Here is a 72,089-nt window from a genome sequence, read left to right on the forward strand (position 1 = left end):
TAAAATTGACTCAGGGGCCTAGGTTCTACCAGCTGACCATTGCTGACCTACACAAAGTTGCTGAAAGAGGTACTCTATTCTCAACCCAATCTGTAAGCATCTGTTTCTTTCTGTCCTAAACATAGCTTGAGGGGAAGAGACTGAACAAACTGAAGGTGAAACTGGAAAAGATTGTGTTTATGGACCTGAAGCATTTCCTTTGATTTGGGACAAGTGAACAATTCTGTGATTGATGGGACATTATTTCCCATTGAGCAGCGGCTGCAAAATCCTGTGCTTTTCTCATGTGGTATGCTTTCGAACCATGTGGGCAAAGGAAAGTGGGTCACTTGGCATCATTGTGATTGGCAGGTGGATGGCTCTGCCCACCTGCCAAACTTGGCCAACGGTGGAAGAAATAAGGATCTAGTCCACTGGCAGGATCCAGTTCTCCATCCCAATCTAGAACCATGAGGGATACAGTTGATATAGGGCAGAGTTGGGCAACCTGTGGCTGTAAAAAGACCACATGGGGTCCTTGCAAAATTTCAAAAGCCCTCAGCAAGCTATCAGTGCAGACCTCTGTCAAATGCAGTTTTCCTCTTCTGTAGCTGTCTGGGTGAGTGGGACGAAAAAGAAAAAGGGTAGCAGAAAGAACTAAAAGGGGTAGCCCTGACCACTTTTGGCTCTAGGCAGCACCCACCACTGGCTTCAGCCCCACCCACTGCTGGTAAGCAGCCCCTGACAGATTATGTGGCCCTTGACAACAAAATGTTGACCACTCCTCCAGTAGTGGGAGGAGAGGAAGGTGTGGGTGAAGGTAGCAGTGAAAAAATAGGGGTGCTCACATGTTACATTCAATGAGTGTACTACCTGTGTACACATATAGTTGAGCTGTGCACTTGTACAATTATTCATGTCATGTTCAATGAGTGTCATCTGTATACCTATGTACATAACAGCTGAGTTGTACAAATCAACACGTGTATGCTCTTTCACATGAACACTTATAAATGTGTACAGGCAGCTTGTACCTGTATTCAGTGTCATGCACAAACAAGCCTAATGTGTGATTATTTAAATTGCGTGTACTTAATCTTAATTGCACTACTAGATGGGAATTAAGTGGCTATGAAGGGCATCTGAGAAATAATTTCAAGAGAGACAGAGAGGATGAGAGGCAACATCATGTAGATGCTCTGGGAGGAAGTTCCAGGCACAAAAGACAGCCAGGAAGGTGGACAGTCATTTAAGGGAGCAGGATTCCTTCAGTTGGCAAGGGTGGAAGCGCTAGGCGAATAAAAATCACACACAGGGATTAGGGATGGGTGAATGTGACAATTTTGATTTCTCTCTGTGTCTCATGTTTCTAATCTTAAATTCAGTTGTCCCCATTTCCACACCAGTTTTGTGATTTTTTTTAAAAAAAGCCTGCATGAAAATTCATCAGCATTTTTGTACACATTTCTCCTAATATACACATTTTTGTATGCATTTTGCCTAATCTACACAGAGCAATTTTCCATAATATAATGTATATTTCTGTTAATTTCACAAATGTATGCATTTTTATATACACTGTACTATACTATATGCATGTTTGTACACATTGCTTGGCTGGAGAACTGCTTTGCAAAATTCAGAGGATTTGAAGGGTGACTGTGTTTCAGTTCATATATTGTTTTAGAACCTGCAAATTACATAGGCTAGCCTTTGAATGCAAAGTAAATCAAATTTCTACCTCATTCCTAACATGGATATGATGGTGGAGATATAAGGGGGCACAAGGACTATGATTAGGACCACCATATATTTAACACAAGCAAGAAGACTGGTCCTGCTTATTCATGCAGCTTTACCATATATAACTGGTAGGCTTTATCATTTCTAACTCTCAAGTTCATCACCCACTGGGAGAGTCTTATATCCAAGGCTTATAAATCCTATAGAACTTCAACTTTTCCAAAAGTGAAAGATAAAAGAGTAAATGTTGCTAATTTAGCACAGCTATCATCCTGGGAGCAGCAACAATTTCCACATTTATTAGATAATCTTATACTAGTTTAAAACCCTATAGAGTATCATGTTTTGGCCTAACCACTTTAAGCCTGCAAGTAGCTCTGAGACCAGATAAATACATTTGCCAAGAATCAGAAAAAAATGAATAAAATAAAAAAGCAGTAATTTAAAGCATACATAGAACCAGTCTGCTAAGGTTCTCCTATGCCAGTGTTTGCCATTCCCTACCCCCCTGTTGGAAGGTCCAGCGTTTCTAAAGTCTCCTTCCACTGAAAGCAGAATTGGCCCTTTCGTTATACAAATGGAATATTTTCCATGACCTGCACTGAAAAAGGAAGACGTACCCCAAACCTGATTGCTGCTACCTCTGCTTTAAAAAAAATCTACTTAGCTAAAATAGGTGGCCCTTTTTGTGACATATCCATGAAGCTTGTGCCTCTTTGGACCAGTTTGAATGTACTAGGCATTCAAGTGACTCCATTGGCTACAGCTTTGGGGCCATTGTTTCTTCAAACAACTATTGTTCATCCTAGCAACAGTGATGTTATCATGGGACCAATCAGTCTTGGCTAACTGGTGATGTCACTGACACCTTCAAAGCAAATTCAGAATATCTGAATATACATTCTCTTCACTCTGATTTAGCTTTCTCAGACCCTGGTGATGACATCACATAGCCAAAACAATGCCACTGTTACTAGAAAAAAGGGTGACTTAAAAACAAAATAATGACACAAGTATCATCTAATCAAGGCGCCAAACAACAGTGAACAGTTATAAAAATGCTGAGATTTGTGGAAACTTTGTAAGACACCCTTTTTTTTCTTTATTCAAACACTTACCCCCCTTTCATTCCTCAGTGACCTCAAGGTGTTTAACTGTGCACTAAAACAATAGCATAACACTTTAAAAACAATTTGTAATAATAATACAAAGCAGCCATTAAACACTAAGACATCAGAGGGGGGAGATGAAATTAACAAAAAACCTGGTTTAACATGTCATGTCAAGGGGTTTCCAAAATGCCTGGAAATTGCAGTTGTTAAAAGCCACACTTTTAACAGACACATTATTTCAGCAATATATTGTGTGGATCCCAAACTCTGAGCAGTGAGAGACTTCCAGGGGTTCCAGTGCTTACTCTAGGTTCAGTTTCCTTCGAATGAAAGTGACTGGAGACTGTGACTTAATGTAATATGATTTTATTTATGCACATATACAACTGAGCACAAGATGCCACAGCTGCTTTTGAATCAGCACAGACAGCAAGACTCTGTCTCTTTCCAGCTCCCAGATCAGACTAAAAAACTAAAACACACAGGCTACCTCCTGGCCCTAGCCAGTGAGGAGGGAGGGAGGGAAGCCTATGCCCTTCCTGAAAAAGAATCACAGTTATTCTTACGGCAACACATCTGCTTTTAACCAAGTCTTTTGACATGTAGATTGGGTACTTGACAGACTTGGCCAGACCCATTAGCTTATGAAAGGAGCTGGCTTGACCAGTTCAGTATATTCTACAAAGGCCATCTCTAGAGACACAGAATTACAGGCTTGGAGGATGCCCACAGACATCATCCAAACCAACCCCTTAATCCTATAACAATATAGTATGGTAGCTTATCCTGTGGTTAATTCCAGCTTCACCACTAACTTGTAACTGGCTTCAGTGACAGAGTGGTGGTTTCATATTTGTCTATTCAGTGAACTGAAACTATCATGCAACTGAAGCTACCATTATGTTACGAGTGCCTAACTGGCAACAAAGACCATTCACATAGTTGTCCAGCCTTACCATAGCCTTTTAAGTGAGAGAATGGGCAGGAGACTAACATTGCACTAGTGGAGATAGTGTGAGGTTGTACATCATTGTGTACCCCAGGTCCATAGCACATTTTCTGTGCCAGGGTCCAGTTCTGTAATATGCAAGACATTAATAAATGGTACCTTTGAACTTGGGCAGAATAGAATTTCCTCCTAAATGAGTTGAAAGAATATTTTGTGAATTAGGTTTTCAGACAATACCTGTCGATCTTCCAAAGTCACTCATTCAAACTCCTTCAAAATAAGCAATTTCTTATCATTTCTACCCCATATTCAGAATGAGCCATCTTCAAACCTATTGCTACCGCCCTCCACAATCTCTTTATAATGGTAGATTGTGATTCAGCCAAGCCTTAATATAGAGCCACAACTGTCACCTAACAACAACAACAACAACAATAATAATACAGTTATCAAAGATAATTTAACTAGACAGCTATTCCATTTATAGTCCAAATATCTTCTCTTTTTTTATTCCAGGATTCTGTTATCAGCTACTACAGCCTTCAAAATTCAGAAAGCTTCCAACAACCATTCTACAAAAAGAGAGCACCACATTCTAGAGAAAACTGCCTTTAGTCTATTTAATCAGCTCCAGCCAAGGCAAAAAATAAGTCTTGTCATCCAGCAGCAGCAATGATCTTTTTATTCTTCCTCTACTCTTTCTTGTTTCTCCATTTGGCCATCTTGTTATTAATGGGAGTTTTTGTAAAGCAGCTAGAGCTCATGTGGGTAGCAATCTTCTCCAGGGACTCAAAATGGGTAAGAAAATCCTGATGTTTTTTGAGCTGATCAAGGCACAAGGGTTCAAACATGCAATTTTGGTTGAGGACATCATACATAAGGAAGTCAACAAAGGCGATCTTGTCCCCAGCAAACCACTTTCTGTCCCTCAGGAACTTGGAGAACCATTTTAGCTTTCCAGCAGTTGCTCCAACTACCCAGGTTTTAGTTTCTCAAAATCAGGGTTGTAGCAGACCCATCATGAGGCCCATGCAGAAATGATTCTCCATCTTATTCTCCGGTATGTCTATTCTGATAACCTCCTCCTCAGTTTCTTCAGAGCTTGTGCTTGTGTGCGATGTACCGGAGAATGGCATTACTCTGTGTGAGTTTGTTCTTCCCATCAGTTAGGTATGGAAGATTGGGGAAATCCAGTCCCAGATTCTCATTTTCATTGATCCATTTATTCTTATCATAGTCAGGACGTTCTCCATAGTTGTAAAACTTATTTTCATAAGGTATTCTGTGTATTCTAATAGCAAGCGGATGCTATGGGCAAGCCCTCTAATATTCCAGTAGTCCACTGCCCGCAGTTTTCTTCAACCTCACTCCTCTGCAATCTCACCCAAAGCAGCAGCAACCCTCCAAATATCTCCTTAAAACATTTTACCAGAAAGCCTTCCACCCAGTTTTATTACTACCACGCTATTGCAGTCAATTTAGTTGTGCAACTTCTTGTAGCAGATATTATCTTCTCCTCCCTTCCCCTTTTTGTGGCTCCAGAGAAGGGATGGGATAAGGATATCTTACAGCCACAGTAATATCCCCAACTATGTCTGTTACGCTACCAGCAATAGTGGGAAGGGGGCCAGGAAAGGATTTGTAGAAAGGAAAGGAAGTTATGTTTGGCAGATAGAACATATGAATGTAAGAACATAGGAAGCTGCCTTATACCAAGTCAGACCATCAGTCCATCTAGCTCAGTATTATCTACATTGACTGGCTCTCCAGAGTTTCCAGCAGGCTTCTTTCACAGTCCTACCTGGAGATGACAAGGATTGAACTTTGGAACTTCGACCATTGAATTATGGTCCTTCTCAATGATTCTATGAGGGTATCCTACCATCAATTTCTGGCCCTGAGTGACAGGAATAAATTATCAAGAAGTTAAATGAATGAATTGCCTCCAGTGGAACCACTGTTGCATGGGGAATCAAAAGGAATTAAAGCCTCTTGGCAAGACACCTGCCTAACAACTATGTGAACATTAAAAGAAATTTGGAAACCACATAGGTCTGCTTCTGGTGGATTCAGTTTAATGTCAAGGTAAAATCTACTAAGAGGTTACTCTGTAGTCTTCAACCTGTATACAGTAACACATACTGTATATATTTGCAACCTTAAAAAACCATGGTGCACTGTTAATGTGTTGTATAACCATGAACAAGGACTGTGCGAGTTGCTGATGCAGTGAATGTTTATATTAGATCTAATGGGTATTTTTTAATGAGCCTGCCTGCAATGAAGAGCACAGTTCTGCAACATTTGGCCTGAAGTCCACATTAGGTACAATTTGGCAGTAACCCCAGGAACATTTAAGAAATGCATTACTTCCAGTTACTGACCCAAAGAAAATGGGAGTGTGTAGATTTTGCCCACTCACATTATGGTTAGTCAATTATGAGTTATTTATCTATAATATGCATACACTGGGTAGAGTCAGATAAATAGGAGCACATCTTTGCAATTCTCAGATGTTTTGCCAGATCATGCTCACTAGCTATTGGAAAACAGTAGATTTAGCTTGGTGATTACAATCTTGCCATGTGTAGGATCTCTTCTGTTTTCAGGAAATAATTTCTCTGTGTCTGCCAGAGAAACACTGTACATTGCACAGGATCTGGGAACATGTGGAACTATTGAGCATCTTCACCATTATGTGTGAAAGTGAACTGAAAAATGCACCTTTGAATGTGCCCCAAACTGTGGCAGCTGAACTTTGCAGATTAACATTAGGAGTGGTACACTAGCTGTGTCTTCAGGAAAGGTCATCCAGCATTGTCTTCTAACTGAGGATCTTGGATATGTTTTTGAAGAACTCTAGGACGAATTATAACCAACTCACTCTTCAATCAAGGAAATAATAGAAATATGGGTAGCTTATAATGAGTCATATGTCTACATATATTGATTCTCCAGTGCCTTTCCATGGTTTCAGGAAGGATTCTTTTCCAGCCCTTCATGGAGATTCTAGGGATTGAACCTGAGTCCTTCTGCATCAAAGTACGTCCTCTACCACTAAGTCATAGCTAGGGATGTAAGAAGGCACTGGTTTCCATTCTGACCTGTGTTTGTTATGTGCAGCGCAGTCACCATTCCACTGCAGTTCTGACAAAATACTACATTATACATTATTCATCTTGCTGTTCTTTGTGGTGGAATTTTACATAATTAATTGTGTAATTATGTAGTCATTACGTGATTCCACAACATACAGTTCAATACAAAGACCATTCATTTCAAAGTGCTAGAATTCTGCTCAATTTGGATTTGGTCCCAAATTTTCAATTAGTTTGTTTATTCTCTGTCATTGCATATTGGATTCTTATGTAGCAATCTATTTTTTGAAAATGGATTTTTAAAAAATACAATCCAACTCTAAAATATGAATACTAAGAATGATAAATTTATCAATATTTTCTTGCATTTTTCAATTTTTCATTTCAAAATATGTTTCCTTTCAAAATATCAATATTAATATCAATATTTTTTGCAAGGGAAAAAACGGATTGGTAAAAGCAGTGGCCATCAGACAAAGAACAACCTCAAATTTATACCAACCTGTTGGGTTAATGAGTGCTTTCAAACTGACACCAGCCAACAGATCCCATCCCTATTCATTTCAGTGCAAAGGAAACACAATGCAAATGCTGATTAACCTCAAAGCTGGATTACTGCAATGCACTTTATGTGGGGCTGCCCTTGGACTTGGTTCAGAAGTTCCAGCTGATGCAACATGTGGCAGCCATATTGCTGATGGGGGCACACGGCTGACAATATGTGACACCACTGTTAAAACATCAGCACTGGCTGCCCATCTACTACTGATCCAGGGTAAAGGTCCTTGTATTAATTTACAAAGCCCTAAACAACTTAGGTCCAGGGTATCTTAGGAACCGCCTGCACCCTTATATCCCAGCTTGATCACTGAGATCATCTGCAGGAGCAGTGCTGGACATCCCCTGAAATTGGCAAGGCTCATTTAACATTGACATGAAATCGAGCCTTCAGTGTCATCAGCCCAGTTCTCTGGAATGCTCTGCCAACAGAGATTCAGCAGGCGCCTTCTGTTTTAACCTTTAAATGCCTGCTGAAATCCTTTCTGTTCTGCCGGGTTTATGCAAACAGTTAAGAAGATGTCTTTTTACAGTAGGTTGACCTTTGTTTTTAATGGTTTGCATTATATGTGTGGTTTTTTGTTGCAAATGGCTTTGATGTTTTTTTAAATGAAATAACATTATTCAAAAGTTTATAAATAAATAAATATCATTTGCAGACTTAAAGCAACAACAGTGAATACTGATCATATTCACTGGACTGATTTCCATTCTGGACATGGGATGAATAAGAAAACATCCACAATTTTTGCTCCTGTTTCTGTTTCTCTTGGTTTTCTTCAACATACCTAGTGATGGCCCTTCCAAAAGCAGCTTCTCTCCTCCACCTATCTTGGGCCTTGAACACACATTCAAATAAAAAAAGGTAGATCAGTTAGAAATGAGACACATTATATGATTTATACATTAAAAAAATGTGGACCCATCTCTTCCACCACATCAGTTAAATTATTTATTTAGTGGACAAATTAGAGCGTTTGCCTTTGGCATTGTGTCATAGTGAATAATCTGGAACATTATGGTCGGGGGGGAAACCGTTCACTGAATTCATTTGTTCATGAATAGTGTGGATATTTTTGCTTTTGTGCAATACCAATCCACAGCAATATATATATATATATATATATATATATATATATATATATATATATATTGTATTAAATACTATGAATCCACTTCACCTGTCAGTGTTATTCAAAACACAAAATGCGGCATGAATAGGAAGGATGTTCAGGGATCTCTCCGATGATTACTGTTGCTAGGAAAACCACTTCCTGATATCTTTGTGCTCAATGTCTGCGTTTCGCTTTGTGTACAGCCTAGGATGACAGGCAAATTCATATCAAGGCATTGGGAAGAAGAGGAAAAGTTTAGAAATGTTTAAAGAACGCAGCTGAAAGTTAAAAGGTGTATGTCAGCTCAAATAATAGTTAAGAGTTTTGATTTCTTTCGTACGTGGGATTATTGATATCAAATTGGAGAGAATTGCGCTGGGTGTTTCTGCATTGAATGCGAATGGGGGGCGGATCTGAGTCACCTTATAGAAGCAGACTTTCCAAGATTTCCTGAATGTGACATTTTATTGTCAGCCATGCTAACAAACCAGCTCTGGATAAAATGGGACTCCTTCTAGCATCTGATTCATGCTTGCAATAAAAAAGAAATAAGTCTTGCTGGAAAAATGTAAGTTTTGATTAGTCAGAGGAGGCTTTACACGTATTTTCCCTTCATTGCAGTGAAAATTCTAGACAAGGGTGATCCAACATGACGCTTACTGGTCTGTTTTCATTTTGATTACTTATGAAAATCCTTGCATTTTCTAGCCATTTCCTCCTCTGAACATTTTCATTTACTTTGCAGCATGAGTAGCCTAGGCCTGAGGGAAAGCCGGGCCTCTGTGTCCACATATAGGAGGCATAAACAGCCCTTATATTGGAAATAATGGCTGGGTGGAGTTATTTATTTATTTATTTCAAAACTTTTATATACCGCTTAATCATTTGTATTTCAAACAAAAACAAGCCATATATAAAATGAAACAATAAAACATTAAAATCAGCAAAAAACCAAACACTGTCTTAAAATGCTTGCTGGAACAAGAAAGTCTTAGCCATGTACCTGAAGTCCAACAAGGAGGGTGCCTGTCTAATCTCATTTGGGAGGGAGTTCCATAGGCTAGGTCTGCTATAATGAATGCACAGCTTCTAGTAATTATGAGCTGTGCATCTGAGCTATGGGGGACCACCAACAGAGACTTTCCCAATGTTCTCAGTGATTGAGCTGGAATATAAGGAATCAGATTGAATTGTTCTTATATGTAAAGGTTGATGGAGAAGGAAAAAACAGAGAAAAATGATGTATTGTGCCTGATAGGGATTCCTTCTTCCACACATGTGGGAAGGTACAAATCATAGCACTAGATTTTTGTACAGATCTGGAAAATGCTTTAAATTTCTTGCCTACGACAACAACAACCTGGTATTGCACTAGATTACTTGAAAGGAGTATGTCTGGAACTGCAGTAATTGAAACCCTGTAGGTTTATTCTTAGAGAAGTAGGAAAGAATATTTGCTGGCCAATTCAAGAGTGAAAACAATTAAAAAGACATTGAAAAATAGCCAAGGCAGATAAAAAGCAGTAAGTTGAAAATAAGCAGCCCTTGAGCTGTTTTGGAGATTTGTGCCTTTGTTAATAAAAGGCAGAAGCCAAAGCAATGTGTTGTTAAAGTCCAATTGATTTCCATAGGTATGCACTTGCTTAAGTCTTCCACAGAAATCTGTGGGACTAAAAATGCTATATGTACCAGTGGTTCATGTCAAGAGTTAGCAGACTTGAAAAGGGCCCTTAAATACAGCATCCTCGTCTTTCTTATCCTGGAAGCAAACTAATTAAAGAGCAACAGAGAATATCTGGGTTCCAGTCTCTGGGGCAAAGTTGGTTTATTATTTATTATTGTGTTTTATTATATTAACGTATTGCCTTTCCTCCCGAAGGGGCTCAGAGCAACGTACAACATAACATGATAAAACATTATCAATTCAAATAAGTGGTTAAAATAAATAAAACAATTTTCTAAAAAAATAGTTAGCCAGCCAATTTCCATAATGAAATATCACAGTCACAATAACCGTTGGGCCCCATATCCCCTTCATCCTCTAAAAGCTTGGGTGTGTTAGTGTGTATATTGGTGCTGTGTTGATATCCATCTCTTATAGGCACATGCAATACATGCAGAAGAAGGGCCCCATGACATTAGCCCGCTCAAGTTATTAGTGTACAAAGTTAACTGAAAGGATATCCTTGAAATGTGACTACAAACATTGAATTGCCATTGTTGAATTCTGTTATTTTAGTTTGTTGTTTCTTCATTTCTTCATTCTTCATTTCTCCATTCTTCATTTCTCCTGCTCCCTGATTAAAATGTAGCAGCGGTTTAATAATATAATAAAGGTGAACGAGGGCTGAGTGCAGGGCCCTACAAACCATAAATCCACCACTGAGCTTAGTCTGGAAGTCCTTGCTTAGGGCTATGTAGGCTCAGACACTGTAATTCCCTTTCATTCACTGAGTTTTGGTGAGTCTCTTATTCCACAGAGTGGAAGTCCCATCACTGGGTTCCTTTATCTTTTAGTGTTTGTGCTCCTGCCCTCTTCTGCCCTTGCTCCCAATATGTTGTTTCCAAGTTCCAGTGTATCATCTCTCCGGCAGTGTCTTGCCAGCCTCATTTCCTCACTAACCTGTTCTTGTATCCTCACATGCAGGCTTGTAGCCTGTCTCCAGGGTGGTAAGCGCAATTTGTTGCCCAATCCTGTTGAGGAAGCCAGCTGAATGTTGAGAGAATGAATGTTGGAAGATTGGAATGGGCAAAATAAACAACTTATTCACACAGTGTGTTAAGTTATAGTTTGTTTCCACAAGAGGCAGTGATGGCCACCAACTTGGGTAGCTTTAAAGGAGAAGTAGACAGATTCATGGAGAATAAGGCTATGAATGGCTATTTAAAAAATGGAAGGGAGGCACCAAAGACAAAAACAAAGCAACCAGAACCAAACCAGTTCCTCAGAAATGCCAATAACAGTCAAAGTGAAGTGCAGAGACATTTTTATAGCTAAAAAATGCCCTTGAAAAAGGGTCATTTAGTCCTGAAATGTGTTGGGCTATAAAAAAATAGTTCCTGTTTGACTATAAAAAAATATCTGCACTTCATTTTGACTGACCTTGACATTCCCGAGGAACTGGTTTCCTTTTTAGTTTTTGGCTTTTTAATCAATGGCTATTAGCCACAATGGCTATCTTCCTCTTCCAGCATTGGATGTAGTATGCCTCTGAATACTAGTTGCTGGGAATCATAAGTGGGGAATGTGCTGTTACACTCAAGTCCTGCTTGTGGGCTTTCCATAGGCATCTGATTGGCCACTGTGAGAACAGGATGCTGGACTAGATAGGCCTTGGCCTGATTCAGTTTTAGAGCTCTTCTTATGTTCTTAACCCGGAGCTGGTCCTGTAGTGGGGGATGACTGCTGCCTTCATGCCCTCCTGGTTCTATGAAACTGCTGAAAATGGGAAGTTGTACGAGATGGACCCTTTGCCTGCCTGAACAAACTGAATGGATCAACTCAAAGCAGTAATTCCCAGCAGAATAAAAAGATTAAGGTAGATTAAAAAGAGTAATGGCTCTCGATTCTCTAGTATCACAATCAATTTCAGGGCTAGGGAACCTTTTTCAGCCCAAGAGCCACCTTCCTTTATGGGTAACCTCCTGAGGGCAACATGCCAGTGGGGGGGTGGGCGTGCAGGGCTGGGCTGGAGTCAAAAGTGGGCAGAGCAAGGAATGTTAACTTTTTTCCTTTTTGGGGCTATTTATTTTTTCAGATACTTGCACACCCATCTCTATCCTCCATCTGGAAACCAAGAGGCATGATCAATGTTCAAGGACACAATCTAGCCAGACGAAAACACTCAAGGAGATTATGCGGCAAGGTCAGTAGGGGTGTGTGTGTCCTGGGGAGAGTTCTAAGGGCCAGACAGACAGGTTTAGAGAACCACATTTGGCCTCTGGTCCTGAAGTCGCCCCTACACTTTATTTCCTCCACTCTCAGACCCATACAAAGGGTCCGTTTGGTCCTGTTTTCATCAATGGCAAGACGATGCTTCTTAGAAGCCCACAAGCAGTGTATGAAGGCCATGCCTTTCCCATACTGTTTCTCTCCAGCATTCAGAGGTATACTGCCTCTGAATATGGAGGTTCTATTTAGCTATCATACCAGCTGCTATTACAAAATGCCATGTTTCCTCCCTTGTGTTCTTTCTTAAAATAGCAGAGAATGTATTGCATTCTCTAGGGCCCCCCAACCATTCAACCATTTAGAATTCTAAGACACAAGCACATTTTAAACTAAGGCACTAGTTTAACAGTTTTAGTTGTAAAGAACTGGTGGTTATCATACAAAAGCATTAGTGTATGTGGCAACTGTAGATGAGATATAAATGCTATCTCTGAATATTTTTCTTTCCACATTACCTCCTCTCGCTTTCAATGTTTTCTGCTATAATTGTTGGCACTGGTGGTATTGGTATTGTTAACATTTTGACAGAGCGTAGAAAAGTTACTTTTTGAACTACAACTCCCATCAGCCCAATCCAGTGGCCATGCTGGCTGGGGCTGATGGGAGTTGTAGTTCAAAAAAGTAACTTTTCCAAACTCTGCATTTTGATGGAAAAACTGCTTTGTAATCCTTACTTCTTTTCTCTTCAGTCTGGGTAGGCTGGGAGAAGGAGTAGGCAGGCCTGATTTAAACGTGAAAATGAATGCATAAAATATATATTACCTATATGGTATTGCATGTGGCTAGTGACATATTTTTTTAAAAAATGTTTCACTGGTACCTACCAATGATGATCCAGTTAAAATGTGATGTGAGCTCTGCAGAACCTCACAGAAAATATAAAAAAGGAAAATAAATGGGGAGGGGATTCAAATCTCATGTGTGAAGGCACCCTGTGAGAAGCTGTGCTTCAAATCCTTATGAAGAACTCTATTTCCTTTACCTAGTTATTCTCCCAGGATAATACAGAAGTCATTAACAGGTGGCCTGTCAGTTGCCCTTCTCTCTCAAAGGCAGCCAGAAGTTCTTTGTCACTTCTAGAATCATGTGTTTATAAGGGTTGTTTCTGCAAATGTATTCTTGATAGCAGCAGCCTAGCTACTGAACAAAAGAAGTTATTTGAACAGTGGAAATTTAATTGAGCTTTGTGAATAGAAAAGGCAGGTTAGATCTGGGATCTCATGGTAAACAAATACCTTACTATCTGCAACCCCTCCTGTTTCATAAAGCTCTCAGGAAGCTTCCAGAATCTTCTGCTAAACTGTAGACTAACACACTGAGGAGAATGTTGTTTAGAGTAAAGACTAAGTCAAAGATGACAACATTTACATTCAACCTGTGTGTTTCTTTGGAATGTGAATTTACCAAACTCCCCAAACATTTGATCATATTTTTTGGGGGGGGGGATATGTTAAAATCATCTAAACCAATATTTAAAAAGCAGTATCATTCAGGGTTGTAGTCTCTTGATATTCTCCTCAAGTTCTCACAGACAGTACAATTAAAAAAACCCAGTAAATTATTTCAGCAGAAACATCTTCTGCAAAGGGATTTAATTTCTTATTATGGGCTCAAACCCAGTTGCTCCTACATCTTAATAAAGCATAGTTGAGAAGTAGGGGTGGTAGAAACTGTTAATATTGGTTCTTTCAGTTTCTTATTTTTCCAGTCCTACATTCAGTTCTCCACATTTCTGCAGCAATTTGCAAATTTTTTAAAAAACAATTGTCATGAAAATTCTTCAGCAATTCAGTGCAATTTTCACTTAATAAATATATTTTTGTATGCAGTATAACTAATGTACACATTTTTGTGAGCAATTTTACTAATATAATGCATTTCTGTATGCTGTTTTCACTAATACATTCATTTTTATGCACACTTACCCCTAATATAAGAATTTTTGTAAACATTGGTTGGTTGGAGAACTGCATCGCAAAATTTGGATAAATGTGAATTTTGAAGGATGTCTGTGTTTTGGTTCTCATATTGTTTCAGAAAGTGTGAATTTGATGGATTTGGTTTTAAATGTGAGATGAATTTCTTCCCCATCCCTGTTAAGAAGTGATGGGGCCAAAGACTGCTAAATCTGCGTTGTGTATATGAATGGGTTAAATTTGTGTTTTTTAGCCTGATTGGGTTCCTATAGTTCTCTTCCATTTTTAACTGCTAGGTAGACATTTTTCCTTAATCTAGTCAGGCTGCAATAAAGTAAGATTGTTTGAAGGCCTGACTATGTATTGTTTTCTCCCTGACAGTGAGCCCCAAAATAACAGTCTGTCATTCCTACCTCATTGGTTCCAAGGAACAGACGCAACCCTGAGGTAATTTTTTTCATTTTTATTTGTTTATAAAAGTATTTATATAGCGCCATCTCATAAAACATTAGGTCGGTGTACAACAAAATGTATATAATAAAACACTATTTAAAACAGTACAAAATAATAATGGGCAGTTTTCATTAGAATTTCAGCCATGGGCTGAAAAACAAGACAAAGCCTGAAAAAAGGGAGTTCCGGGTGTGTGTGTCAGGGGTAGAAACAAGGGGAGGGGAGGGGGACTTACATCTCATCCTGGCCTGGTTTGGTTCTCTCCTGCGGCCCCCAGTCTTGGCAGATGCTACGCCAGGAGAAATGGTGGTGGAAGGACGCTAGAGATGGAAAGATCTGTCTGGTTCAGTTCTCTCAGTTTCTCATTTTTCCAATGTTAAATTCAGTTCTTCACATTTCTACAGTGATCTGCAACTTTTTTAAAATCATCATGAAAATTCTCCACCATTTTAGTGTGAATTTCTCCAAATAAACACATTTGTAGACAAGTTTTGACAAAGGTACACATTTTTGCAAATTTCTCATTTCATGCCTTTTTGCATGTTATTTTCACTCATTATTAATTTTTATGCACACTTTCTCTAATACATGCATTTTTGTAAATGTTGTTTAGTTGGCGAACTGTATCCCAAAATTCTAATAAATGCAAATTTTGAAGGATAGCTCTGTTCTGGTTCTCATATTGTTTCGGAAATTGCAAATTTGATGAATTCTGCTTGAAATGCGAACTGAATCAAAATTCTCACCAATCCCTAAGGACACATATATTTCCTTTCCTTCTGCCAAGCTCCACTGGCACAGTCAGTGTGCTCCCCTCTCTGAGGCTCCTGAACGGAGGTAGGATGTGGTGGAAGCTGACACCGCCTTCTCTTCTGCTGACTCCACTCCTGCCGGCCTCCTCTGTGTTGGATTGCTCTGTTAATCTGTAAACCTTGATGTTAGATTATGAATATGGCTTCTAGTATCATGTTTTTGATTTGATACTCAGCACACAAATACTCATTGATGACTATATGTGTAAATGGGAGAAGGGTGCTGAGCCCTACAGGGACTTTTTTTTTTTTAGTTTTTCAGTTTTAACATTATGATCCAACAGACATTCACAAACCCCACAATAACCCACATGGGCAATTTCTTTATTTTATTTTATCTATAAAATTATTTCTGTACCGCCACATCATGAAATTTTAAAAGGGGTAGGCCTAGAAGTAGGCATTGTGAGAGCAGGGGCACAGGATATAAATTCAGAAGAGCAAAATTACCACAGGCCAAACCACATGTGCCAAAGACACTTGAAGAGAGACACTGCTTACAAGTGCCTGTACGCTAATGCTAGGAGCCTCCGAACCAAGATGGGAGAACTGGAGTGCTTGGTCTTAGAGGAGAGCATTGATATAGTGAGCATAATGGAGACCTGGTGGAATGGAGAAAACCAGTGGGATACAGTTATCCCTGGATATAAACTATATTGGAAGGACAGGAAAGGACGTATTGGTGGCGGAGTCGCTCTATACGTGAAAGAAGGCATTGAATCCAGCAAGCTCGAAACCCCAAAAGAGGCAGACTCCTCCACAGAATCGTTGTGGGTGGTGATACCATGCCCCAGGAGGGACTTAATACTGGGAACGATCTATTGTCCCCCTGATCAAAATGCTCAGGGAGACCTTGAGATGAGATATGAAATTGAGGAAGCATCCAAACTAGAAAATGTGGTAGTAATGGGTGACTTCAACTACCCGGACATAGACTGGCCGCATATGTGTTCCAGTCATGACAAAGAAGCAAAGTTTCTAGATATTCTAAATGTCTATTCCCTAGACCAGTTGGTCATGGAACCGACCAGAGGGACGGCAACCCTGGACTTAATCCTCAGTGGGGACAGAGACCTGGTGCGAGATGTAAGTGTTGTTGAACCGATTGGGAGCAGTGACCACAGTGCTATTAAATTAAACATACATGTAACTGGCCAATTGCCAAGAAAATCCAACATGGTCACATTTGACTTCAAAAGAGGAAACTTCACAAAAATGAGGGGATTGGTAAAAAGAAAGCTGAAAAACAAAGTCCAGAGGGTCACATCACTCAAAAATGCTTGGAAGTTGTTTAAAAACACTATATTAGAAGCTCAACTGGAGTGCATACCGCAGATCAGAAAAGGTACCGCCAGGGCCAAGAAGATGCCAGCATGGTTAACGAGCAAAGTCAAGGAAGCTGTTAGAGGCAAAAAGTCTTCCTTCAGAAAATGGAAGTCTTGTCTGAATGAAGAAAATAAAAAATAACAAACTCTGGCAAAAGAAATGCAAGAAGACAATAAGGGATGCTAAAAAAGAATTTGAGGAGCACATTGCTAAGAACATAAAAACCAACAACAAAAAATTCTATAAATACATTCAAAGCAGGAGACCATCTAGGGAGGCGATTGGACCCTTGGATGATAAGGGAGTCAAAGGAGTATGAAAGAACGATAAGGAGATTGCAGAGAAGCTAAATGAATTCTTTGCATCTGTCTTCACAGTGGAAGATATAGGGCAGATCCCTGAACCTGAACTAACATTTGCAGGAAGGGATTCTGAGGAACTGAGACAAATAGTGGTAACGAGAGAGGAAGTTCTAGGCTTAATGGACAATATAAAAACTGACAAATCACCGGGCCCGGATGGCATCCACCCGAGAGTTCTCAAAGAACTCAAATGTGAAATTGCTGATCTGCTAACTAAAATATGTAACTTGTCCCTCAGGTCCTCCTCCGTGCCTGAGGACTGAAAAGTGGCAAATGTAACGCCAATATTCAAAAAGGGATCCAGAGGGGATCCCGGACATTACAGGCCAGTTAGCTTAACTTCTGTCCCTGGAAAACTGGTAGAAAGTATTATTAAAGCTAGATTAACTAAGCACATAGGAGAACAAGCCTTGCTGAAGCAGAGCCAGCATGGCTTCTGCAAGGGAAAGTCCTGTCTCAGTAACCTATTAGAATTCTTTGAGAGTGTCAACAAGCATATAGATAGAGGTGATCCAGTGGACATAGTGTACTTAGACTTTCAAAAAGCGTTTGACAAGGTACCTCACCAAAGACTTCTGAGGAAGCTTAGCAGTCATGGAATAAGAGGAGAGGTCCTCTTGTGGATAAGGAATTGGTTAAGAAGCAGAAAGCAGAGAGTAGGAATAAACGGACAGTTCTCCCAATGGAGGGCTGTAGAAAGTGGAGTCCCTCAAGGATCGGTATTGGGACCTGTACTTTTCAACTTGTTCATTAATGACCTAGAATTAGGAGTGAGCAGTGAAGTGGCCAAGTTTGCTGACGACACTTCAATTGTTCAGGGTTGTTAAAACAAAGAAGGATTGCGAAGAGCTCCAAAAAGTCCTCTCCAAACTGAGTGAATGGGCGGAAAAATGGCAAATGCAATTCAATATAAATAAGTGTAAAATTATGCATATTGGAGCAAAAAATCTTAATTTCACATATACGCTCATGGGGTCTGAACTGGCGGTGACCGACCAGGAGAGAGACCTCGGGGTTGTAGTGGAAAGCACGATGAAAATGTCGACCCAGTGTGCAGCAGCTGTGAAAAAGGCAAATTCCATGCTAGCGATAATTAGGAAAGGTATTGAAAATAAAACAGCCGATATCATAATGCCGTTGTATAAGTCTATGGTGTGGCCACATTTGGAATACTGTGTACAGTTCTGGTTGCCTCATCTCAAAAAGGATATTATAGAGTTGGAAAAGGTTCAGAAGAGGGCAACCAGAATAATCAAGGGGATGGAGCGACTCCCTTACGAGGAAAGGTTGCAGCATTTGGGGCTTTTTAGTTTAGAGAAAAGACGGGTCAGAGGAGACATGATAGAAGTGTATAAAATTATGCATGGCATTGAGAAAGTGGATAGAGAAAAGTTCTTCTCCCTCTCTCATAATACTAGAACTCGTGGACATTCAAAGAAGCTGAATGTTGGAAGATTCAGGACAGACAAAAGGAAGTACTTCTTTACTCAGCGCATAGTTAAACTATGGAATTTGCTCCCACAAGATGCAGTAATGGCCACCAGCTTGGATGGCTTTAAAAGAAGATTAGACAAATTAATAGAGGACAGGGCTATCAATGGCTACTAGCCATGATGGCTGTGCTCTGCCACCCTAGTCAGAGGCAGCATGCTTCTGAAAACCAGTTGCCGGAAGCCTCAGGAGGGGAGAGTGTTCTTGCACTCGGGTCCTGCTTGCAGGCTTCCCCCAGGCACCTGGTTGGCCACTGTGAGAACAGGATGCTGGACTAGATGGGCCACTGGCCTGATCCAGCAGGCTCTTCTTATGTTCTTATCATAAAATATCAGGATGGCATAAAATAAAACATAAACATAAATCAACATTTAAAAATACAGATAATGATTAAAGTGACTAGCTAGTCAGAAAAAAAAAACTAAACAGCTGCAAAGATCTGGTGGCATAAAAAAATTCTTCAAGAGATGCCTAAAAGTCAAAAGCAAGGTTGCTGACCAAAGCTCTGCTGAAAGAGTGACACTAAGTGCCTGACTTCCAGTTGGGCCTCTGGAACACAATGTTAAAGCTGACATTTTATCTGGGTACAGAATCTCCACCCCTGCTGTCCCTTTTTTAATGTGCCACTATCAAAATTATGATTTAATGAAGTGTGGCAAACCTAATGAAATCCTGGATCCCATTGTATTAGAAAACTGGCCACAAATGTGCTAAAAGAGCTATGTTGGCTCCCAGTTTTCTTTCAATTACAATTTAAGTTGCTGGTTTTGACCTTTAAAGCCCTAAACAGTTTGGGACCTAGGTATCTGTCTGCCTGCCTTCCCCTCATTAGTCATGCCCATCGCACGAGAGCCAGGGAAGAGGGCCTATTGAGTATGCCTACTGTATCTGAAGAATGATTAGCAAATACTCAACAGAGCTCTGTTGTGGCCCCTAGACTATGAAATGCCCCCTGTGATGTAAGATCAGCCCCCTCTCTTCCCATTTTTAGATGGCTGCTGAAGACCCATTTATGCAAGCATTTGGTTAAAATTCTACCCCTTTATGCTGCATAAAGAATAGATTTTATCTATTTGTTTATGTATGGTTTTATGTATATTTTGTATTTTTAAATCTATGTAATCCACCTTGGGACCTGCATTCTGGGTGAGAGGTGGACAACAAAAATAAGTAAGGAAGTAAGGAAGGAAGAAAATAAATAAACAAACAAATGAATTATTATTATTATTATTATTATTATTATTATTAAATAGTAGTAGTAGTGGTGGTGGTGGTGGTGGTGGTGGTGGTAGTAGTAGTAGTAGTAGTAGTAGTAGTAGTAGTAGTACTTGGACTAAAAGACAACATGGTACGCCATCACTACTAGAATTCATCGTGACATCACAGATGATTTAGGGCCACCCCATCTCACTGTGTTGGAAGCCAACTGCATTTCAAACAAAATAAATTATCTGCTACTTTGCCCTGTAGCCAGCTCTCTACAAGACCCAGGGCACATGAATGTGCATGAGTCTACCACCTTGCTGAAACTAAGCAAGTCTGGGTCTGGTCAGTGCCTGGATGGGAGACCACTTGGGAATGTATGCAACCTTGGGTTCCTTGATGAAAGAAAGGCGGGATAGAAATGTAATTAAATTGAACAGCTGTTGACAGAAATTATTATACTGTACTTAATAAATAATAATAATAAATACAAACAAACACTGAAAGTGAGAAAGCGTTGAATGTTTCACTGTGCTCGCCATTTGTGCAGGACCATGCCATGTGCTCCCTGTGCGTTGTGCTGCACAAGGCAGCAGGCTTCTATGATGGAGAGGGCCCTGAGGGCCCAGTTTTGAAAGCTGTGATCACTTCAGGGGTTATCTAGGCCATCTGTAGGTGAGATTCTCATTTTCTTCTCCTTGCAGCTGCTCACACATACAATATCTTAATCCTAACTTGTGGGAGTGAAACTCTGGCAGCCTTAAGTATATAATTTCCCTCCTATTACATTATTCCTTCCAGTACAGGAAGTACCCAGTGTTTGTCATCTAGGAGTGTCATATCATTACATTGCATATTGCAGTGTAATGATGTGAAATGATTAAATGACAAAATGCCAGTTTGCTGCCAAAAATTTAAAGTGCCACACTTTTATTTGCAGATGGGAAAGCTATTATTAATTTTTGTGCAGGCTTTGCCAGCTGAAATAATGCAAGCAGTCTGAAAATGAAGGTTGCTGCAATTGTAGCTATGATTTGGGTTTAAGAGGTAGAATGATTTGTAGATACTGTATCTGTCTGGATTTGAGAGCAGGTGACCAATGCCAGAGGCTCTAACAGTTTTAGGCTCCTGACAAATAAGGAATGAAATGAGGAGTGGGGGTGGAGGAAAAGAAAAATGATTAGCATCTTTGTAAGTTAAATGCAAATACTAATCTTGTTGAAGAGGTTATAAAATGAACATTACTTACGGTCCTTTTTTGTCTTTTGTGTTGTTTGGCTTTGGCTGTTAGTACAGTTATTTATAGACAAAATAATAATTAAAAAGTGTCATAATAAATGGTTTAGAACAGATGTGCAGACATACTATGGGCTTATATAATAGATCCTTGAAGTTTTGTCCCAGAACTCATTATCTTAGTCTGGACCTGTACATTACATCTTGGAAGCTATTTGCGACTGGTTGATATTTGTATTTCTGCTTTGGCGGAATTATGGAATAACTGAAGGTGATCAAAGTAATAACCAAGATGAATTTTTTGTCATTGGTTTCTAAGACTAATAATTGAAAACAGGATTTGGTAAAGTTCACTTGCAATTTTACTTGAATATTCTTTATGAATTGCAGAAAGCCCTTCTATGATTTCACCGATAATTGCACTACCATAGAGTAGCTGTGCTTCCAGCCAAGAGTTCAGCAATTTTTTAAAAAGTGCTTTGCCATGTTGTAGGGTTGGAAACTTGCACATTAAATCTAGTGTAGAGTGGTGGTGGTGGTGGTGGCAAGAAAATATGCAATCTACTGAACTGTATTCACCATCAACAATCCTGGGAGCTATAGTTTATCCCTCACAGAGCTACAGTTCCCAGCACCCTTAGCAAACTACAGTTCCCAGGATTCTTTGGGGAAAGCCATGTGTTTTAAATGTATGGTATGGATGTGATCCTGGGAAATGGGGGAAATGGAGGATGTGTGATAAATCCTTTCTTGTGTGTACTCCAATCCACTTATGGTTAGGTATGTATTGTGTTGGGTACACAACAACATGTTCACCCATTTCTTGGAACAGGAAGCCCTTACATGCATCTTTTTTGACAAATGTGCATGTTGAGCATGGGAGAGCAGGCAGGCATCCCAGAGAACTGTGGTGGTATGTAAAGCAGCACAAGTGTTGCCCCCACCTCCTTCAAAGCAAACAGCAACCTCTTGGAGCCCTTGTCAATCAACTCCAAATCTTAGGACTCTTTCCCCTTTTGTGGCTACATTGACTCTTCCCACTTTTTTTCCCTCTTGGTCCTTGCTCAAGGATGTGGGATGCATCTTGAACAGCAGTTACTAACAATCTCATTGAAGATTCTGTCCATCAGAGGACATTAAGTGAACATCTGCCTGTTATGCTCATGAACAAGCAATCAAATTGAACAAATGAATCTGACACAACACTTTATTCTATGCTGGGGCCCATTCTGGGCACCGCACTTTAGAAAGGATATATATAGACAAATTGGAATGGATTCAAAAGAGGGCAATGAAAATGGTCAGTGATACAGAAACAAGCCCTATGAGGAAAGATTTATAGAACTGGGTATGTTTAACCTAGAGAAGAAAAGACTGTGGGAGGACATAATAGGACTCTTCAAATTGTTTTAATTTAATTTATTGCATTTATATCCCACCTTTCCTCCAAGGAGCTCAAGGTGGTATACATGGTTCTCCCCCTCCTCGTTTAATTCCCACAACAACTCTGTGAAGTAGATTAGGCTGAGATACAGTTACAGGCTGAAGTCATCCAGGGAGCCTTGTGGCTGAGTGGAGATTTGAGCCCTGGTCTCCCAGGCCTTAGTCCAAAACTCTAACCACTACACAACAAATACCCAAAGGATTGTCACATAGAAAAGGACAAAGATGACTCGTCTGCTGTCCCAGAGGCCAGGACTATATCAGAATGGTTTAAATAATAAGAGGGTAGATTTTGATTGAACATCAGAAGAAACGTCTTAATGGTAAAAGCAATTCAGCAATGGCTCCTGTAATCTAAAGGAGTGGTAGGCTATTTCCTGCCAGACATCTTCAAGCAGCATCTATTGTAGATGCTGTAGCTCTGGATTTTCCACAGGGGATTGAACTAGTCTACAAGTCCCACCACAACTCTATAATTCTGTTACTCCAATAGGATGTTGATCCGAGTTTCCTGTTTTAATCTCTCTGTTTTAATGGGATGTTTTGGGCTCATCCAGACGACTGCAAAATGTGTGACACGCCCACTATGTGTGTTCATTATTTTTCGATCATCCAAATGACGTCTCGCGCTGTTACGCATTTTCGCGGGTTAAATCTGCTCCTTGCAATACTGGCAAAAATGCAATTTGCTGTTTAAAATCGGGAAACATCCGCTGTGCCTTCAGGAGTTAGAATGCAATACCATGGACTTTACAGCTGATGGGTGATTCTTGGGTGTTGCCCCTTGCCCCTTCTCCTCATTCCAGCCAATCACATATCTGCACTTTTGCGCATGTGCGAGAATAAGCCCGGGAAAATTGAACCAATCATCGCAATGGTGGGGTGTTAGGGGGGTGTCTGCAACTACTGCACAGATGCATTTTATTTTTTGCCAGCCTGCAAACTGGGTGGCCACTCTGGGTGAGATCTGCAATGCACAGCAAGCGAGAAAGGGGGGCGGTCGGTTTCAGCCTGCCTCCAGAAAGCTTTGTCAATTTCATTCTACTTGCTGGGGTTTTTGCTTCAAATAAGAAAAGCATACATTTGTTTAAGTGTAATATCGCAAATACAAACAAGAGAAGGGCTGCTGGTTGGTTTCACGCCTGCTCCGGAAAGCTTTGTCAATTTCATTCTCCATGGGAAGGAAAGGGAGAAGGAGGGGGGGGTGACACGTTTCTTGCTTTTTTGGAGAAATAAGTTCAATTGCCAGTGTGTGTATCTCCTTAAATATCAATAAAGGCAGAAAAGCATACATTCATTTAAGCATAATATCGCAAATACAAACGAGGCAGGCATGAAACCAACCAGCAGCCTTTCCTTCCGAGGTGAGAACTCCTTTACAGCCATATTGTGCTTCGTTGCAAAGGGGGAGAGGAGCATACATAATTTTTTTGCTGACCAATTGGTTGATAGGGGGAGGTTTTAGAGGCGGAGCTTGGAAAAAGCAAAAAGAATGTAGGGTCTTACTGCTGCATGTGCAGGTGCAAAAAAGCGTTTTTTTTTAATTGGGAAAGAGCGAACTAAAAGGCAAAGTGAGGACTATCAGATGACAAACCAAATATGGAAACTGTGGATTATCCCGCTCCGTTTGGATAAGCCCTTCGTTGCATATTTTAATTAGCAACAATTTTAATGTTTTAATGAGATTGTTTCATTGCGTATTTTCATTATGGTGTATTTTAATAATGTTGAAAATTGGTTTCCATATTTTGTAAACCGCCTAGAAACCTATTCCAACATCAAGTGGTATATAAATGTCATAAATTATTATTATTATTATTACCATCATCATCAACAACAGCAACAACAGTAATAATACAAGTATCCAACTAAACAGTTCTGCTAGTACAAGGACTTTTAGCTGTGCAATGAAACTTCTCAGCCCTCTCCTCTCCCTGCGCACCCCACACATGCCCCCTAAACCTCTACTGGGGGTTACTCTAACCCTCCAGATTTACAGCGTGCGCAAGGGGTGCACAGGGAGAGGAGAGGGTGGGGAAGTTCCATTGTGCAGCTAAAAGTCCTTGTCCTCACGGAACTGTTTAGCTGGATACCATATTATTATTATTATTATTATTATTATTATTAATTATTATTAATATTAATAATAATAATAATAATAATAATAATAATAATAATAATAATAATAATAATAATAATTTCCATTGCAATGTTCTTCAGCTGGGATAGCTGATAAAGTAAGAGGAAACAGGAGTGTTTGTTGTTTGCATGTGTATCTCTATACACAGTTAACTCTGGATGAGAGCTTTGCTAGATTCCCTAAAAGCAGCACTCAACTTAAAGTAATGCATTATATTTGGAACTCTGTATGTTTGACAATACATTTCATGCCTCATTTCCTGCTAGTTGTGAGCTCAAGTAAACACTCAAACAGCAAATTCACATTTTTCATGTCAAAACGCCCTATAGTTCTTGCCTCCCCTGTTGGATGTCACTTGTTAAACAGAATCATGCAAGGGCACATTTTGTTCACACCATAAGCTGTTGTGACATTAAGCCTTAATCTGTCTGCACAGTTCTTGTTTCTTCCCACTGTAAGATTATTTCTAAAAGATCTTCTTTGTTTTTCAATTTCACATTCATTTTTTTGTGCTAAGAATTAATTGTATCAGCAGAAGCAGTCTAGCTAAAACTGACGCCTTTTCCCTAAACTAAAAACTGAGAAATTTAGTGTAGATTATTGGTTAATTCACTGTAATAGGGTATGTTTGTGTGTTCAATCCAGGAAGTCTCCCCCCCCTTTTCTTCCCCTCCCACTCATGTACTGGCCTGTTTACAAGATTGTGAAGGTTAGGAAGCCTATATTGGTATAATGACATTAATTTTCTATCTGGCAGTACCATGAAATTACAGGCGACCATTACAAATCCCAATGGGACCTTAGACCTTAAGATCCTCTTTGGAGACCCTGCTGTAGGCTCCCCAGCTAAGTGAAGTGAGGTGGGTGGCTTATTGATAGTGGCACCTGGGCTTCCTTGACAGGCTCCCCAGACACCTTCTTTATAGTCTTTTTGGCACTGGGTTTTAAAACTGGGTTGTACATTATTATGCTGTATTTATGAAAGGCAGTTTTGTTGCTTATAGGTTGTTGTTATTTTTATCATCATCATCACAACCACATTGTGTTTTCATATTGTGTTGTAAGCCACCTGGCAAAAGTTTACTGATGGGTGGCTAATAATGATAACAAAAATTATATATATATAATATATATAATATAATCACAATATCAAAGAGGCACAGGGCCATGGCCTTCCCATTTTCAGTTGTGGATAGAGTAAGATCCATACTCCCTTTTGTTTTTTTCCAGATGTACAAAAGATAGTAGGAACTGTGCACAGATAATCTTGATGATCCTCACCATACTATCTTTTTGGACAGCATCTTGCACATCACTGATGCTTCATTTGACTGCGGCAACAGCTAGGATTGCATATAGTTGTGTTGCAAACCATCTCAAAAAGGTGGAAATGAATCACTACAAAAGAGACTAAAAGAGCACATGGCTTTTCATAAAATGTGTATGTAATAATTTATATGTAGAGATGGAAATCCAGAAATAATTCCTATAATTCAAATACAAATGCGGAGCATCTCACCATAACAGGAAAGACTATGACTAGGTGACCTATTCACTGGCTCAGTCTGCTGTCCAGATGCTCACTGTTGATGGGCAACTTTAAAGCCCCTGCTCTTTCCTCAGATGGTTCTTTATCTTTAAACCAGTTTGGACCAGAAATCCCTTCAAACAAAGGACTCCTTCAAATAAAGTATTGTCCTTTGACAACTCTCCAAATACAGGACTGACATTCACAATGTAGGACTCATTGGACTGTATTCAGTGCTAGTCTTACTCAGAGTAGACCCACTGAAATTAATAGACAAGATGAGCAGAACAATTCTAACTATAGGAAGCCAGCATAAGTTACCTGTATTCCAAATTCTGTTCAGAAGGAATTTGATTTAAATCACCCTTTTTGCTAGCCTTTTTTCTGCCAGGTTGCTAGATCATATGACTGAGCTAAAATGGGGTTGGAATAAGTATTTGGAATAGGTATGAGTCTCTCCTTGCCCCATCCCACCTCTGCCACACCATACTGGCTTAACATAGGGCAATGTAAATTCTGTCAGCTAAGCCGGGATGAGGAATTTATGCTGGCATATTTGCCAGGAATAGATGGCATACCAGTAGAGTTGCTACAGGTTACTGAGACTGAATCTGTCCAAAGTCTGACAAAAAGAAATATGGAAAAGAAAACAATGGCCCACAGACTGGAAGCGTTCAATATATATCCCAATTCCAAAGAAAGGGGATCCCAGGGAATGCAGTAATTATCAAACTATTGCCTTAGTATCCCATGCAAGTAAAGTAATGCTCAAGATTCTACAACAAAGGCTCTTACCATATATGGAGTGAGAAATGCCAGGTGTCCAAGCTGGATTTAGAAGAGGAAGAGGCAACAGAGATCACATTGCAAACATATGTTGGATAATGGAACGGACCAAGGAACTTCACCCTGTGCTTTTAAGATTACAGCAAAGCCTTTGACTGTGTAGATCATGAAAAACTATGGAATGCTTTATAAGAAATGGGGGTGCCAAAGTATCTGATTGTCCTGATGCACAACCTATACTCTGGAAAAGAGGCTACTGTAAGGTCAGAATATGGAAAACTCGATTGGTTCCCCATTGGAAAGGGTGTGAGACAGGGTTGTATTTTATCACCCTATTTGTTTAATCTATATGCAAAACATATCATACGGAAAGCAGGATTGGACCAAGAGCAAAGAAGTGTGAAAATTGGAGGGAGAAATATCAATAATTTAAGATATGCAGACGATACCACACTATTAGCAGAAACCAGTAATGATTTGAAACGAATGCTGATGAAAGTTAAAGAGGAAAGCACAAAAGCAGGATTACAGCTGAATATCAAGAAGACTAAGTAATGACAACAGAAGATTTACGTAACTTTAAAGTTGACAATGAGGACATTGAACCTGTCAAGGATTATCCATACGTTGGCACAGTCATTAACCCAAATGGAGACAATAGTAATTAGAAGAAGGCTAGGACTGGGGAGGGCAGCTATGAGAGAACTAGAAAAGGTCCTCAAATGCAAAGATGTATCACTGAACACTAAAGTCAGGATCATTCAGACCATGGTGTTCCCAATCTCTGTGTATGGATGTGAACGTTGGACAGTGAAAAAGCGGGTAAGAGAAAAATCAACTCATTTGAAATGTGGTGTTGGAGGAGTGCTTTGCAGATATCATGGCCTGTGAAAAAGACATTTCATCAGACAATCTTCAAGCTCACTTTTTCATTTGGAGCAATCACTTGATTGGCTAATTTCAGTATCACTATGCAGTCAGTTCAAAATGGCATAGGATACTATTATTATTATTATGACAAAGTAATAATAGATGGAAGGATCTGTCAGTTTTGGTTTTCTCCGTTTCTCATTTTTCCAATCATAAATTCAGTTCTCCACATTTCTGCAGATTTGCCATTTTTTTAAAAACAATTCCTCATGAAAATTCTTCAGCATTATAGTATTTGCAGATGATACAAAATTGGGAGGGATAGCTAATACCTTGGAAGTCAGAAACAAAATTCAAAGGGATTTTGATAGGCTGGAGCATTGTGCTGAAAACAACAGAATGAAATTTAACAGGGATAAGTGCAAAGTTCTACACCTAGAAAAAAGAAATCAAATGCACAGTTGTAAGATGGGGGATACTTGGCTCAGCAATACGACATGTGAGAAGGATCTTGGGATTGTTGTTGATCACAAGCTGAATATGATCCAACAGTGTGATATTACTACAAAAAAGGCAAATGCTATTTTGGACTGCATTAACGGAAGAATAGTTTCCAAATCATGTGAAGTATTGGTTCCCCTCTCTTTGGCACTGGTTAGGCCTCATCTTGAGTACTGCATCCAGTTCTGAACACCACACTTTAAGAAGGATGCAGACAAAATGGAATGGGTTCAGAGGAGGCCAATGAGGATGATGAGGGGACTGGAAATAAAGTCCTATGAGAAGAGACTGAAAGAACTGGGCATGTTTAGCCTTGAGAAGAGAAAACTGAGGGGAGATAGGATAGTACTGTTCAAGTACTTGAAAGGTTGCCACACAGAGGAGGGCCAGGATCTCTTCTCGGTCATCCCAAAGTGCAGGACACGGACTAGAGGAAGCCAGATTTCAGCTAACTTCAGGAAAAAAATCCTAATTGTTAAAGCGGTATGACAATGGAATCAATGACCTAGGGAGGTGGTGGGCTCTCGAACACTGGAGGCCTTCAAGAGGCAGCTGGACAGCCACTTGTTGAATATGCTTTAAGTTGGAATCCTGAATTGAGCAGGGGATTGGACTTGATGGCCTTATAGGTCCCAACTCTATGATTCTATTATTATAATATGAATTTCCTCCTAATAAACACATTTTGTATGTAGTTGTGACTAACACATTTTTGCAAGCAATGTCTCCTGATATAATGCATTTTTATGTTATTTTCACCAATATATTCATTTTAGGCACATTTTCCCTTATATATGAATTTTTCTAAATATTGTTTGCTTGGAGAACTCTATCACAAAATTTGGAAAAGTGTGAATTTAGGAGGTTGACTGTACTTCAGCTCTCATATTGTTCCAGAAAATGCAAATTTGATAAATTTGGCTTTCAGTGCAAATCAAATCTAATTTCTCCCCCATCCCTCTGTTAAAGTCAGATTTTCTGCAGGGAAAACTGTGAAAGCAGTTTGCTTAGCTGCAGACATGAATACCTTGCTCTCTCCCCCCTGGGGAAAAAAAACCACTCACAAAACAAAAGGGACAACTTAGGGGCGCTTAGACTGTCTGATATTAGAACTGCAGGTTGGTAATCAAATGTGCCCAGGCCATCTAGTCTGGTCTCAGACCTGGATATAATTTTTGTCTTTTTAAAATAAAAGCTTTTTCTTCAAAGTGCTTCTAGGTCTTTATGACATTAAGCTATATTTCTTTGGTATATTGGGTAACATTTCATCCTTATAAAATATGCTGAATCCAACATATAACCATCGGAAAGGATACTTAAACACTCTCAAGACCTCATATTTCAAGGACCTTCCTAACATTAAAAAGAAGGCATCTGTCAAATAAGGTTGAATGAAGGGGCTGTAAAGGAAGGGGAGAAAAGAAACACTTCTGTGAAACAAATAAATAAATTGCATCAAATATAGATATATGCAAGGCATGGAAATCTCTGCTTCAAGCATATTTTTGACTTCAGAAAAAAATTAAATGCAAGCTGGGATAAAGCACCTAGCTAAGCAGAAAAGGACCTTTTGGAGTCAGATATTTGTGAATAAAGTGTCTGTCGCAGAAAGGTAATACAAATGATATACAGTTGCTTTGTAGTCATTGGGTCTTTAATTGAGCAGACGGATGTGTTGCTAGCATAATGGATCTTGGGAACTGAGACTGAGGATGAGGTGCTGTTGTTTTGTGTCTCAAAGCCACACATTTGAAGTGTAGGTGAATACAAACCATTTAAGAAATAATTGGTCTGACCCAGCAGCTGAGTAGCCATTTTGGCAGCAGTAAAAGAGGTGTTACTTAGGTGACAGAAGACAATGAGACAGAAATATATATAACACAATATTTACTGCCCTCAAAAATGTCAACCTAATGAAAAAAAAGAAAGGAGGGTGGAAAACTACAAAAGATTTCTTATCTCTTTGAGATCTAACTTTGCCTTTGGAAAATCTACTGCTTTATTAGGCAAATTTGAGTCTCTTTCCATCTTTCTTGACAGTTTTGTTTCTAAACCAGCTTCATTTGTTATTGTGATTCCTTGTTTCTTATTCATTGTCTCCCCTGCAAATTACGGCAACATCTCTCTCCTCTGCTTTCACTTCCCTGTGCAGACCTTTCAAAATGTCATCATCAAAAGTTCCACCTCCACCACATCATATTCAATATGGAGAACTGTTTTCTTCTTGTTTAACATGTCTGGTGTTCTAAGGGTGCTTCCAGATTCTATCACATACTGGCAAATTCAGATTTCACAGTTAAAGTTGATTTGGAGGACTTGCACAACAAATCCACTGCTCCAAAGGATCAGACTTTTTGCGATAAGAAAAGTGATGGGGAAATGCACTGGAAGTTGGGATAAAACTTGCTTTGTCACAATGTCATCTAAGCCCCCACAAACAAATCAGGATACCTTCAATCAATAGCTGGCATTGTCTAACCTCCCTGAAAACAAATCAGAATAAACGCTCAGTAAACAGATTGTTTGGCAGTGATCTAAGGAAGAGTGTTGTCCATCCTACGTGCCTCCAAAATATACATGGAACACAAAAATCCAGTAGTGCTTATGTCAGAGTGCTATTGCACTCAGGTCCTGCTTTTAGGCTTCCCATAGGCATCTAGTTGGCCACTGTGGGAACAGGATGTTAGATTAGATGGGCTATTGTCCTGATCCAGCAAGTTCTTCTTATATACTTATTTTAGATATATTTGCTCAGTTTGCACAATTTACCATCCAAAGCCTTAACATCACAACCTCCTTCTTGAACTGTCTGTAGAATTTGAAATTTTGGAGGGCAAGCAATATCATAGCAGGAGGAGTGGTATGTGTAATAATTATCATTATTATTAATAATAACTATACATCTAATTTTTACATATATTGAATAATTTATAATGTATACATAATTTATTTATAGACTGCCCTCCATTAAATTGGTGGGTGGCGCTTTATTTAAAATACTACAATAAAACCATTTCCAAAGCCATTAAAAAAAGAGAGTGGGGAGAGGGAGAAACTGTGAGAGACAGAAAAAAAATATACTTGCCTGCATTGGTAAATGCAGCGGGGGTAGAAAAGCAAGCTTTCACAACCAGTATGTATTCACTCTACTGTGCAAGGATCTGTGTGTGCAAAAGGCTGTTAAAGTTGCCCCACTGGACAGAATTTCTGTACTCACGGACTGCTTACACACTCCTTCGCACTGATCAAGAACTGCACACACAGTGATGAAGGGAAGTTTGATTTTTGTCAGCTGTGGAAGCACCAGAAGGAGTGTGAGGACTATCTGAAAGAAATTTTGAGAAAAAGAAGAATCTGGCATCAGACCTCATCCCATCCCCAAAATCGATGAGCAACATGATCCAATCCAGCAGCACTGGGGTGTCATTCTCTGGACTAGACTGGGGAAATAATGGGGGTTTCTCTAAAACTATCAATAATAGTCTTCAGTCAGTATGAAGTTTGACTCTTCTTGCTCTTTGCTTCTATTCATTCTTTCTGCTTCTATTGCCCTACCACAGCAAAATAAAAAAAAAATAGTGGACCAGAAAAAAAGGAACACATGTATACCTGCAACAGCTGGAGGGCAAGAGCAGTTCCAAATCTCTGAAAATGATAGCAGCCCCCCTCTTTTTTAAACTAAAGGTCAGCTTTCAGTGCCAGGGTGAGGGTGGCAAGGGCAGACATTTTCCAAGGTCCCAAAGCCGGCAAGGGGCCCACCATGCCACCAATGCCTCCATTCTCCTTTTCTGCAGATGCTCCAAGAAGACCTGAGGCAACATGAGCAAATAGTAGGTTAGCATACCTTACCTCACCCAGGCTAAGGGGACCCACTGAGAAGAGTTGGCTGTCTGTGTTTATGGGTTTGGGGCAAGAGGCCCATACTGGGGGGGGGGCTCTTCTCCTCATACATACACAGACAGTGTACTGCATCACCACCAACATTGCGCCTTGCCCACTCATGTCATGTACACTAGGGATGGGATCTGTTGGCTGGTGCCACTTCAACAGCATTTGGTCGACCTAAACGGCTGGCATTGATTACAGTTCGTTCTGTATCCACCAGTTGCTGATTTTACTGATCCATGGTGGGGGGTTTTGCTCAGAAAAACATTGCTATTAATATAAATATAGATTTTTAAAAGGAAATACTGATATTTTGAAGAAAATATTGATATTCTATTATTTATTTATTTATTTATTTATTTTATTGCATTTGTATACCACCCCACAGCCGAAGCTCTCTGGGCGGTTTACAACAATTAAAAGCATTAAAAACAAATATACAAATTTAAAAACATTTTTTAAAAAGCAATTTAAAAACACATGCTAAAATGCCTGAGAGAAGAGGAAAGTCTTGACCTGGCACCAAAAAGATAACAGTGTTGGTGCCAGGCACACTTCATCAGGGAGATTGTTCCATAATTTGGGGGCCACCACTAAGAAGGCCCTCTCCCTTGTTGCCACACTCCCAGCTTCCCTTCGAGTAGGCACCCGGAGGAGGGCCTTGGATGTTGAGTGTAGTGTATGGGTGGGTTCGTGTTGGGAGAGACGTTCCATCAGGTATTGTGGTGCTAAGCCATGTAAGACTTTATAGGTTAAAACCAGCACCTTGAATCGAGCTCGGAAACATACAGGCAGCCAATGCAAGTGGGCCAGAATTGGTTTTATATGTTTGAACCGTCTGGTCCCTGTTACCAATCTGGCCGCTGCATTTTGCACAAGCTGCAGTTTCCAAACCGTCTTCAAAGGCAGCCCCACGTAGAGCGCATTGCAGTAATCTAACTTGGAGGTTACCAGAGCATGGAAAACTGAAGCCAGGTTATCCTTGTCCAGAAAGGGGCGTAGCTGGGCCACCAAACTAAGTTGGTAGAAGGGACTCTGTGCCACCGAGGCTACCTGAGCCTCAAGTGACAGAAATGGTTCTAGGAGAACCCCCAAGCTATGAACCTGCTCCTTCAGGGGGAGTGCAACCCCATCCAGGACAGGTTGGACATCCACTATCCAGTCAGAAGAACCACTCACTAGCACCATCTCAGTCTTGTCTGAATTGTTGTAAACTGCCCAGAGAGCTTCGGCTATGGGGCAGTATACAAATGTAATAAATCATCATCATCATCATAATGGAGCCTCAGTTTATTAGCCCTCATCCAGTCCATTGTCGCAGCCAGGCACTGGTTCAGCACATTGACAGCCTCACCTGATGAAGATGAAAAGGAGAAATAGAGCTGCGTGTCATCAGCATACTAATGGCAGTGCACTCCAAAGCTCTGGATGACCACACCCAACGGTTTCATGTAGATGTTGAACAGCATGGGAGACAGAACTGACCCCTGCGGAACTCCATACTAGAGAGTCCAGGGTGCTGAGCAATGTTCCCCAAGCACCACCTTCTGGAGCCGACCCGCCAAGTAGGAGTGGAACCATTGCCATGCAGTCCCTCCCACTCCCAACTCAGCCAGTCATTCCAGAAGGATACCATGGTCGATGGTATCAAAAACCACTGAGAGATCAAGGAGAATCAACAGAGTCACACTCCCCCTGTCTCTCTCCCGACAGAGGTCATCATACAGGGTGACCAAGGCTGTTTCCATGCCCAGACCAGGCCTGAAACCCGACTGAAATGGATCCAGATAATTGGTCTCATCCAAGAGTGTCTGGAGCTGGCCTGCCACCACTCGTTCCAGGACCTTGCCCAGGAATGGAACATTTGCTACCGGCCTATAATTAAGATTTTCTGGGTCCAGGGAGGGTCTCTTCAGGAGTGTTCTCACTACTGCCTCTTTCAGGCAGCCAGGGTCCACCCCCTCTCACAGAGAGGCATTAATCACTTCCCTGGCCCAGCCGGCTGCTCCATCCCTGCTAACTTTTATTAGCCAAGAAGGGCAAGGATCCAGCACAGAAGTGGTTGCATGAACCTGTCCAAGCACCTTGTCAATGTCCTCAAACTGTACAACTGAAACTCATCCAAGAAATCAGACCAAGGCTGTGCTCTGGATACCCCGCTTGATTCACCTGCTAGAACACTGGAGTCTAAGTCCTGGCGGATGCTAAAGGTTTTATCCTGGAAGTGCTTAGCAAATTCATTACAGCGGGCCTCAGATGGTTCTACCACGTCCTTGGGGCCAGCATGTAATAACCCCTGGACAATTCTGAAGAGCTCCGCTGGGCGGCAGATTGATGATTTGATAGTGGCAGCAAAATATTGTTTTTTTGCTGACCTCACTGCCCCTAAATACAGCTTACCATAGGCACTTACCAGTGTATAATTGCATCCACCAGGAGTTCATCTCCATCTGCACTCAAGCCGTCTCCTATATTGTTTCATTGCTCTCAGCTCTGGGATATACCATGAGCTTTACACAGGAGAGGGCGCTCAGGAGCAATCATGTCAACTGCCCACGTCATTTCTGTATTCCACTGTTCAACCAGGGTTTCGACAGGAGTGCCAGCCCTATCAGCCGGAAAACTCCCCAGAGCCCTTTGAAAACCATCCGGATCCATTAGTCTCTGGGGGTTCACCAACTTAATAGGTCCCCCACACTTGCAGAGGGGAAAAGCCACTGTAAGTCTAAACTGCAGCAAGCAGTGATCTGTCCATGGTCACCATCTCCATGTCTAGTTGCAAAAACCAAGTCTAGAGTATGCCCTGCTACATGTGTTGGGCCAATGGCATATTGGGTCAGCCCCATGGTTGTCATGGAAACCATGAAATCCTGAGCCACCCCAGATAAGGTGGCCTCAGCATGGATGTTGACATCCCCCAGAACCAACAGTTTGGGGGATCTCAACAGTACACCCGAGACCACCTCCGACAGCTCAGCTAGGGAGTCTGTTGGGCAGCGGGGTGGGCAGTACACCAACAGAATCCTCAGTCTGTCCCGCTGACCCAACACAAGGTGCAAACACCCCAGACCAGTAGTCACATGGACAGGGTGCTCCAGAGGGAGATGGAGCTCCTATAGACCACAGCAACCCCCCCTCCCTGACCCTCAGGTCTACCCTGATGCTGAACCAGGTACCCTGGCAGACATAGCTGGGAGAGACTGACTCTGCCCTGCTCACCCACCCAGGTCTTTTTTTTTATCATTAATTTTTATTCAAATTTTCAAAGACAAAAAACAAAACAAAACAAAAACAATTAAACAATAAAATAAAATGTCGACTTCCGATTTGTTGCAGATCAGTTATAGGTCTAGAATATATAACAATCCTATCTCTAAAATTATATTATAAAATCACTTTCCTCCAGTAGTTATCTTAATTAATCATCAAATCTCATAAACATTATTTTATTCTTTCCACAAAAAGTCAAAGAGAGGTTTCAATTCCTTGAAAGATATATCTTTCAATTTTTCTCCAAATAAACATATCGCTTGATCCATCTAATTCAAATCTGTTAGGCCCAATAATTTCAATAGCCATTCTTCCATTATCTATATTAACTCCATCTTCCATCTTCAATAATCCTGTTAAGTCCAGTAATTTCAGTAGCCATTCTTCCGTTATCAATATCCCATAATAATCTTGTTGTCATAGCCATAGTCCAAGTAAACATATCAATTAATCCATCTCGTCAAATCTGTTAAGTCCAATAATTTCCATAACCATTCTTCCATTATCAATATTAATTCCATCTTCCATCTTCAATAGTCCTGTTAAATCCAGTGGTTTCAGTATCCATTCGTCCATTATCAGTATCCCATGATGATCTTGCTGTCATAGCCATAGTCATATAACAAGAGTCTGATGGGAATTTCCCCCATCACAAATATGTCTTTGCCATCAATTCTGAATATGTTGTTGAAATATTGTTGTAAAGTCACATCTCTGCTCTGGGTGCATCTCTGCTCTGTCACATATTTGTAGTTAATTCCATAAATTCTTTCCATGTCAAGCCCCATCACATCATTCCAGTCAAGAATTCTGAATATGTTGCTGAAGTATTGCTGCAAAGTCATATCTCTGTTCTTCTTTTTTACAAAATGCACTGGCTCATCTCTTAAGAGTTTCTCCACTGTCACATATCTGTAGCCAACTCCATAGATTTTTTCTATGTCAAACTCCATCACATCATTCCAGTCCAGAAAATTATCCAAGACATTGATAACTTTACCACCAAAATCTTCATTAATTTCTTCAGAGACAACGTTGAATTCCAAACAGTCAACTTTATTTCTAACATCCATAAAATCCAAATCTTTTTCAAATTTCACATTTGTTCCAATCTCCAGGTCTTGTAGCTTCCCTATCCCATCAAACTCCTCTCTCACAGAATCCACTATTTCTTTAAGCTCCTGCGTCATTTTGTTAAGTTCAATTTTCATCTCCTGTCTACCCTGTCTCAGGGTTTGTTTCGTTATCTCAATCTCATCCATTATTTTCTGAAACATAATTTCTTCCATGGTCTCATTCACTTTCTTGGTTGTCATTCTTAAAACCACAGAGACAAAAATTATTTCAGCCACAATTGGGTTAATATTTCAGGCTTGCTTGTATCAGTGTAGACAATACAGCCTGCCTTATCTCTATGTGTTCAGGAATACAAAACAAACTTAGTTCCCAACATCAAAACAATTAGTGGTGTCGTGAACAAGCAGATTCGTCAAAATGAAATAGACCAAAAAAAATTTTTTTCCCCCCTCCTCGAAATAGAAATCCCTCTTCCGTTGATATCTTTAGAATGCACCTCCAGGACAGCTTTTTGCGATAAAAACAAAGATAAGCTTTTTCGATTTCTTTCCTCCTTAATTTCGTTAGTGAAAGAGAAAAGCACTCACCTAGAATTTCTTCACAGCTGATTCATTGACAAATCTCTTTTTTGCTGCACCAATTTAAGCCAAGTGGAAAAAGAAGATAGAAAGAAGGATGCTTATCTGCCTGTTAGAGTCCGTTTTTTCTTTAAAGAAAAGATAAATGTGTCGCTGTAATCAGCTAGAGCTTGATGAAAGTCCATCCGGCATTGCAGTTTGAACTTTCTCTCATAAATAAATGAAATCCAGTCCTCCCCACAAAAACAGGCTTTGGGGTTGATCTCTACGTTTCTCCCTGCCCGGGAGAAAATCTTTATCAGTCAAAATGAGCGTTCTGGCTAATTTTAAAGCTGAAAAAGCTTCTTCTGAGACGAGAGCTCACTCAGAGGCAGCACAGGCAAAGCAACCCTTCCCGGAAGTCCTCACCCACCCAGGTCTCAGTTATACATGCCAGATCGGCTGCCTCACCCACAATTATGGACCGATCTGGCATTTAGGAGCAGCATCCGGAGGTCTGAGAGCTGGCTGAAATATCAATAAATTATTCTTATAATCAATGTTTTAGAGGTAGATTTTTTTAAAAAAAAGTCTGTTTTCAAAAACAGCTGCAGAAATTTGAAACATTAAAATCCGATGGTCAGCTATTGAGAATAAGCAAAATATCCTCTGGCTTCCTTACTTGTTGATGGCAGCAGTGAAAGCCAGTTTGTCTGCCTGGTGTTGCACAGCCTTTCTCTCTCTCTCTCTCTCTGTGGAATTGCCCCCTCTTCAGCCTCCTACAACGTGGTCCTGCTTCAGGCAGCTGCCCCACAGGAGGTGGCTGAAGAGGAAGGCTCTGAAGGAGAGCCTCACCACCAGCCTCTGGTTGAAATGGATGAGGAAGAGTGCTGCCTTTGAGAGTGGAGGGAAGAGAGCTACCCACTTTTGCTGCTAGACTGTCCTTCATGTTCTTGAATGGACAGATGGGCAGAGATGGCCAGGCAGGAATCTCCCCAAAATTGTTCTTTTTAAGTGTTTTTAAATTTGTATATTTGTATATTTGTTTTTAATGTTTTTAATTGTTGTAAACTGCCCAGAGAGCTTTGGCTATGGGGCGGTATACAAATGTAATAATAATAATAATAATAATAATAATAATGAAAAATTAGGTACCAAACTCGAACTGAGCGAATTCTCACACATCCCTAATGTACACTCAAGTTGCCATGTCTGGGCAGCTTCCATGTTGATACAGCAATAGTGCAAGGGTGAACTGTGGCCTGTGGAGGCATTAAAGTTCACTGGTTTATAAGACCTGGTATCAGCAGGGTTATTTCGGGAAGTATGTTCTGTTGTGGTGGCTCCCCTGCTGGACTTCACATGAGGGTCTGGAGGGATCAGCAAATACTGAATAATTCTGACCCTTTGCATTATTATGCCTGCTCCTGAGGATAATTAGCATTAGCATTTATTGCTTACCCTTCACCCAGAGGTCCCAGGGCAGGTTACAAGAACCTTAAAATACAGTGTTAAAAACAATTAAATCAACCAGAGTCACAAAATAGGGTGGGTCCTAAAAAGGTGTCACTGGTATCGAAACCCAGGATAAAGAGGTATGTTTTCAGTATTCATCTAAAGCTGTACAGTGAGGTTGCCAGATGCACCTCGGTTGGGAGGGAGTTCCACAACTTAAGGGCTGCCACAGAAAATGCCCTCTCCTGGGCCACTCCCCCTGTGGTTCTGAGGGTGGTGAAACTACCAAAAGGGTCCCCTCTGCTGATCTCAACACCCAAGAGAGTCTGTAGGAATGTCTTGCCCAGTGGGGAGCTGGCACTGAGATGGGAGCTGGCGCTCAGCTATAACTGTTTCTTTAAGTTAAAGAGCTCTATTCAAGTAAGTCCTACTCAGAGAAGACCCACCTAAGTTAGTCATGTCTATTAATTTGAACGGGTCTATTCTGGGTAGAACTAGCACTGAATACCACCCAAAAATATGTAGTTTGCAATAAATAAATAAACAAACATCAGCAGCTTACTGAGGATTACATCAGGTAATACATCCCCATCAGACAACACACTTCTATAAAGATACATGTGATAGTAAATGCGATTATCTGAATCTAGTTTTTGTACTGCAGTTCTGGCAGTGTAGAACCTTTCAGGTGCTGAGGTGCAAAGGTAGCTTTGTCATAATGTTCAACATGGTGATGAGAGGTCACCAATAAAAGGAATCTACAGTAGACTATTGAAATCTTCAAGATCCTTTAACAGATTTTATAAGCTAAAGCAGTTGTCACATGCACCCTACTCAGATTCAGAATTGGGCTCTTAAAAATACAAAGTCCCATGCTTGTAAAATAGCTTGGTTATTTCTAACCCAGTTCTGGAACTTTGCAGCATCCCCAATAATGTGACTGGGTCTGATCCCCCTTAAACTCCCATGGGCATCTGTGATGGGGATCAGTAGGGTTGGAGACAGAGCCTCCCTCTCCAGCACAGTTGGCACTTCTGATGCCCTGGTCCACAGTTCTGATGTTGGTTGGGGCATGTTTCAGGATTGTTCTAGGAAGTGGCTTGGATCTGAGGGATACCAAGCCCCCAGACTTGGTAGATATTTACCAGTCACTAAATCTGTCCCTGCCATGTATCTCTTTTCTCCTCCTCCCCTCACAGGTTTTATTGAATTCATGTAAACCACTCTGGCACTGCAATGTAACGAAGTACAGGGAATAAATGAATCAATTAAATAAACACAAACCTAGCATGAGGTACATTAAACTAGATGTTATAGAAAAGTGGGGAAACTAGACATTTGGCAAGCATATTTTGAACCAGCTCTTGCTCTTATTTATTACATACTTTGCAAATATGTGATCTACAAACCCCTCCATGGGGTCTAGGTTTAAAATCCTTTTTCACTCAAATTTTGAGGATACTGTAATAAAACAGTGCTTTATAACCCATTCAAGGTCTATTAAATAAAAGCAGTGAAGAAACCCTGTTCTGTCTGAGATAGGCTTGTCAAGTTAATCTAATTTCCATGACCGTGTGCACAAGGCATGCTAAAGCTATAGTCTTCTCTGGGTGATTTTAAGAATTAATTATTTAGGTTTCCTATTTCTATTTAATAATATCTGTACATTACTGCATTCCATTTATTCCTTTATGGTTTACAATATTAGTCTAATTATTGCTCTGGGTACCTCCATGCATGATATGGTAGAAAACATTCCCCTCATCAAACTGTGGAAAGAACTGCTGATCCAGGGCAACCATCAAGCAAAGAAAAGTTTGTTAGGCCCAATATGCTAATAAATTCTGGCAAGATGCTTGTTGCAAAAATGTCAGCTTGTCAAAGACTTAATCATGGCTGATCGTCCTGGAATCTTCCTATTGTACTGGGAGAAATTATTGTTTACAACTTCAGAGCATGTGAGCTTGTTAGTTTCACTGGGTCTTTTTCCAGGGAATGGAAAAGAAAGGAAATAAAACTCCAGTCTGGACTTGATTCTGTGACTGTCTCAATGTTTGTTTCAAAGATCACCATCAGGGTTATGTGAGGAGCAATTAATAACAAACATCACAAGATGCATCCTGCAACAAAATGTTGCAGTTTAGAGTGCTTTCGCTCATGGTTCCAGCTACTCCATTCAGTTTCCCCTGGAACTCCCAGCTATCTATTTTTTTACCCAAGTCAGTTAGCATTCTATACACATATCCATAGTCCAACAACATCTGGAGGGCACCATGTTGGCTACTGCTACTGTACACAATTCAACTTGGTTTTTTGGGGGGGGATGTATCCCTTAGGGTTTTGTTGTTTTTTTACTTCAGCAAACCTAGCAGTTCCTCTGGGCGTGCCATTATCTCCCTCTTGGAGATTGATGGTGGCATTTGGCTGCATAAACACTCAGAGAATTCATATTGCTATTAATATTATATTATTGATTTTTTTTCTCATTTCATTTTCCTTCATTTATATTCCACCCTTCTTCCTTCATGGAGTACAGGGCGCCATTCATGTGGTTCCCAGGATATCTCCCATCCAGGCACCGACCAGACCTGGACCTGCTTAGCTTCAGCAAGGTGGTGGATAAGAATGGCAAGATCTTTCCATTTTGGTTCTTTCAGTTTCTAATTTTTCCAATCTTAATTCGCTACTCTGCATTTTTATAGCAATTTGTGATTCTTTTTTACAAAAATCTTTGTGAAAATCCTTCAGCATTTTAGTGTGAATTTCTCCTACTAAACCCCATTTTGTATGCTGTTTTGACTAATGTAGACATTTCTACAAGCAATTTCTTGCAATATAAAGCAATGATATATTCATTTTATGCACGTATTCCCCTAATACATGCATTTTTGTAAACATTGGTTGTATTATACATTTCGAATGCATGCAAATTTCAAAGGATGGCTGTGTTTCAGTTTGCATGGTTTCAGAAAGTGTGGATTTGATATATTCTGCTTTAAATTCAACCTGAATCAAGTTGCTCCCCCATCCCTAGCGATGGCCCCATGCACTTTCAGACTGTACTTTGGCCATGCTCATGGCTAAGAGATAGAAGCGATGAAATGGAAATATCCCAGTCATGAATTCGCTTGGCAAGTATCTTAGCCGCTGCCCTGTCATCTGCAATAAAGGGTTAATCATACTGATCTGCATTACAGGGCTATTGTAAGGATTGCAATGATACAGTGTACATGCAGCACTTCAAATGTTCAAAAAAAAGCACTGCATAAAATGCTGTATAACCACTACCACCACCATTTGGTTTCACATAGCCATTTATTTATTTTATTTATTATTTCAATTTATATACCGCCCTTAGCAAAATAGCTCTCAGGGCGGTGAACAAACAAGATAAAATACAATATATCATAATAAAATACAAAAACATATACAAACAAACAACAAAAAGCACAGCAAAAACAAAATAAATACTACAAAAATTAAAAATACAGATTAAAAGATTAAAAAAGATTAAGAAGATTAAAATGCCTGGGAGCATAAAAAGGTCTTTACCTGGCGCCGAAAAGATGGAAGTGTAGGCGCCAGGCGTACCTCTTCGGGGAGGCTGTTCCACAACTCAGGGGCCACCACAGAAAAGGCCCTAGATCTCGTAACCACCCTCCGGGCTTCCCGATGGGTTGGTACCCGGAGGAGGGCCTTAGATTCTGAACGAAGTGAGCGGGTAGGTTCATAGAGAGAGAGGCGTTCCACAAGGTATTGAGGTCCCACGCCGTGTAAGGCTTATAGGTCAAACAAACAACAAACCAGTGAAATTATAAAAAGGTAATTGTTGTTGTTATGTACCTTCAAGTCAATTATGACTTATGGCGACCCTATGAATCAATGACCTCCAAAATCATCTGTCATGAACCACCCTGTTCAGATCTTGTAAGTTCAGGTCTGTGGCTTCCTTTATGGAATCAATCCATCTCTTGTTCGGTCTTCCTCTTTTTCTACTCCCTTCTGTTTTTCCCAGCATTACTGTTTTTTCTAGTGAATCATATCTTCTCATTGTGTCCCTCTTATTCCCAGCAGTGGGTTGGCGAAAGCTATGAAAGGGACCCTGCCCCACCCTAGGGCTGGGGCATGATATCCGGGGATGTGGCCCCAAGCAGGATTCGCAGTCATGAGCATACCTGCATCTGGACCTGTTGCATCTGCCCTGGTTGAATTCCCAACATATTTTCTTGGACTATTCCCTTCAGGGAAGTCGCTTGAGTCAGGCCTCCTCCCCGCACCTCCTGAATCCATAGTTTGTCACAAATCAAGTCCCACCGCATATTCTTATTGCTGGCTGCTTTGTGACAGAATTTTTTATCATAGGTGATTGCTGCATGATCACCGGCCTTAGCCCTGGCCATATAAACAGAACTCATGGTTAGGTAGGCTGCCTGTACAACCCTCATGTAAATTAGGTATCCCTGTGCCCAGTTGTCAAAAGTCCTCTTGACATGTCTCCTACGTCCCCTATTGTGGTTGGAGTCAGAGTGATCCTCTTCCTCAGATCTAAGGAGGGAGAAAACGTCCACATTGTGGCCATCCAGGATCTTTTTCCTGACTCTGCGGGAAAGATGCTCACTTGGGGGGTCATCCCCGTCCTTAACTGGTGGACAATGCATCCCTTGGGATGGGGTGTCCACATTATACCCCCAGACTTCCCCTGCAGAGGCCGTGGTTCTGGTCAATTCCTTACATCTGTGCCATGCCCACCCTGGGAGCCCTGGTATAGAACCTCTGGATCTCCAGTATGTATGTCCCTCATGTGGTGCATCCTCATCTGAGGAAGAGGACTCACCTGATGATCCCTCAGTGTCAGATTCCAACCCGTCCCTACGGCCTCTCCTGCAGCAATGGTGCCTAGTTCGGGATGAGGATCTGCGCCGTCCCAGAGTTGGCCCCGGTGTTTCTGGGGTGTTGGGGGGGGATGGCTGCTGCCTGCTGCCCTGCCCCGGTCACCCCAATGGATTCCCCACCCCTCGTGGGGGGTGGCTGCTGTTGACAGCTCTCTGCCCGCAACTGCATCACCACCTCTCTCATCTCCTGCATAGCCTGCCAGAGGGCTGCATTGTCTGGCATGTTATCCAGTGCAGCAGGTGCCTGAGAGGGAGCAGTAGCTTGCCTACCTCTCCTGCCCCCGACACTCTTCTTACGTGGAGGTGAGAGGGAAGGCTTGCCGGCTTCAGTGGCGTGTTTTTTAGGGGGCATGGCAGCTGAAAGAAAACTGCAGGACTAACATGTTAATTCAAGGCATGAACTCAGAACCCTGGTGCTCACAAGCAGTACACAGCTTTAGTACCGACGTTAGCCCAACTTTCATGACTTTGTGAATGGAAATAGGGTTGGGAGGGGTCTATACAACCAATGAGTACAACTCCCTGCTCAGTGCAGAAATCCATGTAAAATTATGACAATACATGTAATAGCAATAACAACAACAACAATAAGGGTGCTGCATTGGTATTGTCTAATTGTATTATTTTAAACTGTGTTTGAATTATTTTAACTGTATGTATGAATGGTTTTAATACTGTAAATAGTTTAATTCGATTTTAATCTAGACTTGTGTATGTTTTTAATTATATGTGTTCTTTTATCTGGAAGCCGCCGTGAGTTCCAGTTTTGGAAAAAGGGCGGGGTAAAAATAATGATAATAAATAAATAAAAATAACAATAACTAACAACAACAACAACAACAACAACAATAATAATAATAAGGAAAGCAGTCATGTTGCTGTAGTTCAACACGGGGGATCCTACCAGCACCGCCCTGTTTATGCTGGTGATGATTAGCTACTGATAAGCATAATGTGGTTCAGCACCCTAGTACCTAGAGTTTTCAGTGCTACTACCCTTCTAATAACAATCACAACCACCACCATCATAGCAACAATAAAATTACCAATACTAGTAGCAGTAGCAGTAGCGGCAGCAGTAATAAGGATGATGATGATGATAATGATAATGGTAGTGGTAGTAATTTTAGTAGTAGCTGTAAGAAACTTTATCTGTCTTGCACAAAGTTAGCCCAGGATGGAGAAACACTGCAAGGTCTGTCTTGCAGGCTGGTGGCCAGCATGTGGCCTAAGAAGGAGAGGGCCCGGCCTCTTAAAGTGGCTTTTTGTTTTTTAAATGCGCCATTGCCTCCCCAAATGTTCTAGGGGGAAGCCCTCCCTTCTCTGCCTGCAGAGCATTTGAAGCCTTCTTAGGGTTGCCAGGTCAGAAGCATCCCAAAACCTGAGATTTTAGGGGCGGGCCCAAGTGATGTCATGGGGCGGGCCCGAGTGATGTCATTAAGCATGACACATTAAGCATCAATCACAGTTGCTTGGAGCGGACAATTAAAAAAAATATCTGACTGGAAATTAAGCTAGACATCTTAGCTAAAAGATGGAGCCTGGGTAGGGAAGAAGGGTTTAAGTGCCTTCAGGCCAGGCCAGTCACCAGAAGCTCACTGTAGGAAGAAAGGAGCCTAGTGTTGTGGAGATGTTAGATAGGAGCATTTGGCAGTAAAGATGGATGCTCCTGAAGGCTGCAATTCTAAACACACGTACTAAGGGACTAAGCCCCCATAGAACTCAACAGGACTTACTTCTGAGTAGATGTAGTTTGGATTGTGCTGTTGGGAAAGCTTGACTAGGGATCCTCTGCAAAGACATCCATATCCAAGCAGGGTTGGCAACCCCCTGCTTGGAATGCCCTGCCCTTATCTTTTAATGTGCCTGCTCCAAACCTCTTTACAGATTTGACCCTTCACTTCAGAAAGATGTCTGAGAAATGAGTAAGAGTAAGATTCTCTACCCTTTCTGTCTGCATAGATGCCCTCATCCTTCCCCTGAGCCCAGCAAAAGCTCTGGGCCAGGCGGGACGCAGTGGCATCTCGTAGAGGACACCCTCCCCTTTCATGGGGTGTATGATTTGTCCTGGCCCAGAGCAGATTTTGGGGTGGGCACCCCCAGTTACTTATTTTTTTCTATGTGTTTTTGTCCATTTTGATTTTGCATAGGTGGTCTGCGCCCAGCAGAAGCTCTGGACCAGGCAGGAAGCAGTGGCATCTTGTAGAGGACACCATCCCCTTTCATGGGGTGTATGATTTGTCCTGGCCCAGGGCAGATTTCAGGGTGGGTACCCCCAGTTACTTATTTTATGTACGTGTTTTTGTCCATTTTGATTTTGCATAGATGCCCTCCTCTGTGCCCTGCGCCCAGCAGAAGCTCTGGGCCAGGCGGGATGCAGTGGCATCTCGTAGAGGACACCCTCCCCTTTCCTGGGGTATATGATTTGTCCTGTCCCAGAGCAGAGTTTAGGGTGGGCATCCCCAGTTCCTTATTTTTTATGATTTTGTGACATCATTATGTATTTATGATAATATCAGAAGCCTGATGATTTTGATTGCATAAATGTATTGTTATTCTTGACGGGGAGAGTCCCCCGATCACAGTGATATATCATACAGGGTACCCCAACATATATGTTGGGGTTCAGAGACATGTTAATTTTGGTTTGAAGTTGCTGTAGTTGTCAACTCTTCTTTTTTAGTGTTTTGAACTTTCAAGCAAATAAGGAACTGGGAACTAGGAACCAACTTCAGCGTCATATCAGTTAAATAGATTAAACAGTTGCGGGAGGGGGCGGCTGATGTTTTGGTGTATATCTCGGGAACCAGACCACCTAGAAACTTAATTCTTTTTTTAAATTGAAGCTGAGAGTCCGGAGATTAAGGGGTGCTAGCTGGAGAGCCAGAGGGCCCCCTCAAAAACCAGAGACTCCAGCTGAAAACCAGAGGCCTGGTAACTCTAAGCCTTCTGCATGTAATGGATGCTCCAGATAAAGCTGGAAGGGGAGGGGAGGGTGGCTGCCTAAAAGGAGGGGGGGGAGTTAGGTGCTGGGTTGCTGCTTCCCCCCCCCAGTGCTCCAAGAAAAGAGCCCATCCGGGTGTGTGTGATTGCAGCCCAATCCCCAGATTCAGGATGAAGTTCAATAACAACCCCCACCTCACCTGCCAGCTGTCCAGAGCCCGTTGCTGGGTGCCGGCTCCTGGAGGAAAGAAGCCATGGAGCAGCTGCCATAAAGCCCTTTACCATATTGACCTTGCTCTCCATGTGGCTCTCCAACAGCCTGATCCAGCCATGTCCTTCCTTCAAAGCCGGCACATGAAGAAAGAGGCTGGCTCTCAGGAGACTGGGGCATTTAAAGGCCTGGGTCTGGCTCCACCTCTTGGCTGCTCTTGTGCGACTGCCCCGGATTGTGGGTGATCTCGTGAGAGCTGGGCCATGGATGGGAGGGGAGGATTCTAACTCCTCTCTCCCATCGCTGCCTGGGGGGCACTCCATCTCACAATTAGTGCCCCATGCGGAGGCTCAAGGCTTGGCTAATGTGTCCAAAGTATGATAACCTCAGTTTCGTCACTTTAGCTTCTAATGATAGTTCCAGTTTAATTTGTTCTAACACCCAATTATTTGTCTTTTTTGCAGTCCATAGTATTCACACAGCTCTCCTCCAACACCACATTTCAAATGAGTTGATTTTTCTCTTATCCCCTTTTTTCACTGTCCAACTTTCACATCCATACATAGAGACCGGGAATACCATGGTCTGAATGATCCTGACTTTAGTGTTCAGTGATACATCTTTGCATTTGAGAATCTTTTCTAGTTCTCTCATAGCTACCCTCCCCTGTCCTAGTCTTCTGATTTCTTGACTATTGTCTCCATTTTGGTTAATGACTGTGCCAAGGTATTGATAATCCTTGACAAGTTCAATGTCCTCATTGTCAACTTTAAAGTTAATTTTCTGTTGTCATTACTTTAGTCTTCTTGACGTTCAGCTGTAGTCCTGCTTTTGTGCTTTCCTCTTTAACTTTCATCAGCATTCGTTTCAAATCGTTACTGGTTTCTGCTAGTAGTATGGTATCGTCTGCATATCTTAAATTATTGATATTTCTCCCTCCGATTTTTACACCTCCAACATCTTGGTCCAATCCCGCTTTCCGTATGATATGTTCTGCATATAGATTAAACAAATAGCGTAATAAAATACACTCCTGTCTAACACCCTTTCTGATTGGGAACCAATCTGGTTCTCCATATTCTGTCCTTAACAGTAGCCTCTTGTCCAGAGTATAGGCTGCGCATCAGGACAATCAGATACTTTGCCACCCCCATTTATTTTAAAGCATTCCATTATTTTTCATGATCTACACAATCAAAGGCTTTGCTGTGATCTATAAAGCACAGGGTGATTTTCTTCTGAAATTCCTTAGTCTGTTCCATTATCCAATGTATGTTTGTGATGAAATCTCTGGTGCCTCTTCCCTTTCTAAATCCAGCTTGGACATCTGGCATTTCTTGCTCCTTATATGGTAAAAGCCTTTGTTGTAGAATCTTGAGCATTACTTTACTTGCATGAATAAAGCTACATAAAAAATAACAATGGAATGGGAAAGAGGAAAAGTTCACTTAGGGCAAAAACAGTGGATACTCTAAAATCAGTCCACTGCCTTCTACATTAAATGAAGTCTTTAAGGGCAGTGCATAGAAACCAATACAGTAGCTACATCTCAAGATTCCAAGGAGAGCTAAAATTAAACCTGCTTGCATAATTCTTTGGACAAATTCAGCAACATAAAATGGCCCTATGTTTCAATGTTATTTAAAAAATCCGATAAATGATTAAATGTACACCACAACTATAGAATGCTTATCATAAGAAAATACCCGGTATTAGTATGTGTTTACAAGTTATTGCAATATCTAATTTAAAAATTGACCTTACTGTTGCAGCAAACGGCACCAGCTACTGATTGTATTCACAGCAATACACTGCTCGTATTAGTCATCTGGGGAAAATTATGCTTCTGTGTTTAAAAAATCACAGAAACATCCCAGGATAGTCGAGAATGGTATGTGGTGGATGGTGGGTGGGTAACCCCATTTCTGTCCTATGTAATAAATAGTCTTTGCACAAATGCAAATTCCCATTTAGGATAACAAGAATGACATTCACCCAAGTCAGCTCCTGTGATGGAATCAGGATGCAACACGACTGCCCTTTGAAAGAACTCCCTATGAAAAATGTCTCTTAACTAGAATTTAGAGTAAAGCACCAGAAATGGGAAGGGGTAAAAAAAAAAGGGAGGCATAATGCTTGCCGAGCATCACAGTTTGAAATTAATGTTATGTATATTTTTGCCCACCTGCTGTCTTGTCCAATTGCTAATATGCCAAAGAGCTCCTCCTAAAATTACACTAATAGTAATAATTGAGAGAAGGTAAGCAAAACAAATCATTTTATTCCTATAAAACCTTATCCACACAAAACCTTCCAATTTCACCATCTATGCTGCTGTGCATCATTTCTTTCCCTTTTTGTCTTTTTGGAGAAGATAAATAACGCAATCCTAAGTATGCACATTTAGAGAGAATCACTATATAAAAATAATCAGAATCTATGCCAGAGTGGTGGAATAAATAAGCAAACTGAAGTCTAGAATGGACATTTAGGGAATATTAGGGTATATAAATCCTGAAAAATTAGGGTTTCCTGGGGATTAAACATACTGGATGGTTGGTACTTTTCTGGCTTATACTCACAGCAATCCCAAATCAGAGAATATGCAACCAGCTATACTAGGGTGATTGCCCTTAAAATCTTTCTGGATTCACCTTGGAAATATTGCTTCTGTATTTGCAATATTTTCTCTTCAAGCTATAGGGAAATATACCTCACCCTCCAATAGCATTATTTAAGGCAACTGAGACACATTGTGAGGATTTTTTTAAAAAACAAATAAATCTTAACAGTTGGAAGAAAAACAACATCAAAGCAAGCTTTTGAGGTCCGCATAGGGTCTTCTTTAAGAAAATAGATAAGCACAAGGTGCAAACCAAAATGGATTTACAAGTGAATTATAGGGCCATATCTGTAGTCCTATGTTATGGGTAAGAGTCACATCCCCACACTTTAATGAGAAATTGTGGGTGGCGGGGAGTAGGTTCTGTGGTTTCTAGTTAGAAAATAGTTCAATGGACTGATTTGAAACTTGGAAGCATAAGAGAGAAATATTTGAGAATTATCCATCCTAGATTTTGGGTAGAAAGAGCAAGACATGGCTTTGTAAAAACAAATTAAAATTTAGAAAAGAGGCTTCAGCAAAATGACAGGTGGTGTGCATTTTTCTTACGCAGATTTTGCTGGGGTAGTTTTCCCAGAAAGATTTCTCCATTTGTTCTTTTAGTAAATGGTGTATCATATTAGTTCAAACAGGAACATCTAGTATGCTCTTCTCTACTAGTAATGTAACATGTTCGTAGTTTTTATTACTATTATTATTAAAAGGGCATTTTTGTGGCCAATATTAGTCAATGGGATTTCATAAGAGTCTTCCCTGCACATTCTCAGTATAAACCTGTTGTGAGAGAAGGTTAGAAGGGTTGAATGGGATGTTGGGTGAAGTGAGTGTCAGGCAGAGAGGATTGGCTAGAAAATGACAGAATGTGGCTGTGTAAGGGACAGACACATACTGGGAGGAGGAAGAAAAAAAGAGAGAGATGAATATATTGTCTACTTGGACTAGCAGCAGCTCTCTGTGGTCTCAGATAAAGGATTTTCCCAACACCTCTTACCTGATCTTTTTAACTGGAATGCCAGTGATTCAGCCTGGTACCTTCTGCATGTAAAGCATGTGTTTTACCATTGAGATACGGTCCCTCACTATATCTCACTCTCTCTCTGTCATACACATTGACAGAAGCACACATCAAAATTGACTCCTGCCCTCCAAGCTCAGTGGGAACTTAAAACCCCTAAAGGGAACTATCGAACCCCCCCAAGGATCCCCCCCAGCACTTGTTCCTCTCTGAACTGGTGTTTGAAACTGCAGAGACTCTCAGTAAATGGAGAATCCTTTGCCAGTCGAAGATCTCATGGAAGAGAATGCAATCAGGTTGGCAGGGAGAACAAGCAACTCACGAGGTTATTAGAGTCTTGGAAGACATAGGATAAAACATCAGGCTGAGCAAAGGTAGTTGCAGAAGGCAGGCTACGGAACATCCTGACAGACAGGGGCCAGGGGTCAGAACCATGGCCTAGGGTTTCAATAGATTCAGGAACAGCAGGGAAGAGACCAGTTTCTGAATAACAATGAGCATGAATGGCTCCTCTTCCTCTCCCTCCCTATTTTTATTTAACATTGAAAGTGGTCAAAGCAAATATTGTATATTCTAGGCAAGCCCTTAAAAGGGGGGGGGAACAGTATCTGAGACTGGGCTCCAACAAAAATAAAAATGCAGTATTTCCTTGATCCTATGTTTAGTGGGGATTTAAATCCCAGTTTAATTTAATCTTTTGACTTATCCTGCAGGTAGTGCTTGATTATGTTCCAATGCCACCAGTAATAGGATTGCAGACCTGAATAAAATAATAATAAAAGATCTTTGCTATTAACACTTGAAAAAACAAAGGCTTTAACAGGGGCTCTTGATGGCCTCGTCCTGCGTAACACAACACAGATGAATGACTGCATCTTTGAGTCTGTCCCCTGTTGCCTGATTTTAATAACTTCCTGTAAGTGTTACATACAAAAGTTTGAAAACACCATCAATTCAAAAACCTCCTCAGGCCTTATGGACCTCAGCTAGAAATCAGCACACCAGATCTGGATGAATGGGAATTATCCCTGTAATGTTGACCAATAGATCCCAGGGCCTCTAAGAGAGTTTGAGACAGAATAATTTGGGCTTGAAGCAAATAACATTGGGAAGAAATGCTGGGGTGAGTGAGAGAGGCACAGAAGTGGTGGACAAGGAGGGGAGTTGGCAAAATAAAAAGGCAAGGCAACTGGGGGTGGCAGTGGGTGGGAATCCATGTAAAGGGATGGGGTGGGGATACTCAACCAACACACCTAGGAGTCAGCGGCCACTACTGAACCTATGGGCTATAGGACTGCAAGGATGAAGGATCCAAAGGAAGGTTAGTTGATGTGTTCTTGAGTGACCCAGTTCTTGAACTGGCCCAGGAAAATGCTGGTTGCTATATAAAGGGAAAATTAAACTGATGTCCAGAAGTATGGTGGCCAGTTTCAAAAGTGTGTGTGTGAGAGAGAGAGAGGGCGGGGGAGGGAGGAAATCATTTTTGCTGTGGGACCACAAATTCTTAACAGCTGTAATTACATGGCACACTAAATCAGGGCAAGTATGTACCAGAGCATTCATAGCAGTTTTGCTTCTACTGAATAAGAAACACCGGACCAACCAGCATCAGTGAAGGTAAGAAGCATCCTTTGAAATGCCAAATCCATCAGGTCACAGTGCACATGTTATCTTACCCTTGTGTCAGGCTTAGTCTTGGCAGGCAAGGCTTCCTTCCTGCTATAAATCTGCATTTCTTTGATTGTTTTGCATTTCTGTCATTCACTTGGCAGTTCCCACATGCTCCTTAAAGTATTAAAAACACTTTATTTAATTTTCTTTTCACTTCTCCATCAAGACACAAATTTCTACCATTCAAAAAGTCACTTTTAAAAATTTAATTTTAAGCAATTGAATTACATCTTTCATTTTCTCATATGGGTGATAATGTGTCTAAGCAGACAAGGGCAGCATGCAAACCTAATGACATGCATAACAAACAGGATGCATTTGTAGTAGTTTCCTTATTCAATACAAACGTAAAGACAGCAGTGCTCCATTAAAACTGTGCAACTGATTTATAGAGCAATCCAAACTATAGGAAGCCAGTGTAAATTAAGCCAGTGAAACTTACCCCTGCTCCAAACTCCTTTCAGAAGTGGGTCTGCTGCCGGCTGAACCAGCCAGAGCCTGACAGAGAAGAAACAAGCCTTTAAAGTAGAATTTGACTTACATCCCCTTTTTGGCAGTGTAAAGTCCGCTGGGTCACGTGACCAAGCTGAACAGAGTTTGGAATAGGGGAAAGCCTCCCCTTGTCCCATCCTGCCCCTGCCACTCCTTCACCAGTCCCCTAGAATGCCCTTTTTTAAGAATTTACCCCAGCCTCTCAGCTGGTTTCAGCAAAGCTGACTAAGCTCTAGCTAAGGTGAGAAGGAGGACTTACACTGGTGTAACTCCAGCTGAACTGGGGTGAAGGTCTTCATCTGGCATATTCCCAGTTGAGCCAAGGCTCAGCTGGCTCAGCCAGAGATCCACCTGTTCCACTCATCCTGGTGGACCTTGAAGTTGGATTCCCACCCACCCCCTTAGAGTTCAGTCACATTGTTCTGTATTACTAGAGGTTAGGGTAAGGATGGGCAAAGTCTCCAGATTTTTAGGTGTCCAGAGCTTACATAAATATTTGCTGTATTGGGCTCCTGCTGGGAGGAAGGGTGGGATATAAATCAAATAATAAATAATAAATAAATAAATAAAATACTATATCAAACAGATGACAAAGTCACAGTGAAAAATCAGAATGCTAAATTCTTGAAAATAATATTTTTTCAAAAAATGTATAAATGTAAAATTATTAAATTTCTGAAGCAGTTACAAGAAGAGAGCATATTAAAACAAAACAAAACAGAGGTCCATCCACCAACAACTCACAGAAGCAAAGAGGCCAAAACAAAGAGTATAGAAACACTTGTGGAAAGAACAGTTCAAGCACAGATCTAAAAAACAACCTGTAATCCACCACCTGAACTGAACCCACCAGCCACAAATGGTGGTAGTTCTGTATCTCAGTAAAATACCTACTTTGCTAAGCAAAACAACATAAGAGGTGCCTGCTGGATCAGAACAAAGGTTCATCTAGTCCAGCATCCTGTTCTCACAGTGGCCAACCACATGCCTATGGGAAGTTCACAGCCATAGCACTCTCCTATTCGGGATCCTCAGCTAGCAGTATTCAGAGGCCTCTGATAAGAACAGCCTGCTGGATCAGGCCAAAGGGCCATCTATTCCATCTAGCTCAGTATTGCCTACACCAACAGACAGTAGCTCTCCAGGCATTAGCTCTCTTGAAGACATGTCTTTCCCAGTTCTACCTGGAGATGCCAGGAACTGAACCTGGGGCCTTCTGCAAGCAAACAGATTCTCTGCCACTCAACTACAGCCCTTCCTTATTTGTCTATAAAAACATAAGAAAAGCCTCCTGGATCAGGCCAATGGCCCATCTAGTCAAGCATCCTGTTCTCATAGTGGCCATCCCAGATGCCCATGGGAAGCCCATAAGTAGGACCTGAGTACAAGAACAGTTTCGCCTCCTGTGGTTTCCAGCAATTGGTATTCAGAAGCATACTGCTTCCAACCGTGCAGGCAGAGCATAGCCATCATGGTTAGTAGCTATTGAGAGCTTTATCCTCCATGTATTTGTCTTATCCTTTTTTAAAGCCATCCAAGTTGGTGGCCATCACTACATCTTGTGCGGCAAATTCCCTTGTTTAACTATGTGCTGTGTGAAGAAGTTATTTCTTTTGTGTGTCCTACTCTTCCAACATTTAGTTTCTCAACATTCAGCTAGGTTCCTCAACAGGAGTAGGCAAATAATATATCACCCGTTCTTATTTCCTCTCTTTAATTTATTTTCCTCTTCTCTTTCCCTGTTCTCTTTTTCCCAAAGATGACCAGGGCATTGGCTGATGCAGCCAACCTTAGATCATTGCAACTCACTTCTGTGTCATGACCCTCCAGTTGAAGGCCTCTATGTTAGGAAACTTACAGAATCATAGAATCACAGAATAGTAGAGTTGGAAGGAGCCTATAAGGCCTTTGAGTCCAGCCCCTTCCTCAATCAAATATTTATTTATTTATTTATTTATTATTAAATTTGTTAGTTGCCCATCTGGCTGGTTGTCCAGCCGCTCTGGGCGACGTACAAGATAAAACAGTACATAAACAGTTAAAAATTTAAAAAACAGTAAAAACTAATCCGTCCCAAAAGCCTGCCTGAAAAACCAGGTCTTCAGGGTCCGGCGGAAGCTCATTATAGACGGGGCATGGCGTAGATCATTAGGGAGAAGATTCCATAGGGTGGGGGCTATTATTGAGAAGGCCCTCTCTCGAGTCCTCACCAGTCTAGCTGTTTTGACTGGTGGGATCCAGAGAAGGTCTTCTGAGGCTGATCTTGTTGAGCGGCATCCCTGTCAATGCTGGAGGTGCTCCTTCAGATAAGCTGGGCCACAACCGTATAGGGTTTTAAAGGTTAAGACCAACACCTTGAATTGGGCTCGGTACACAACCGGTAACCAATGCAACTCCTTCAGCACAGGAGTGATGTGTTCTCTACGGCGGCTGCCTGCAATCAGACGTGCCGCTGCATTCTGTACCAGCTGTAACTTCCGAACTGTTTTCAAGGGTAACCCCACGTAGAGCGCATTGCAGTAGTCTAGGCGAGTGGTGATCAGGGCATGCACCACCGGTGGGAGCAGATGATTGGGAAGGTAGGGGCATAGCCTCCATATCAGATGAAGTTGATACAGAGCTGCCCGGCTCACAGCCGACACTTGAGCCTCTGTGGACAGCTGGGAGTCAAGAATGACCCCCAGGCTGTGGACCTGGTCTTTCAGGGGCAGTCGTACCCCGTTAAGCACCAGGTCTATATCTCCCAGCCTTCCCTTGTCTCCCACAAACAGCACTTTGGTTTTGTCAGGATTCAGCTTCAGCTTATTCCTTCCCATCCAGCCACTCACTGACTCCAGACACTGTTGGTAGCTGTAAAATGAAGCTGTTCCAAAAAGACATGGACAGGGTTAACAAACAGCACACTCTAGAGCTCAAGGCCGCGGAGAAGCCGAAGGCTGCAGCTGGCAGGACTGCTGCCAAGGCTATAAATTTCTATAGCAACGTCTCTGAGTGTGGGAGGGTGCATTGTCGAAAGAAAGTGAAAGAGAGAGGAACTTGTATAACTGCTATTGAATCAGTAAAAGGATTCATCTTACTGGCGTGTCGTCTCTAATCTATTCGAACTGGTTAACAACTGGCATACTGGCATACGCATTGCCTTAACAGGCACTACGCAATTCCAACAAAGGGTTATGGGCCCAGATTGCCCAGTTAAAACCAGTTTAAACCAGTGCAATTCCAACAGACACTTGGACAGGGTTTCCACAGCCAACCTTGGTGAAGATTTAAATGAGAGATAGAGCTGCGTGTCATCTGCATACTGATGACACTGCAGCCCAAATCTCCTGATGATTGCTCCCAGCGGCTTTATATAGATGTTAAAAAGCATTGGAGAAAGGATAGAACCCTGTGGCACCCCACAAGTGAGGGGCCAGGGATCTGAAACCTCCTCCTCCAGTGCTACTCTTTGGTATCTCCCAGAGAGGAAGGAATGGAACCACTGCAATACAGTGCCCCCAATACCTAACCTCTGCAGGCGGTCCAAGAGGATAGCGTGGTCAACGGTATCAAAAGCCGCTGAGAGATCGAGGAGGACAAGGAAGGTGCCTTCGCCTCTATCCCATGCCCTTCTCATATCATCTACCAAGGCGACCAAGGCTGTTTCAGTCCCATGTCCTGGTCTGAAGCCTGACTGAAATGGATCCAGATAATCCGCTTCTTCCAAGTGTGCTTGCAGCTGTTTAGCCACCACCCGCTCAACTGCCTTGCCTAAGAATGGCACATTTGAGACTGGGTGAAAGTTGCTCAAATCTTGAGGGTTCAAGGAGGGCTTTTTTAAGATTGGTTTTATTGTCACCTCCTTGAGCGCTGATGGCATTACTCCCTCTTCAAGCGATGCGTTTACCATCAGCTTGATCCTCTCTCCCAGTCTATCTTTGCAGCTCATAATGAGCCACGAAGGGCAAGGGTCAAGTAGGCAGGTGGTCGGCTTTAGAGTTGAAAGCACCTTGTCCACTTCATCAGAAGGAAGAAGCTGGAACCGATCCCACGCCACCGGCGCAACACTGATCACCTCTGGCTCACTCCCTGTATCCACAGTGTATGGAATATCGCTTTTAATACGATCAATTTTATCCGCAAAGTGTTTGGCAAACTCGTCACAGGAGACCTTATCATGTTCCATCGGTTCCGGAGCAACTGGACCGACCAGGCTCCGGACCACTTGGAATAGTCTCCTGGGACAGCACTCTGCAGATGCAATAGAGGCAGCATAAAAATCCTTTTTTGTTGCCCTTATTGCCACATGATAGGCTGCAGCAGCAGCTCTAACCAGTGTTTGATCGTCCTCAGAGCAAGACTTCCGCCACCGGCGCTCTAGCCATCTCACCTCCCGCCTCAGAGTTCGCAACCGTGGGGTAAACCACGGTGCCATCTGAGTTCTATTCAGGGGGAGAGGGCATTTTGGAGCCACTCGGTTTAGTGCCCCGGTGATTGTGGCATTCCAGCCCTCCACCAGGGCTTCAGCCGAGTGGCTGTGTGCTTGCTCCAAAGTATCCCCAAGCGCATTCAGGAATCCATCAGGATCCATCAGACGCCTGGGGCGGACCATCTTAATGGGCCCTTCAACCCCACAGAGGGTTTGCGGCAACGAAAGGTCCATCCTCACCAGGTAGTGATCTGACCATGACAAGGGGATGATGGATGTATCCCCAATTTTCAGACCACTCCCCTCTTCTCCCGAGACAAACACAAGGTCGAGTGCATGACCGGCTACATGGGTGGGACCCATTGAAATAAGGTGCAGCTCCCAGGAAGCCATGGTTTCCAAGAAGTCCCGAGGTGCTCCAGTGAGACTGGCCCCCGAATGCACGTTGAAGTCCCCCAATACCAAAAGGTTTGGGGACTGCACCCGTACATCCGAGACCACCCCCAGCACCTTGGCTAGAGAGTCCATTGTGCAGCGGGGTGGACAGTACACAAGCAGAATCCCTAGACTGCCCTTTGGTCCCAACCTCCAGTACATGCAATCTGCCACCTTGGTCTTATAGAGTGGGGGTCTGGTGAGAACCAAGGACCTTCTATAGATAACTGCCACTCCCCCTCCCCGACTAACGACCCTCAGCTACTGTGCATACGAAAACCCAGCTGGGCACATGGCAGCTAGAATAGGAGCAGAAGCTTCATCCAGCCAGGTTTCCGTAATACATGCCAGGTCTGCGCCCTCATCCAATATCATATCATGGATGAGGGATGTTTTTTGGGCAACAGACCTGGCATTGCACAGCAGCACTCGAAGGTCGGAGTATGGAGTCAAGCATCCCCCAGCTATCTGTTGGTTCCGGGCAGGTCTGGAACGAGGGACAGATATTACGCATCTCTCTCTGGTTCCTCTTACCTGACATGACCTGCCGCTAGCTCCCCACCAGCTTCTGCCGCTCAGCCTCGGTATACATTGGCCTCCCACCCTTTCCCCCTCACTCCCCTGTGAGTAGCACATGCCCCAATGTCAACTTCCGCTGCCGTTAAACCGCTCTCCCAAAAAGTGGCTGGGTTGAGTGGCAGCGCCACCAGGTCCCTTCAGAAGGCCCTCCAACAAAAGGGAGGTGATGCTGCTCTGCACAGAGTAAACCCACTGGGATTAAGGCCAGTGCCACGGGCAGCTGCAGTGTGGATCCGCCACCAATCTTCTCCTCCTCCTCCTCCGGCTTGACGAGGACCTGGCGGCGGCAGCGGCGAAAGTTCTCTCTCGTTGGCAGGCTAAGATGGACGAAGAGGCCGGCGACCGTATGGTGGGCGCTGTAGGCTGGTTGGGGTTCCATGGCCAGGAGGAGGACAGTGAGGTGGAGACGGCGGAGCAACCGCCCGCCTCCTCTTCCTCCTCCAGCTTGGAGAGAGCCCGGTGGCGGCGGTGGTAGTGGCGAGGATTATCCAGACATCTCGGCCTCGCTAGCCGGCTGGGCTGGATGGAGGAGCCGGCGGCCGTGGTGGGCGGTGCAAGTTAGTTGGACTCTGCGGGCAGAAGGAGAGCGGCAACGGCGGCGTTTCTCAACCCAGTGAGAAGCCGCAGTCTGAAAAAGAAAACGCAACGGCCGCAACTCCCACTCCTCTGGACTGCGCCCCGCTCCCCACCGACAAAAGCTCGACTCAGCCATAGCCCGAAAGGGAAATGAGTCTGCGCCGCCCGGTTGTCCTCCACCACTCCACAGATCCCTCTCTGCTCCCTCCAAGTCTCTCTTCAACGCCGTCTCATGTCACCCGGGTTTCATTGGTGCTTCTCGGCAGATGGAACACCGATAAGTCTACAGTAAACCCCACAGGTAAGAGAGTTTTCCTCTCCATACAGGCTCCAGGAGAAGATGTTAAGAGTAACTGCGGAGCTCTAAACTGCGGAGCTCTAAACACAGCGTCCTCCTCCTACGCTACCATTTTTCTTCACTATCTCCTCACTATCTCTTCGATGGGGTGGCTTCATCATAATTATTTGGGTTGCTGGGCATGCTTTATTTGTGGGTCCACACTTGCATGCCCTCTTCAAACTTGGTTTTATTATAAATTGCTCATAATGTGCAAGAAAGTGGCACTGTGGGTTGAAGTCCTCACTATGCCAGGCATTGACATCTATGTGAGAGATGCCTGCCCTTGGTAACTCATGAGCATATGCTAGATAATACCTGAAGTCATTTTTTCAGTTTAATTAATTAATGGATTGCCTTCAAGTCGATTCCAACTTATGGCGACCCTACGAATAGGGTTTTCATGGTAAGCGGTATTCAGAGGAGGTTTACCATTGCCATCCTCTGAGGCTGAGAGGCAGTGACTGGCCCAAGGTCACCCAGTGAGCTTCATGGCTATGTAGGGATTCAAACCCTGGTCTCCCAGGTCATAGTCCAACACCTTAACCACTACACCACACTGGCTCTGACACCTAAGTAAGCCCTGCCTAATTTAAGCAATTAGTCAGGGCTTATTTAGGTGTCACTGCTGTTTTTGGCAGGAAACTAATACTGATTTTTTTTTAAAAAAAAGTTCTACAATGACCAACTGGTTTTGACAATAAACTATTATATGGGGGTGTATGTATCTTTACATCTTCTGTGCGGGTGGGTGGAGCCTATCCAATAACGTTGTAAGGGATATTAGGCTGAGAGTTGGTTCTATGAAGCTGCACATGCTTACAGTATATATATATATATATATATAATTAAATTCATATGCAGCCTTTCCTTGGCGGTGGTATATGTGTTAGCAAGCTTTATTTTTTGTTTGGTATTTTTTGCTATAAAATATCAGAACTACAGAATGTTACTGTTAAAGCAATGGGGGGAGCTACCTTTGTGCATTCCCCCCCCAATGCATGGCTTATGAATATTACATGATAGCTTTTCTTCCTGGGTCCTCCCTCCCACTTTTATTTTTGCAGCAACCCTGTGAAGTAGGGTAGACGTGTACAAGAAAGTGGCACTGTGGGTTGAAGTCCTCACTATGCCAAGTATAGACATCTATGTGAGAGATGCCTGCCCTTGGTAACTCATGAGCATATGCTAGATAAGACATGAAGTCATTTGGTCAGTTTAAAACTCACAAATTAATAATAATAATAATAATTAGTTGTTATGTCACAGATCTCAGTTGCAGGTTAAAATGAATATGCATTAAAATATACTTTTAAAAACCATTTTTAACATTACATTTTTTAGCTAAATGAGAAAGTCACTCTTTTGTGACATGGAATTTTGAACAGAGTTTATATATTAAATATACATCAAGGAAAGAAATATGAATAGTCAGGAATAAGAAAAGGCATAACAAAAGTCTGTGTGGGTGTATGTATTAAAATAATTTAGTAACAATTATATATATATTGCAATAAATAAAGTACTGTTAAAGAGAATGTGAGTGGTCTTTTGTATTTCCAATTAGTGGAATTGATTGTATGTAGAACTTTGCATATGTAACCAGTCATAGAATCACAGAATAGTAGAGTTGGAATGGCCCTATAAGGCCACTGAGTCCAACCCTCTGCTCAGTGCAGGAATCCAACTTAAAGCATACTCAACAAGTGGCTGCCCAGCTGCCCCTTGAATGCCTCCAGAATGGAGAGACCACCACCTCCCTAGGTAATTGGCTCCATTGTTGTATAGAAAGCAACATTTTGCTACTGGTGGGTATATGGAGGGGTGGTGGGAAGGCAGCATTGTTTGGGTTCAAGGCCTCCAGTAATGTTCATTTCATCCTTAACCACCACAACAAATGCCAATCAAACCAAGCTGACACAGAGAGTGAGGAAGTAGAAAAGGTATGGTGGTCTCTTGGCAAGACTGTCCCTTGGATGTACTTTTCACCACAAGGAGCCTGAAACAATCTTCACATGGAGGAGAGGTAGAAGTCAAGTGACTTTGCCCAGAATGAGAGATGTAAGCTCAGACTTAGTTTTCCCTGTCCTCCTTCAGTTCTAAGTGTTTAGTGACCTTAGAAGTCACCCCATACTAGCAATACCAGTTAGCTTGTTCCTGACACTTTACTGTATTTGTGGCCTTAATTGAGGGACCTAAACAAACAAATTAATCACAGCGGCCCATAAAAATGACAGAATTCATATGGCAGCATTCTTCATTCCCTCCAATTTGTTTCCCAGAAATCCCCACAGCGATTTATTTGCTGAATATGCGAGTTTTTCCCCCTTATGAAAATTACAAATTGTTGTCAAGGTTAACGAGTTAATATTCTCATTCAATATTTATTTTATTGGGGAGGTGGCAGGATGGGAGATGGGGGAGAGTGAAGGAAGAATGAAGCACAGCTATTTGTGCACTTTCTTTCCCTGCAAAGTCTAGTTTCTTAATCAATATGACAAGGACACTGTCCTTTGGATAATACCCTGAATCATCGGGATGAAAAAAAATGAGCTTTATTAATCAACAGCTCCTGATTAATTATTATAAAGTGAGGCTCATACATTTCTGTTCATTTTAATAATTCCTGAAGAAGGCTAACAATGTCCCTGGTGATTTGAAGGCTTTGGGAGTTTGAATATTTCTGAGCAATGTCACAATAAATAGTCCAAGGGTACTAGTGTTCACTCACTAATCCAGTCCCTTTCAATCCAGTAAATGAGTAAAAACCTTCTTTTCCCTATTTCCCCATTTATAATTCATCATTTGCATACAAAGTAAGAAGCAAGAATCGGCAGCCTCATCAGTTTTCAAAATATCAAGGGACAACCCGGGTGATTTATAGCAGATTGCATTATCTAGTTTATATAACTAGAATTTTGCTGTTTAAAAAAGAGAGAGGGAGACAGTCATAGACCTGAAATATCACGATAATGGTAGCTGCGTGCGATGTAAATGCAAGGAAGGTCACGGGTTTCCCAGGGAACTTACAAGTTACTTGGCCTTCATCTGAATATCGGTCCCAGAACCTATTTAGAATCAGTGCTGAGTCCTGAAACTTGTGAAGAAATCATAAAGGAACGAGTGCTTCCCAACATATACAGCACAGGAGGGCAACCTGTGCCCTTAGGGTCACATTCCAGCCTTGGGCCTATTTCATTTGGCCCTCAGCCTCATAGCGGAAAAAGAGAGAGAGAGGCTGCAGAAAGACATAGATATATTAGTGGCCCAAAAAAGGGAGACTCTATCCCACCCATTTTGAATCCACTGCAGCTGGTATGCAACCCAGACAGATTACCCCTGATAGAGTGCAACCCTGTGGGCTAACCTGGCACTGCAACTGTGAAGCTTTCAAACACATTATATCAGAGATTGGTAAACTGTGTCCCTGCAGATATTGTTAGATTCCAACACCCCATCAGCCACAGCCAGCCAGTAGTGGCACCAGAAAAAAAATTGGGGGGGGGACAGAAGGGGCAAAATATATTTCTAGGTGGGTGAAATATACTAGGTGGGGGTGAGCTCCTTGTTTTGGGGAGGTGCTTGCCCCCCTTGGTGTTGCCCCAGCAGCCAGCATGGCAAAATGGTCAGGGATTATGTAATCCAAACACACCTGGAGGGCTAAAGGTCATCCAGCTCTGCATTACAGGACGGGCCTAAATGTATAAATTTGAGGAATGAGCTGAATACATACATGTAGATTTTTACCTTACCTGATCAAATCAGAGGCTTCATGCTGTCTGTCAGTTGCAAGAGGCAACTCTGTTCCCTTCTATACCTGATGAAGGATCTGAGTTCCGCACTTGCATCAGGGGTAGCCAATGAGGTATCTTCCAGATGTTGTTGGACCACAAACCCATCAGCTCCAGCTAACGTGGCTAATGATCAGGGATGGTGGGAGTTGTAGTCTAGCAACATCTGGAGGGCACTGGAGGGACATAATCGCAGGTAACTTGCTAGGCTAGATTGTGACAGCCAGTAATTGACTTCTTGTATGTAGTGAGGTAATAGTGGCCACATCCTTGCAGTAATCCACATGCAACGAAGTAATCATGTCCACATCCTTTTCACAACTGTCCCCTCACGAATGAGTTCTTAACTGGCATAAAGATGAATCTCAGCCCTTCTTTGTGGTATATGAGCATGGCTGACTATGGTGTGCTCAGGCAATGGACAGTGCCATTGTTGTTTTTGTGTAAGGACTTTGGTGTTATCATTCCTGAGTATCAATGAATACACTTTTCTTTTGCTTTATTGTATTAATCCATAGCAGTAAATAATATCTCATTGCTTTAGAATACCATATGACAACTGGAAAGCCTGCATTTTACCCTCTAGAAATATGGGTTCTGATCACAGATAACTAAAATGAGATTAGGACGTTTGCTTTCTCCAGAGATAACACCAGTCTCGGTCATAAAACTACCATATGGCAGATTTGGCAATCTTTATAGAGGTCCATGGTTTAATTATCGCAAAGATGGATTCAGTTCCCTACTTGCAAATGCCTAGGTTCTCCAGACGGCAAAGCCTGGCAGTACAATTAAGGGGAAAGCTGTGTTGTACTTGGCTCAAATGCGAAGTGACCTTACCGCGTCCAGCCCTGTCACTTCCTAACATTTCACTCATGATTAAGTTTATCATTTCAAACAAACAACATCAAATGTCAGGTCTCTGGTCTGCTTAGCAAGCAGGAAAAAATACCACATTGCAAACCACTGAGTCTGCCTTTCCCATCAAGTAAGTGTGTGTGTGTGTGTGTGTGATAATAAGTGAAAATAGATGAAGGGAAATATCAAGTTGTTTTTTTCTGCTGTTGCTGCTGTAACTAATTGTGGCAAAAATTAAAGAACTTAAGTAAAGTCTGCCTTATAAATCCAAGCCCAAAGTCATTTTAATTTTTCAGACATTAAAAAAACATAATTATTTATTTGGCATCATCCATTTTTATGTATTATTTTTTTTTTTAAGTATTATGAGCCAAAGTGTTAGTGGTGAAGATCCCTACACTAATGAGCTTACAATATGGAAGAAAGGATGGAAGGAAGGGTATGATATAAATTGAATATAATAATAATACTCATACTAATAATAATTTCAATAGTGTGTGTGGAGGTAGAGTGGAAGGGTAAAGCAGGGCTTACTCCTGACACTGTACTGTATTTGTACAGTATTGCACTGTATTTTGAGAAGGCCCTGGGGAAAACGCATGCTAGTGGGACCCCTCTTTTATCATTGGACCCTGACAAGTTTACCTGGTAGGAGTGGGCAGCAGCAATGGTGTTCTGACCAATGTTCTGTGCCTTGCTAGGCAGCTAAGTTGCTATTTTCATTTCTCACATTGTCTTTGAGCCATGCTATGTTGAGGGCATTTTGTGGGAAATGAAAACAGTGGCTTGATCCACCTTGGAGCACCGGACTGGATTTTTTAAAAAAAATGCAGAGGGAGTTATAAGAGAATAGCACCAGGCCCTGCCCAGTCACAACCTGTGGCCAGGAAGGACCCAGAGAAGGATGTCTGAGAACATTTTAAATATTCATGCCAGTTCTTGCAGAGGTAGCTGCTATTTAAGGTATAATGTCTCAATGCATGTCAAGTCAGCTATCCCCAACCTGGTGCCCTGCAGATGTTTCAGATGACAATTCTCATCATTTCTCCCTGATCATCGGCTGGGGCTGCTGGGAGTTGTAGTTCAAAACATCTGGAGGGCACCAGGTTGAGGAAAGCTGCCCTTAGTCACCTCATAATGCAAGACTCATTTTACACCTCTAAAGTTTTCCTTACTCGCATTCAGACCAAATCTGGAGTCTTTCTATATGACTACTTCAATTGATTTTGATGAGATATAGAGAGAGTTTGTATTGCACATTTCATAATGTAAAATTTTCAGTTTGCAAAACATGCTTTAAAAATACATTCCTCACCAGGCAAAATGAAATTTCAATTCCCGTTATACTTGCTTAAATTTTAAAAAAAAAATCTTAAAAATATGATACTTTGTTATCTCATTTGAGAGAAGCCATGTGTCCAGGAGAATATTCAAGTATTATGTTTCCCTTGAGTAAAGATGGTGATTGGCAGAATATAATAAGAATCTTTAAAACCATGTTGGCTGATAGAAAAGGGTTAATTTATGCCCACCATATCATTCAAATTAATTAGGAATTATCATATGAATTATCATCTGGCTATCTCATGCATTATATGCCATAGGAATCATACATCAATTTTTTAAGAATGCATCATTGTTGTTGTTATGTGCCTTCAAGTCGATTACTACTTATGGTGACCCTGTGAATCAGTGACCTCCAAGAGCATCTGTCATGAACCACCCTGTTCAGATCTTGTAAGTTCAGGTCTGTGGCTTCCTTTATGGAATCAATCCAGAATGCATTAGAAATCAAGATGTCTTCTTAGAGGTAATTATGAGTGGCAAAATGTATACATAGGAATATAAAGTATCCTTACTATGTGACACTGTTGATCCATCAAACCCCTCTACTGGCAAAATTTACTCTGAGGCAGGAATAGCCAACCTGGTGCCCTCAAGGTGTTGTTGGGCTCCAGCTCTCATTAACCACAGGCAGCATGGCCAAAGATCAGGGCTGATGGGATTTGTAGTCCAAAAACATCCAGAGGGCATCACATTGGCTACCCCGCCTAAAGTTTCCAGCAGAGGGTATATCCAGCCATGAAACCTGAGAATCTTTTAATTTGAGTTTGAAACTGGGAGTTTCTGTTTGCACAACATGTGCTCTACTACTGAGACAGGACTTTAGTTTACTAGAAACCCTCCCAGCAAAGTTCTTTAGTTAGTTTTGTATATACCCACTAACATGACTCATATCCTGAAATTCTGCTGTTCAAAATAGTTTAAAAAATCTCCAGACCAGGAATTAAGTATCATGTTCTGAAATTCAAAGACAGATTTGAGATTGGATATTTCCAACCCCAGACCCATTAATTTGATTAATCTAATATTTTAGCCTTTCCAGAATATCCCATGGATCAGGGAAGCCAACATGCTGCCCTCCAGATATTTTGGACTGTAAGTCTCATCATCATAACCGCTGGCCTTGCTGGCTGAAGCTGATGGGAACTGTAGTCCAAATCATCTAGAGAGAATTGCATTGGCTTCATCTGCCATGGACTTTCATAGCCCTGATTTTAACTAGTGATGTTTAGGGATAGAGGGAAAAATTGATCCAGTTTGCATTTAAAAGGGAAGTTACTGAATTTGCACTTTTTGAAACAATACATGAACTGAAACAGCTATCCTTTGAAATTTTATTTCTCTGAATTTTGCAATTTTGCAATTTAGCAAGTTTTCCACCCATCTTGCCTTGAAGCAGGTTAAAGAACCTTTATTTTACTTGTGGGCAACTTTCAAGGGATGCCAGGGCAATGGGGGATGAAGTCAGAGGAAAAAGCAGTAGCAGCTAATGTGATGGAGTGGAGCTGCTCTCTTATTTGCACTCAGGTCCTATTTTGGGGCTTCCCATAGGCATCTATGAGAACAGAATGCTGGACTAGATGGGGTACTGGCCTGATCCAGCAGGCTGTTCTTATGTTCTTATTTATTATTGTTATTTTCTTACACTTATATCCCACATTTCCTCCAAGGAGCTCAGAGTGGTGCACATGGTTCTACCCCTCCCCATTTTACCCTCACAACAACCCTGTGCGGTATGTTAGGCTAACGGAGAGTGATTGGCCCAAGGTCAACCATTGAGTTTCCTGCCTGAGTGGGGATTCAAACCCTGATCTCCCAGCACTCTAACCACTACGCCACACTGGCTTTTGACACTGGCATCACTGCAGCTTACCTGCACAGTGTTGGGGTGGAGCAGGGTGGTGGTAAGGTTGGAACTGTGTGGACGCACCAGAAGGAGTCACATCCCTGAAGGCAGCTCATGGGTCTGCCGCATCACACTAGTACCTACTTGTCAATAGTGCCAATAGTGGCCATACCTTTATACAGTAAGCAGATTTCCAGCCTTGCAAAAGCCACACACACACACCCCTCCATCCAGACAAGCAAGGGTGTTATCATAGTTCACTGGCAAATCCCAGCCAGGGAAAATACTCAAGGAGGATGGGGAGCAGGTCCAGTGAGAGATGGGAACTGCAGAAAGTCTCAGGAGCAAGAAAGGTTCTAGGTGCAGGGTATGGTCTGAAGGCATATGAGTCCACTACTTTGCTGAAGCTAAGCAGGTCTGGTCAATGCCTGGATGGGAGACAGCCTAGGAACCACATGTATGTTGCCTTAGGTTCCTTGTAAGGAGGATACGAATGTAAGAAAATAAATAAATAAAATAAAGAGGCCTAGAAGGCAGAATTTGGTTCTCAGGTCTGAATCTCCCCACCACGCCTTAGAGGAAAAAGCTCCTCAGAGGGTCTGGGAAGTGTGACTTCAGTTGTACGTTTTTAAAAAGAGGGCTGGTAGTGTTCCTAGGAAAAGTACTACATCAGAGGTGGCTAACCTATAGCCCTCTAGATGTTGGTGGACTACAGCTCCCATCGTGCCTGACCATTGGCCATACTGACTGGGGCTGATGGGGAGTGGAGTTCAAGAATATCTGGAGGGTCATTCACCCCTGCGCTACATAATAACATAACATTGTTTCCAGGGGCTGTAGATGAGGAAAGATGGGTGACCCCATGTGTCATTGTCAGAGCACTTACCACTTTCAGACTGATAGCTGTTGACAACACTGAAGATATGATGTTCTTGATGTACGGTTGTACTCTGTTACATACACCAAGGTTTGTGTGAATAGGAAATAGCTTTCCTATTCACTTCAGTGGAAAAGGAAATTCTATGTGCACATCCTTTTGCCTGCATAGAGCTGTCTTTCTCATTGAAGTGACTACTTGTGTTCTTGTAGTCAGAAAAATCTGCTACATCTGTGAGGAATGGCAGGTTCTGGAGAAATGTATTTGAACAAATAAGTGCACAATCAGCTTTCCATGATTATTTTATTCCCTTTTTTTTAAAAAAAATGGACTTTTCTAGCATGTCCTCAAATTAATGTTAATTTGTGGACGATCATAGCTTTCTGCTTTAAGAATGGAATGTTTGGATGCTAAAGTACCAGCATTGCTTAAGCCGGTCAAAAGAATGCTCTTTTTTTAAAAAAACTATTAATTGGGAAGAGAAAAGGGGGACAAAATGGATGTATTCAGGGAAGGTTTTTTATTCTTATGTGTCAGAATAGCCTAATTCAAATCCAAATGGGATCCCACCATTCTAGGGATTTCATACAGCTCCAGGTAAACAACTAATGAACAGCCTGCCAGTTTCATTTTTATCAAGAGCCCTCAGAGATTCAACTGTGCCATTTCATAAAATATGCAGATGATAGTGGAGGGAGAATAGCAAAGGAGGCTTTGAAAATGATTCACACAACCTAAAAATGATGTTGAAAAGGGAGGAATTAAATATTCACAAAGTGAGAGAAATTAAGGCATATTAACTGTTAGACTGTGGAAATGAAGTGACTAACATCCACGGCACTGATGAGCACGAGATGATTACGGATCTGTCAAAAGTTTCTAATCCTGACATGGTGTGACGTTGAGGTGCTAGGTGGCTGGTAAGGGCAAAAAATTAGGGATGGGACAAGTAGCACAAACTTGACAGATCAGAGTCAAAGACAGCAGAGTGCTGCATTGATTAACATTAGGCTTAGCCCTATATTAGGAATGAGCTTTAAACTTGAGAAAGGAATACTAATTTTGGTTACATAACAGGACCTTTGGGGCTCAGATCATCAGCTATGATGTGCTTTTTTAGATGCAGGAGAAATAGGAGTTAGGGGCCAAAGACATCTCTTGTGATTCTATCGAGTTTAATCAGCTTACATCAAGATTGCCTCTCACCCTCCCCATCAAATATATAAAGGATGTATGACAGAGCTACACATAGCTGGAAGGCAGTTGCTGGGAAACATGTTGCCCCTAGACAAGTTTTGAGTTTTCTTCATTTTTTAAAAAGTTCCTGGGTATAAAGGACCACAATAACATGTGTAAACATGAGATGGGGAAAGTATATTTCTGGTGTCCCATGTATCCATTATGGTCACCATGCTTGAAATCTCTTGATGTGTGTTTAACATACTGTATGACCACAGTGCAATGATTATTGTATTCTTAAATTTGTATCCTACCTAAAAGGAACCTAAGGCAACATACATGTGGTTCCCAGGCAGTCATCTATCCAGGTACTGACCAGATCCAGACCTGCTTAGTTTCAGCAAGGTGTTGTCTTTGTGTCCCTTCGCACCTTACCAAATGTCAAGGTAGCTAACAATTTGAGCATTAAAACAATCACCAAACACAATCAATCAATAGATATAGGAAGTATCTATTAAAACCACATTAAAAGAGTTTTAGAGCAGGGCTAAAGAAGTTAGAAGCTAAAACAAACTCGGATTAGCAGAAGAAATCATAACTAGGGCTAAAATGAAACTTCAGCTTTAATTTACAGCCCCTTTTGCAGGTACTTAGACCCCTCCCTTTGCTAATTTTTGGTAGGGGGATATCCAGATGGGCAACGTTTGCCAATTGTGCAAGGAAGGAAAGGAGAGCTTTCTCACATTGCCATGGCAACAGAGGCTCCTCTCTTACTTTCTGAGACCCCGTGTGACTACCAGCACAGCACAGGAAAGTCAAGCATCACTGCCCATCTGCCTAAGTGCACTGTGCTGATAGCTGAAGGAAAGTGGAAGCTTGTTTCCACTACCTTGTTTCATGTGTGGCTGTGAACAGCCAAAGAAGGAGTGAAATCGGGTTGTGTTTTGTACCATACAAATCTGAGCTGAAGTCTCACCTCAACACTACTTTGGCTTAGCCGCACTAATCAAAGCACACATTGTGGATTAAAAGGCCTGGGTAGATAAAATCTTTTCCCCCTCCAAGACCTAGAGCTCATAAGGATCTGAACAAGGTACATGGTCCTAGAGAAAACATTCCAAAATTGGGGTATCATCACTGAAAAGCTACAGGCCACACATTGTCAGTAGGCAGGAGTACCCAAAGAAGGTCCTTTACAGAGAATAGAAAATGGTTTACATTTCTAATTAAGTGTCATTAGGTTTAGTGGACAGTCTTTTGTTGCCTCCAGACTATCAGTAGTTCACAAGAAGGATTTAAGCACATATCAGAAATGTAGGTTTGTTCAATTAAAGTTGATTACTGTATAGCACTCTCCTTTTTAAAAATGATTTTTGCAGTTAGGAAAGTGACAGAGAAATGCACTGTGAAGTGTGAGATGAATGAATGATTAAAGGGAAGGTGTGTAATCACCACTCAATCAAATCAGGGTCCTCACTGTTGTACAATCTCCCCCAAAGCAAATTAGAACTAATGCTCAGAATGAGTGGGTGCAGTCTAACATCTGTCTAACTCTGTGTAAGCTTTACGCAAGCAAACCAGGATGAATTCTCAATAAACGGGTCATCTGGGGGAGCCCTAGGTCTCACCCAGCACTGCTGGTCAAATCTCTCAGAAGTGTCAGGTTGGAGTCTGAACACTGACTGACACATCAAAAGTGTAAAGTATAGCCCTTCTCTAATATGACTCCAGCTCTTCGTTATAGGAAAACCACTAGAGTTCAACTGGAACTGCTTACTTCATTTCATGTTCTTTTTTTTTCTGTTGAAAAAATGCCTCCCATTTCTTCCTTTTTCAGCTGAAATCATTATTTTCAAATTAAAATACAACAAAAATAACATACATAGTAGGTAGTATAAGGTTAATGAAACACACACACATAATCATTCACCCACAAAAATACAGATATTATGGACTAGCATTTATTTCGGAAAAGAATGCAGATAATTATTCAAGGGAGTCCATTCTGCCCTTTCAAAATACTCTGTTCTTTAAATACTTTCCCTTATTTTCCAACACCAACTTTACCATTCTTTTAGGGAGGATATATCCAGTGGTGGCTGGTGACCCTGGGACTGGTGGGGCAGAAGGCAGGGAGGCCAATAATAGGTGAAGCCAGAGCCAATTACAGGCATAGCCAATTAATTTGAGTGTCATCCCCATCTTCCTCCCTGTTGAGTTCTACAAGAGGCAACAGCGAGACTAAGGAGGAGGATAGGTGGTACCACTCCTTGGACCAGCTGTAAGTTAGAAGGCAAGCAGGTGGGGGCTGGATGAGGGTGGGCTGAGGTTGTTGGGCCAGTGCCCCATTTGCCTTTATGGACCAGCCACCACTGGACATATGAGAAGAATGCAACTTGCTGGCTTCTAATATAATAGCAGCTGTTAAAAAACTGCAGTTTAACTCAAATTAAACCTGTGATTTTCTTAGTATGTCACTTAAATGCCCATATGAAATAAAAATAGGATTAAATGAGATAGGAAGAGATAAAATACACCTAAGTTAAGCAGTAACTCTCATGAATGGAGTTCTGCTCATGGAATGGGCCCTCATGGTGCCCCATAATGGAAGGGGGAAGTGATTTTCACCTATTTCCCCTGGTGTAAGTCCTGCTTCAGAGGGTTGGGGGACCCTCTGTAAAGGTATGGCAGATGGTTTCAATCCCCGGCATCTCCAGGATGGGCTGGGAATGTCCCCTGCCTGAAACCCTGAAGAGCTGCTGTCAGTCAGTGTAGACAATATAGAGTTAGATGGACTAGTGGTCTCACTCGGTATAAGGCATCTTCTTATGTGGTGCAGGAAACTGCATGAAAAAAGTGGAATGTGTGATCAAAGGCCTTCTATTCATAGAATGATTTCTGTGCACAGAAGGGCATCTCAGGATCCATCTCCCCCTTTTTCAATGCAGACCCACCATTTCTTTTTTCAACAAGTCTCAGACCAGTCTGCGTCTGTGTTGGAATTGCTTTTTAATATGTTTTTAAGCCTTTTCTTTTCTTGTCTTTTAAGATTTTTTATAAAAAAAAGTTTTTAAAGATGTTTTGTTTTAATATATTTTAAAGTCTGTTTGTATGATGTTTTAAAGTGTTTTTAGTGCTTTTGTTTGCCGCCCTGGGCTCCTACTGGGAGGAAGGGCAGGATATAAATCAAATCAT

At 41.7% G+C, this 72,089-nt stretch overlaps 1 pseudogene; it reads right to left on the reverse strand.

Annotated features, from left to right (window-relative positions):
* Positions 1–4,475: 4,475 nt before the first annotated feature.
* LOC133386512 (glutathione S-transferase Mu 1-like) lies at positions 4,476–43,475 on the reverse strand (annotated as a pseudogene).
* Between the last annotated feature and the right edge of the window lie 28,614 nt (positions 43,476–72,089).

This window comes from Rhineura floridana, chromosome 6, assembly GCF_030035675.1.
Source record: "Rhineura floridana isolate rRhiFlo1 chromosome 6, rRhiFlo1.hap2, whole genome shotgun sequence".
Classification (NCBI taxonomy): Eukaryota; Metazoa; Chordata; class Lepidosauria; order Squamata; family Rhineuridae; genus Rhineura; species Rhineura floridana.